The sequence below is a fragment of the Amborella trichopoda genome, chromosome 13 (genome assembly GCF_054954075.1).
Source record: "Amborella trichopoda isolate Santa Cruz 75 chromosome 13, AtrichopodaSantaCruz75HAP2 v2.0, whole genome shotgun sequence".
Taxonomy (NCBI): Eukaryota; Viridiplantae; Streptophyta; class Magnoliopsida; order Amborellales; family Amborellaceae; genus Amborella; species Amborella trichopoda.
In genome coordinates, this window is record NC_142348.1 from 31,600,842 (window position 1) to 31,672,930 (window position 72,089).

At 42.3% G+C, this 72,089-nt stretch overlaps 1 protein-coding gene across 1 annotated transcript; it reads right to left on the minus strand.

Moving 5' to 3' along the window:
- Window positions 1-21,554: 21,554 nt before the first annotated feature.
- Window positions 21,555-41,277, minus strand: LOC18440283 (uncharacterized). Its single transcript, XM_006850433.4, has 2 exons — window positions 40,946-41,277; window positions 21,555-22,029 (listed from the first exon to the last, which is right to left on the minus strand). Exons 1-2 carry the CDS (start codon window positions 41,117-41,119, stop codon window positions 21,658-21,660), a joined length of 546 nt encoding a protein of 181 aa, XP_006850496.2. The 5' UTR covers window positions 41,120-41,277; the 3' UTR covers window positions 21,555-21,657.
- Window positions 41,278-72,089: the final 30,812 nt, after the last annotated feature.

A 72,089-nucleotide genomic window follows, 5' to 3' on the forward strand; every position in this document is an offset into this window, starting at 1 on the left:
AGGAATCGACTACTTCTCTTTAACTTTTCTCCCTGCTCGGACATCATCTCGGGACGTGCCACATATCAAATTGTTCATCTTGATGAGACGAATACGCTCACGGAATTTGGGAGTGATCCGACTTGGGACGAGTGAGTTACGGACTCCGAAAATGATTGCCTGTGATTGTAAAAACAGCCACCTTTAATGGTGTTTTGGTGCAGTGAGGCCACATGGGAATAGTGTGTGGCCCCTTATGTTTCAATGTTTTGCTCAGATCTTTGTTCTGGAGTGTCCGATTAAGTTGAAACTTGGCCCATATGCATTTTCGACCATGTCGGATCTAATGGCGATTGTCCCATAGTGATTTGAGACATCAAAAATGTAGTTCCAGTTGTAAGGTCTGTTTCAAGGTGATGGACGCAATTTTTTCGAAACTGTTCCTTTGTGTTCACTCCCTTAAACATGTCGGATCGCGATGGAACATGGCAGGTGGTCTTTTGAAACGTTGATAATGATCTTGAACAATTTTGAGCCATTTTGAGATTGTCGAGAATTTTCACTGTTTTGTATGCTTTATTGGCCTGCTTCCTACCAAGGACCAAGGTGCTGAAAAATACGTTCAACAACGAGGAGTGCAACATTTGAAAAAATTTAAAGTCGTAGTTCCTCTGATGATTCCTTGCCAAGACGTGTTTATTACCACTCAATCAATTTTTTTTTTCTCTATCACCGGCAGAGCGCAATCCTCAAGGGGTAGACCTTGCTGAGCTTTTCCCTTGACTCGAGGGTGACCAAAGTGGTTTCTAGTGGTCCAGTGCCTTTTAAGGGGCTTTCTCCAGGTTCCGTCAGAGTTCAATTTTTTTTTTGGGAGGTCACGTTGATGGTCTGCCTTCGGCGGGCTTATGACGTTTTTCTCATCGTGAACTCCTGATGTTCCAAATAGTGGGGGCCCTTCTTGTGAGCTTTATCTCATTCTGGCTGGGGAGATCCTAGTGTTCCAATTGGCGAGGGCCCTTCTTGTGAGCTTTATCCCTATCCAAATAGAAACTTCAGGAGAAAACAAGGTACCTCTTGGCATACGTCCTACTGGTCCAATTGGGGGTCTCTCGAATGACTCGAACTTGATAGGAGGATGGCCTTCAAGGCGGTCACAGTTTAGGGGATTTTACCCTTGATGCTTGAAAATTCATGGAGGAAGAAAAGGCAGGAAAGATACCCCTTCGACTTACGTCCTACTGGTCCAGCTGGGGATCGCCCGAATTACCCAAACTTAACAGGAGGATGGCCTCTGAGGTGGTCCCATTTTAGGGGACTTCAACCTGGATGCTGGAGTTTGATGAACGGTAGGCAAGGTACCGCTTCGGATTACGTCCTACTAGGTAAATTGAGGATCGCCCGAATTACCCATACTTGATAGGAGGATGGCCTCTGAGGAAGTCTCACATTTGGGGCCTTCACCCTGACTGCAAGTTTGATGGAAGAGAAGAGGACGAGAAGATTTTTTTTCTCACTTTTGTTTTTTTGACATGGCGACACTAAGGCTTGAAAAAAAAGAAAAAGGTGGCACTGGGGCCGAAACATTTCATTAAAAGGCACTGGGGCCCGAATTATTTTGGAAGGCACTGGGGCATGAATGTTTTTTGGAAGGAGTTTGAATTTTTTTGGAAGGCACTGAGGCCTTAATGGTTTTGGAAGGCACTGAGGTTGGAACTTTTTTGGAAGGCACTGGGGTCTGAATTGTTTTGGAAGGCACTGGGGCTTGATATTTTTTGGAAGGCACTGGGGCCGAAATTTTTTGGATGGCACTAGGGCCTAAATTTTTTTGAAAGTCACTAGGGCCTGAATTTTTGTAAGGCACTCGGGCTAGAGACAAGAAGGTTTGGCCCGAAGGGTGGAAGAAGAAGGCTCGATTCAGGCTCCCTTTGCGGGTTTTCATCTGAACCAAGTGGATATGACGCCTACAGAGTGGTTTTCACATATCCTTTATTGGGGCACTTTTACCCGCTTTGAGGTCGCGTCCACCCGTTGTTTTTTGCTTTTGCTCATGGCTCCCTTTGTAAGTTTTCGCCATGCCCAGATTTTTTTTTCTCGGGACTCTTTTACTCATGGCTTTGTTGCCATGCCCGCTTGACATTTTTACTCATGGTGCCCTTTACGGGTTTTCACCATGCCCTTGTTTCTTTTTTTTGGGTGATTTTACCCATAGCCCCCTTTTTTTTTGCCTATGTCTGCTTGAAGCTCTTTTCCTTTTACTTGCAATTGTTGTCATCGCGTCTGGCTTCTCTATTTTTTTTTTTTTTTTTTTTGAGGGGTAAAGAGGTCACTAATGTAGTGAGCCTTAATGAAGGAGTCTTGAGAGTCTTGAGGGTGTGGCCCAACCCTCGGGTTGATTGTAGAAGCTGGTGGGCGAGGCGGGGTGTCTTTTTGCCTCCTAGGGTGTTGCCCTGAAGAGTAACTTTATTGTGACCCAGGTGATGTGTTCACGTAGAGTCAATGATGGTGGTGTCTGCGGGAGGTGTTAGATGACGCTCGCGGTGGTGGAATGCTGGAGGCACCCGCAGGGGGTGGAATGAAGATGGCACCCGCGGGGGGTGGAATGAAGATGGCACCTGTGGGGGGTGGAATGAAGATGGTATCCATGGGGGGTGGAATGAAGATGGTACCCGAGGGGGGTGGAATGAAGATGGTACCCACAGGGGGTGGGATGAAGATGGCACCTGCCGGGGTTGGAATGAAGATGGCACCCGCGGGGGATGGAATGAAGATGGTACCTACGGCGGGTGGAATGAAGATGGTACCCGTGGGGGGTGGAATGAAGATGGTACCCTCGGGGGATGGAATGAAGATCGCACTCACGGGGGGTGGAATGAATATGGTACCTACGGAGCATGGAATGAAGTGTTACCCCGAGGGAAGCGTGCTTAGAGAGGTGGCGTTCGGCTGACAAGGCACCTGCATGCTGGGGCGAGGTTAGATGGAGAGTGCCACGTGGATGGCGGTGCCTTGCGCAAATCCTTTTACATGATCTGCTGATAACGTCAGGCTGACAGTATGGCGACGTGAGATTTGATCGTGATGCTTCGTGAGTAATGCCTAGTAGGTGAGGCATGAGAAGGTTTAAATGTCACCGTTAATGAGGCACCATTGTGGTGACACATGGACAAGCAGTTGGGAGGCATTGTGCTTGGGAAGCAGCAAGCCTTGATGAGCCTAGGACCTTTAAAAAGGGGAAGGAAGGACAGCGTGAGGGCAAATTTTCCCCTTTGTGACTAAGTTCTTTTTCTTGATGCTCCTTCATGTGGAGGCAGCGAGGAGACTTCGTTTTCTTTGAAGAAGGTGGCCAGTGAGCGATGCCCATTGCAGGGGCTGACTTCTTGACATCGGCCTTGGGGGTGTGCACGGCCGTTGGGCATCCTTGTAAAGGTATTTTCCCATGCGGAAGCGACAATGGACCCGTGACATAAGGCGAGCTTGTTGCTTCGGAGCACCTTTGTTTGTGCCGGACCCATGGTGTGAGGCTCGCGGCCCTATATGAGGTGCATGTGGCCAGTCATCCTCATCGGAGGATGAGTTGAAGGAGGAGGTGCTCGTTGGTCCTTTTCAAGCCTTGCTTGAAGAGATGGATGCAACCTCTTTGCAGCCACCACCACTATGAGAAAGCGATGGACCCTTGAATGGGGAAGGGTTCATTTTAGAACAGATGTACTTCCTTATAGTTATTGATTTGTTGTAACCACAATTCTGTAATCTTTTTTGTTCATATAATAAGACCCTCAGCTGCGTTATTGCCTCCTTTGTCTTAAGCCTTTGCTTGTATGCTTGATCGCTACTTCTTCTTCTTTTATATTTAAGCCGGAGCAGTCATTACCCTGGCTGATGGTGGGGGTAAAAAACGTTCGATGGAATGCTCCTTGTGCCCGTGGGGCGATTGATGCCTGTTGTGTAATGGTTGGGATACCATTGGGGGACCATTGGGGAATGTGTCATTGCTAATTTCACAAGCCCCCACATCATCATCATTTTTTTTTTTTTTTTTGGGGAACCGTAGGGAGTCCCATATGTGGAAGAGACAAGAAACGGGGGGCGCTTGCCCGTGAAAGAGAGTGGTGCAAGGGCATGCCCTGAGCGCTCTGAGCTGGCCCATGTTGTAGGCAGGCCGACTGAGTTCAATTGCATGCATGAGCAACGTTTGAACGACGGTAAGCATGCCGTTCCAGATGGGCTGTATTATGCATGCAAATTAGTTAATATTGGGCCAGAGAGGCGGTGTCGATGTTATACGATAGTTCTATTACGTGCCCTCAGTGCTTCCTTAGGACTGAGCATAATCTTTTGCATATGTGGCACATTGCTTCTCATGCTGTTCGTACGACCATACCTTCAAGGCGCGTGGTGCTTGCTCTTGCGACGCTTCGATTCACACGCCAACGGTGCTTTGGTGCCCTGCTTCCGATGCTTCGCTTCATGTGCCACCAGCATTGCTTTGCGATCAAAGAGCGGATCACCCGTTGATTGGCTCTTTTGCTGCAGGGCTTTATAAAAGGAAGGGTGGTTGCTTTTCGCTCTTACCCAGGGTCTGCATCCCAAGTAAGAGTAAACACCCTTTGTGCCTTCCACTCAGGCCTCCTTTTTGGCATTTTCCCTTTTCCAAAGCAGAACTTTTGAGGAGGGACCATGGCTGGCATCAGTCTGTCTCCTCTGCCAGATAATGCTGCTTGTTTAGGTCTGGGCACATGGCTGGTGTGTCATTTCTGATCTAACCCCTTTCTTTTGGCAGTCAAGCGTATAACAGCGGAGCCCCTTCACTCGACGTCGCAGTTGTTCGATGTCGAAAGTCAGTACGAGGTTGGTGAGCTCTCGTCTATGCCTCTAAAGTCTTTAGTCGCTGAGGGTGGGAGGGAAGTTCCCAGCACACCCCCACCGGTTTCCCTGAGTTCCCCAATTTTAGCTACATCGAGATCAGGTTCTAGGGCTCCGACCGGAAGGCAGATGATCCAGACAGGGCTTCAATGGCTGAAGGAATGCCCACTCTCGGACCTTCGGGAAGCGATCAAGAGTGTCGAGGCCTATACAACCAGTTTACGGGTCGTGGATCCAAATGTATAGGCCTTTAGCCAATTGAAGAGCTTATGTGGAACCTCGCGGATTGGGGAGTTGATGCCCTTTCATGCAAAACCTCAGTGCGAGCGTCCCATGAGGCGCACCTGGCCAGTTGCTTAGAAAATCGTGCACAATCATGAGGAAAATAAGTAGCAGATTGCCTCCCGCTATGCCAAGCTTGTGAGGGAGGAAGCAGAGGTGTGCTGAGAGATTCAAACATCCAAGGACGAGATCACTTGGCACAAGACCCGTCTGGCAGGTGCCGTCAGCGCTACTGTGAGGTGATGACCATGCACTCTCGACGTCTGGAGGAGTTGAACTTTGAGGCAATGGCAGTTGTTGCTTCTTCCTAATCGGTCGCCTGTTCGGCCGTGAGGCCTCCGGGATGCATGTGCATTAAGTTGGGGGACTTCCGATTGTCTCGAAAGTCACGTGTCGGTCATGGGTTGGCTCTTAGGCTGCCCCGAGTCATGGAGCAGACATGCATGGTGCAGGTGGCGTGAGAGCCACCAGCACTATGCCCGGGTCGACAGTGACCCGAAACGGTTTGAGAGATCGGGGTAGGCTGCTGCCTACCCCTATTCATTATTTTGGCGGTCGGACTGCCAGGAAGTCTATAGATATAGGTATGCATGGTGGAGTAATCATGCGAGCTGTCATGGTAATTTCCAGAGGGTGATATGTGTGCGGAGGCGCCAGTTTTAGCGACGTCCCCATGTGAAGCAGACAGGGTCGCTTCTTGGATATCTGCGGCCACAACAGTCCTGTTAGGATTGATTGAGTGAGGAGGAGTGGCAGCATGCAGGCCACCTTGGGATCTGTGGTGGGCAACAGGGTGTTTTATTGAGGGACGGCAATAGAGTCGCCCGTGCAGTGGGCATTAAGGGGTCTCCCCCCAACGTCTGAAGAGGTGAGGCGAGTGGCCTGAGAGTCTGTGCCCCGAACTTTCCTAGTCCCAGCATGATCGCATAGAGGGCACACAAGGGAGGGAGGACCGAACGGTCCAACCTCCCCAGGAGTAGCCGTGGGTATGGGGATGAAGAACTCCCCGACCCAGAGGAAGGAGGGATAAACGGATCCCATAACAAAAGTGAAGAGATGAGAACAAGAGATTGATACCTGGAGACAGCTCAAGCCAACGATAGGGTGACGAGTTCCCAGTGGAGTCGCCAGTTGATGTCAGTGGGGTCCTAGTTTCCCTCCGGGTGAGGAGGTGGAAAGCATCTCTCGAACAACCGCGAAGGTCCGGTATGTGGTGCACACACGGGCCCTTTTACAAATGGATATGAGGCCGATGGTAAGAGAGATTTTTACGACTGGAGCACAGACCCTCGTATGCTGCTTTGGGGGTTCGGGGACACACTCAGGTGGATGGCCCTCTTACAGCAATTACGAGGCCCTTCGGCTGCTTGTCAAAGCGGTTTGGATGGTTGCCCTCTCTAAGCTCACAACCTCTCTCCTCTCACTTTCTCTATGCTATTGGGATGGGATCCGAATGACCCTCCTCCTTGGTCGCCCTCTCGGAGGAATTTGCTGGCCGCTAAAGGGGAGGGCATGGGGAAACCCAAGGGTTGAGGCTCATGGGTTTGTTTACGTCCGCAGGCTTGCAGATAGGCTTCCGCACCGGCAGGGTCACCCGCATGGTGGTGAGAGTGAGAGAGAGAGAGAGAGAGGAAGAAAGGCTCAGCTTAAGGGAGATGGGGGTTGACACGTGCGATTGGGGTGCCTGTGTGACCACGCACTCAAGGGTATTCCTTCTCTCTCAAAGTTTTCTCTCTCTCTCTCTCCTCTTCCTTAAAGATTGGGGGTTCACAAAGAAAGACAAGCTAACAAGCAAAATCTAGCCGTGATTCTTCCCTGCCTTTAGGGGTATTGGAGCTTGAGAAAGGTGATTCCCTTAACGACTTAAGCTTGCTTATATAGAGGATTCACTAAATGAGGGTGAATGCTCAAGATTCAGGCTTAATTAAAATTAAAGAAATTTGAAACAAATCCAAAAATTAGGTGCAAATGACAAAAATATCCCTATGCTCTTTTGCCTGAATGACGTGACCGTCCCTGCATGCAGGTTGCTCCGCCATGGAAAGACCTTGGAAGCTGGTCCTATAACCTGCAGCAATTGTTCAACTGTTTCAGAAATATATCTTCGTTCTTCTCTCGATTGTGAGCATTTTGATGCCCTTTAATTGTGCAATGGTGGCCTTTTCCACAAGGTGAAAGTCCGACCAGTTTTGTGAAATTTGTTTGCCAATGCATCTTTGAGTTGCATTGTTTTAGCTCCTGTCTCTACTTGCATGTCAGAGAGGAGGCTGTTGCAGTTGTTTTAGACCATGTTTGGGCTGGATTTATTTCTTTGGCGACCTGGGGACTTGCATTCATCAAACCACGGATTGATTGTAAGAGTTGTACCAGAATGTAGCTCTACACAAGGTGGTTCTATTGAACTCCTCCCCGCATTGATCCAAGGCTTGGACATTGAGCTATGCTTCACCGAATCCGGAGCTTGTTGAACCTTGGATTCTCCAGTCACTTTCCTCTTCAGAGCAATGGGGGTTCTCAGTCATGCCAGAGTGTGTGCCATAAGTCAAAATGACGGGTCTGACGTGATCTAAAACATGTCAATGTTTGAGCTCCGTCTAGCTTCAGAGGAAGGTGTCGTGGGTTGGCGAAGTTATTGCCAGAAAACATTGCCACAATCCCCATTTCCAAGATTGGTTTGGTGAAGTCGTACTGCGCTATAGTAAAACCCACGAGTTGCGAGGCCGCATGAGCATAGACCCTTCTAGGGAGGTCCGATTGAGCTCAAATTTGGTCTTCGATGGTTTTTCAATATTCTGAGCACAATGGAAGTGATCTAGTGCCCTACTGTAGCTGTTAGTATAGAGCTACATTGGTGCGAGGGCACTGCACCTAAGTCATTAGGCTGAAGGTTTTATTTTGAGCACAATCTTGGTCTGCAGATGTTTCATGAACCTGCGAGACCAATCTATCTCCGGCTCTCTCCTTATTCTCATGGGCTTATGAAAGGACATCAAAAATGACATACAACACCATCGAAGTGCATCTTCCATCGGCACAAGTCTTCGATGTGGAAGACTTCCTCGTCTGATAGCTCGTTGATCGAAGGGGTGCCTGTTGGTAGCAGATGGGCAGCCCGAAAATCTACAAGGGCTTTGCCTTTGACGGTCTTTTGCGGCACTTACGTGATGTCAAACTCTATGAGATGTGATGTCATACTCCATGAGAAGTAGTGACCATTTCACAAGCCGACCAATCAAGCAAGGTCATGGCAGGAGGAACTTTATAGGGTCTGCTAGGGAGATGAGTTGAACTAGCTGTGCGAACAAGTAGTGACGCAGCTTTTGTATTGTGAATATGTGAGCCAAGCATGTCTTTTCTATTGGCGAGTAATTTTCTTCCTCTCCCTGCATCCTTCAGCTCAGGTAATATAGGGCCATCTCTTTCCCTTCATCATTATTTTGGGCCAGTAGGGCCCTGAGCGATTCGTCGAGCACGGCAACGTATAAAATGAGGGATCCCCCTGGAATTGGCACAGAGAGATCTGGAGGTTTACGCAAGTAATTTTTTATGTCATCAAAAGCTATTTGACACACCTCATCCCATTCGAAGGACACATCCTTTTTTCAATAGATGCGAGAATGGTCGGCACCGTTCCGACAAATTAGAAATGAACCTTCTTATGTAGGCCAACTAGCCTTGGAGAGATCTGAGCTCTCGGAGGTTTCTCGGGGGTGACATTTCCTGAATGGCCTTAATCTTGACAGGTTCAATTTTCAAACCTCTATACCTAACTATGAATCTGAGGAATTTCCCTGATTGTACTCTAAAGATGCATTTCAAGGGGTTCATTTTGAGTTGATGGAGGCGGAGCCTTTCAAAGACCTTTCTGAGGTTTGCTATGTGGTTTCCTCTGCTGTTTGATTTGACTACCAGGTCATCCACATAACACTCGACCTCGTTGTGGAGCATATCCTCAAAGACAGTAGTCATGGCTCTTTGGTAGGTGGCCCCCACATTTTTTAGGCCAAAATGCATCACCGTATAGAAAACGACTCCTTTTGGTGTCAGGAAGGTCGTGGATTCCTCGTCTTCTAAGGCCATCCTGACCTGATTGTAATCAGTGTATCCATCCATGAAAGAGAAGGCTTGGCAGTTAGTGGTCGAGTCCACCAAGCACTCTGTGCAGGGGGCAAGGAGTCATCTTTCGGGTAGGCCACGTTTAGATCTCGAAAGTCAATACAGATTCTGATCTCTTCATTCTTCTTTTTTATGGGTACAATGTTAGCCAGCCACTTCGGATATTTGACTTCTTGAATGAAGCATGCCACTTTAAGTCTGTCTATCTCTGCCTTGATTTCCATCTCCAGGTCAGCCCTAAATCGTCTTGGTTTTTGCTGATGGGCCTACATACTGGGTCAATCCCCAACTTGTCGACCACTACACGCGGATCCAAGCTGGGCATTTCCTCATAATGCCAGGTGAACACATCTCAGTTGGCTTTTAAGAACTTCGTATACTCTTGTTTTTCTTTGGGGGTGATGACGGCAAAGATGAAAGTGGGCTTTAGGTTGATTCGATCACCCAAGTTTATTTCTCTAAGACATCTGCAGTGACATGTCCCCATCCTCTAGGACATCTGGGCCTTCCTCTGTTTCATCATCATCAAGGGGTAACAGGTATTTGATGAGGGCGTACGTCTTTGACATTTCGGGTTCTGTGGACTCCTGCTCGACTTGACCGGTTGTTGTCCTTGCTTGGGGCCCTTGGGTCCTCAAGATCAGGCTTTCAAGGGGACGACGGTGATCCTTGTGACACCTTTATGTGGACCATGTGCTCAACAGAGAAAGGCCATGGTGGATGGCTTGGCCGTCCTAGGTAGCCAAGGCCTTCCTTTTAGCGGTGTTGAGACGACACGGCCTCGACCATGGCGAAGGGGGCCAGTATTCCATTACTATCATTTAGGCCTTGATTGCCATATGGTCGTAGTCCATTTTCTTCATGATTCGATGAGCCTCCGGCTGTATAAGTCCCACTTTGGCTTAGTCGTGGCCTCTAGGAAAGGGTCGCATCGTGAGCTTGTCCGAACAAATGTCCTTCGACTTTCCGAGATGAACCCTAGCAATGGAGTGCTCGGAGGGTTCAGAAGGGCAGCTCCTTCAATCTTGGTTTTTCCCTTTCTTATTACTTCCTCTTGGTCAAGCAAACTTTGTTCATGCTCCCCTGGCACAAGCGTCCAATCTCGTGAGGAAGGCCCATACGGCTGACAGTGATCTTCAGCAGAGCTGTGGCCCGCCTCCGGACAGGCGAGTCGGGTCTTTGGCAGGGGGATTGGAGAGGACATAGTCTTTTGGGACTTCAGTGTATGGCAAGACTGGACCATGGTTGGACTTCACTTCTTCCTTTCTCCAATCCACGAAAGGATAAGACCTTAGGAATTTAGAGGGTCTTGGTTGAACTCCGTTGACGCAACGTGGATGGTTGGGGTGGTTCGCCTTCTACGTGTAGCATGTCCAGTATCTGTAGAACTTTGAGCCGGTTTGTGGAATAGCCGATCTGAGGGGTAGGAGTGTCATCCGCTCCTCTTAAAGAGGTCGAGATATGTAAGATTTTTTTATCAGCATTTGGCCCTTTCTCAATTGTTCGTGCCACTTCAGCTTTGGGCAGGGGGACAGGAAACTGTAGTGGTTTCCTGTCTCCTTGGTGGAAAGTGGGCATGGACACCAGCGGGCTTAGACTCATGATTATGCCATCAGCAGGCTTAGTTCAGGCCTTTATAGGCAGGGCCTCTCACGCTGAGGGGAGGGAGAGCGGGGTGTCTCCCTCGTTCTTTTGACTTGGCGGGTCTTTCAAGGGTGCGGAGAGATTCATGTCTTCCATATCCTCATGAGAGGTTGTAGCGGTTTCCCTCAATTTTGGGTATGTTTGGGATTTTGTAGATAACACGGGCCCCTAGGTGCGAGTTGGGTTTGCAAAGTAATAGTTTCCATCTGCATAATGCGATTCAGCAATCGGGAATGGCCTTTCATCAATGTAAACCACATGTTGCCTCCCATCGCGACTATATTTGAAGTATTGATGAAGTGTGGATGGAACCACACTATGCTCATGAAGCTAAGGGCGACTGAACAAGATGTTATAGGAGGTATCCGTGTGGATAACATGGAAAAGGGTGGTGGAGTTTAGATCCCCAATCTTAAGTTTGAGCCAAATCGTGCCTGCCGGCTTTTCCCCGGATTGAATGAATCCTTGAACAATTAAGCCGCTGGGTTCGAGCTGGTCTATGCTTAATCCAATCCACGAAAGGACTCTGCGGGGCATTAGGTTCACCGCAGACCCTCCATCCAGCATGATGCGGTTGAGCTTAGAGGCGTGGAGTTCGCCAATTACAAAGAGGGGGCGATTGTGCAACCTTTCACGTAGTTGCAAGTCGTCATTTGAAAAGGTAATAGTCATGGAATTGTTGAGTATGACAGGATCCACCTCGACTTGCTCGACCTCAGTTTCGTACACCTCGAGACTAAAGAGTGCTTGCACCAGGGCCATTTGGAGGTCGTTGGACAACATGAAGGCATCGTAGATACTCAAGAGGGTAGGGAGTTTTCTTAGATGTCTGACCACGTCGTATTTAACTTTGCCCGCTTTGGGATGGGCAGTTCCACGGCTCCCTCTTGTCCTGAGAGGAGTAGGCAGTATAGGAATGGTCCTTGGTTGAGGAGGGCCTGTCGCGACTGTCAGGGGAGTGGCAAACGCTGCCACCGGCTCAAGCGATGGAGGTTGACCACACTACATGTTCGAAGAAGGTGCGGCGGGGGTGAGATGGCGTGGAGACTGCGTGGGTGTGGATGTCTGGAAAGGGATGCCTGAGGTGCCAATTTGAGGTATTGGCATAGTTCCTGGACATTTGGGGAGAATGGGTGGTTCGTTTAAGGGAGATAGTAGGTTCCATGTAAGGGATTGGCGGTGGGTAGGTGTATTTCGAGGTTTTTGTCAGAGGGGGTTTCCTATCCAACTTTAGCCTTCTCCCCAACTGCAATCACATCCGGTCCACCTGAGTTTTCACGCACCCTTGGTGGAAAACTAGCATGTGACAAGTCTTGTGACTCGAGATGCCGGTCTGATCAAACTTTCTCAATGCCCTTCCATGACCGGAATTAGGGGGTTACTGGCTCTTTGCCATTGTAGGCCTTAGAGTTTGAAGACTTTGAGGGTTCCATTTGGGTCAATTGGGCTCAAGACATCCTTTGGGCCATGTTTCCTTGGTTTTCTCGCGACGGCCTTGGGGTCACAGGTCAGATGGACGAGGCACCCGATCAGGTGCTCTAGCGGTGCAGTAGAGAGAGGAATTATCGGTTCCAAGCCCTTCTGTGTGTTGCAATGGGTCAAACCTATTCTGTTCCGGCAGACCCTGCGGGGCTGCGGTCTCCATCTTTCCCTGTAGGAGTGGCACCTACATCCCCTTCGCATGTTTGAGCTATAAATTCTAGTGATTCTTCCCCTAGAATTGGAAGCAATCTCAGTCTTCTTTTTGGCAGGCATTAGCTCGGGCAAGGTGTAGTGCTCAGGAAGGAAGGGGCTTGAAGGTGGTGACGGTGGCCAAAGATCGTGTGGGAGAGGGGCAAGACGACCGGTCCTTACAGACGGTGTCCTCCATCTTTGCACCCAGGGGCGAGGGCTGGCCCATGGTTACAAGGAGGGAGGAATAGAAAGGATGGTGCTTGAAGGGAACTTCTTCGAGTACCACACAGCGTGTGGCTTGGAAGAAGTTGGTGAAAATGTGGGCCCTCATGCTTCTTTGCAGTAGGTAGAATCTTTGGACCTACAAGTGTGTGTGCCATTCATGGTGGTGTTTGGGACAAACGCAGGACCATCCCTTTGAGGGTTGAGGGCCAGAGTACTCGTGGTATTCGCTCGTTTAGTTGGTAAGGCCACATGGCCTTGAACATGCATGAGCACCATTTTCGGGGACTTTCGATTGTCTCGAAAGTCACGTGTTTGTCGGGTCTCAACCTTTGGGCTGCTCCGAACTAAAAGGTCAGTATGCAAGATATAGGCAGTCTTAGGATCACCCATGTTGCATCCGGGTTCGAAAGAGACCCGAAACAGTCGAAAAGAGAGGTGTGGGCTGTTGCTTGCCCCGATTCGTTATTGTGAAGATTGGACCGTCAGAAATAACATATGTGTATGAGCGCGCAACGGTCTGGCAGCCACACGAACTGGCCAGCATATGGTGTGTGCATGGGTGCCAGCGCTGGCAGTGCCCCTATGAGACATGGGTGGGATCACCTTATGGTTACCCGTAGAGGCAATGGTCTCATTGGGACCAACCGGGCGAGGAGAAGTAATGGTTCGAGGACCACATTGAGGCATATGACTGGCGAAGTGTCCACTAGTGACAGGGTGATTGTGTGAGGGGGCGGCTGTGGCACCGTCCTTGCAGTTGACATCAAGGGATGTTCCCTTGACGTCGGAAGAAGAGGGGTGGGGAGCTTGAGAGCCCATGCCCTGCAGGGTCAGCTAACCTACTTGAGTAGGACACGAGGGAGGCAGAACCAGATGGTCTGCTCGCCCCAGGTGAGGTCACAGATATGTGGATGCAGAAATCCCCAATCCAGACAAAGGAGAGACAGTGGGATCCCATAGCAACTTTAGAGAGAGAAGAAAGAGAGATTGGTACCTGCAAACAACCCAAGCCAATGATAGGATGACGTATCCCTAGTGGAGTCGCCAGTTGGTCGGACCTGGTTCTCGGTGGGTTGGTACAAGAACCCTATCTCAGACAACCGTGGGGTTGCTTACACAGGGATATGAGGGCGTGCACCAGTGAGAGGTGTGCACGAGCACACGGGGCTCCTATGGGTGGATAGACACAAACAATGGGAGAGGTTTTTTTTATGGCGGGAGTGCTTTGGAGTGCTAGCCTCATCGCTTGGGGTTTGGGGGACACGTCTGGGAAGTCAACCCTCTTAGAACAGTTATGAAGCCCTTCAATTGTGCATTAATGCGGTTTGGACAAAGACTCTCTTCAGGTTGACAACCTCTCTACTCTCTCTCTCTCTCTCTCACTCTCTCTCTCTCTCTCTCTCTCTCTCTCTCTCTCTCTCTCTCTCTCTCTCTCTCTCTCTCTCTCTCTCTCTCTCTCTCTCTCTCTCTCTCTCTCTCTCTCTCTCTCTCTCTCTCTCTCTCTCTCTCTCTCTCTCTCTCTCTCTCTCTCTCTCTCTCTCTCTCTCTATTACTTGGGACCTATATGGGATCCGACTGTCCCTCCTTATTATTATGACCTTGAGGGAGGTGCTGGGTGGTCGATAGAGGAGCATGAGAAAACCTGAGGGTTGTTGCCCGTGGGTTCACTCACGTCCACATGATTATTCATGACACGGGTAGTTGCGCGGGGTGGACGATATGTCATGTAAAGGGAGAGAGCGAGAGAGAGAGAGAGAGAGAGAGAAAGAGCAGGGTTAGGGTGTGACTCGGTTTAGGAGAGAGGAGGAAGGAGTCCACACACTCAGGGGTATTTTTCTCTCTCAAAGTTTTCTCTCTCCTTTCGACTAAATTGAGGACTCAGAAGCTAAGGACAAGCATATTGCCCCTATTTTATAAGGGGTAAATACCTTGTCCAAAGGATTTTTTCAACCTTGTTTACGAGTGACTTAAGCTTGCTTATATAGAGGATCCCCCAAACAGGGGTGAATACCCAAAAACAAAGCTTAATTACAATTTAAGAAATTGGGAATAAATCTCGAAATTAGGGATAATGACCAAAATATCCCTGAGATCTTTTCAGCTAATGATGAAGTCGTCTTTGCATGCAGGTTTTTCCGCCATGGCAATATCTTGGAAGCTTTTTCTACAATTTTTGGAGATGGTTCAAATCATTCGTCAGCATATCTTCAATGTTCTTGCAACCCTGAGCATTTTGATGCCTTTTAGTGGTGTTGTGGTGGACTTTTCCTACGGGGTGGAAGTCCGGCCATATTCGTGAACTTTGTTCGCCAATGCACTTTTACCTGTGATGTTCTAGCTCCTAGCTCTGGTTGCAAATGAGAGAGGAGATAGTCGCAGTTATTTTGTACCAGGTTTGCGCTAATTTGATCCTGATATGCACTTTTGCCTTATTTTGGAAGTCGCCAAAAAGAGAGATTCTAGCAATCGGGCAGATTTACTTCTTCCATGACTTGAAGACTTGCATTCATAGGACCTTGGAGTAAATGCAAGAGTTATACCATATTGCAGCTCTTCCCAAGGTGGTTGCATTGAAGCCATCCCCGCTGTGATCCAATGCTTGGATGTTGAGTTGTGCTTCATAGGATTCGAGGCTTCTTCTTCTTCTTGAACCTTGGTTTATCTAGTTTTACAGGCACCTTCTTTTTAGGACAAGTTTGACTCTAGGTCGCACCACAGTGGGTGACTTAGGTCAAAATGATGATACTGAGGTGATCTACACATATCTGAATCTGGGTCCTTTTTGGTTTCAATGGAAGGTACCATGGGTTCTTGAAGCTACTCCCGAAATATCATGTTGCAAGCTCCATGTTTGGGGACTGGTTTGGTGAAGTCGCACCGTGCTAGTGTGAAACCTGCCTGCTGCGAGGCCGCATGGGCGTAGACTCCTTTCGGATGGTTCGATTGAGCCCAAATTTGGTCCTCGAGGGTTTTTCGACATTCTGAATGCGATGGTGGTGGTTTTGAAGCCTCTAGCATATGGCTACAGTTGTAAGGATCTTCCTTGATGAGATGGTAGCGTACCCAAGTCATAAAGTTCGAGGCTTTATTTTACGTCACAACTTCAGCCTGCCGGTGTCTTGTGTGTTTGCAAGACCAGGCTGTTGCCGACACTCTCCTTGTTCGCTTGGGTGATGTAAGTATGTCAAAAATGACTTACAACACAAAAATCTAATAATTAACACTCTTAAGACAGCCCAAAATAACACAAAGTCAAACACACGAGCAGTGGGATTAGCTATCAACTCAAGGGAATAGAAGTAGGAAAGCGAGGGGTTAGGGTTATGGGTATGGGCAGCTAAGTATGAGCTTGGTATGGAAAAAGACAAGAGATGGATGGAGGAGAGAGTCATATCCGCACTGAGGTGTGGCCACAAGTTCAAGTGTAAATGAGAGAGGGGGTACAAAGATGAGAGGGCGAAGGTAGAAGTCCACTCTAGTGTGTGGCGCCATGTGAGTGGGGGAAAAGAATGAAGAACAAGGGGATAAGTGTAGAGGCAAGAAGACGGGGACACAGTCAAATGAGGCCCTGGACTTAATAAAGAAGGAAGAAGAAGGGCAAGAAAATGAGGTCGATGTCTAATGTGGCCCTAGACTTGATGGAGAAGGAAAAAGAAGGATAAGAAGATGGTGTCGCTGTCTTGTGCGGCCCTGAGGTATGCACAATAAACAAGAAAAGAAGGGAGGCAAAGAAAGAAGGGCGGGTGTGCAGAACCTGGACCACTATCTAGTGTGGCCCTGGACGTAAAGTGTAAGTGCTCAGGGCCTGATTTTTGCTTCACACACGATGGCGTGCCGGCGTGGGGAAAATCCTCTCTCAAACAACCGCAAAGGGAACACGCGCTTGAGCATTTGAGTGTGCACGTGTGCTCTTCCGAATGCGGATAGGAACCAACAACAAGAGAGATTTTTAATGACAAGGACGTGTTTAGATGCTTACCTCGTCATTTCGGGTTCCAGGATACGCCCGGGCAATGCCCTCTTAGAACAATGAAGAAGCCCTCTAGGTGTCTGTCAATGCGGTTTTTGGCGCAGTTTGGACACGAATTCTCCTCAAGCTTCAACAGATCACCACGCTCCTCTATCTTGTAATTTTCAATGTAATTTCATATGTCACTCCTCTGTAATGGTTCACTTGAGTAGGGATGGTTGAAAAAAATAGAAAATGAGAGAAAAAGGGGGGGGGGGGTTTGCATGCACAGTAGCTCTTTTACTCCTCGAGTGCAACAAGGCTCAACAATTAGAGCACTTAGAGGTTTAAAACTCTTTGATAGACTAACTCAAGATGACTCCACCCAAGTGAGCGAGTGCGAGAGAGGCTAGGTCTCTTGTAACTCAACTTGACTGTACGAAGTGGAAGTTAGAGTGGCAATCAGAGCATCAAAACTCTTAAAGTAGCTCTAAGGTGCACTGAGTCCAACACGCGATTAATACAAGGAGGATGCGTGTACAAAGGTGGGCATGCAAGACGCGATGTGGGAGGTTGTCCATAACGACGTGGGCATGAACATGAGCAATGGAGAGTCACGTGCAGAGACTCGGGTCCAAGGAGAATGTCCGAATTACGTGTGGGTGAAAGCATGAAGTTATGCATAGATGCGCGGGTGCGAAATGAATGTGAGAAGTTGCGCGTGGATGCATGGGTGCGAAACAAATGCAAAATGTTGTGTGTGGATGCACAGGTGCTAGACGAATGCGCGAAGTTGTGCACGCATGCACGGGTGCATAGGTGCAAAACTAATGCATGAAGATGTGCGCAGATGTGCGGGTATTAGACGAATGCACGAAGTTGCGCGCGGATGCGCGGGTAAGACATGATATAAGGGGGTAAAGAGAAGAAAGAGAGAACAAAGAGTAGGCTCGGGTTGTGACCTAACCTAGGCGCACCTTCGTGGGCCTCTTTGCATGCACTTGAGAGAGAAGGTACAGGTGTTGTTTAAGAGTAGGGAATGTGAGCTATGGTGCGTGGTGTAGCGTGTGGTCTTGGGTCTTGGCTAGAGTGTGCGGACTGGGGTGTGTGCTTGGCACGAGCTAAAGTGTAGGCTAGGATGTAGGCTAAGGTGAACGTTGTGAGCTAAGATGAGCGGACTAGAGCTTATGGCCCATAGGGTAAAGGGTAATTTTTCTCTTTGCTAAAATTTTCTCTCTCCTCATTGTTGGACCTGAGAGTTAGAGGCAAAGCAAGCTTAATATCTTTATTTCATTAATGAATGATCCAGCCCTGTTACAAATGACCTCAACTTGCTTATATAGAGCAACCACAAAGCATCGGTGGATGCTCAAAACAAAACCAAATTGAGGAAAAATACAATTAAATAGAATTAAAGTAAAATTCCCGTTTTTGGATGTAATGACCAAAATACCCCTAATGACAAAACCATCTCTCCCTGAGGGGCTTCTTGCTATTGCTAGACTTCGGGAGCTTTTTCAGATGCTTGTGGCAATGATTTGTACGATCCATCATTGCAGAATTAATACTTGATCCATTCTGAACATTTTGATGTCTTTTGATTGTCTTGAAACGAACTTCTCCCAAAGGGTAAAAGCCGGCCAAGTTCATAACTTTGGCCACCAATGCAGTGCGATCTATGATTTATCGAGTCCTCTTTTTATCTTGAATTAAAGAGGAGACTGTTACAATCATTTTGCAGCAAGTTTGGTCCGATTTGGTTTTCGCTTAAACAGTTTTCGAATTCGGGAAGTCACCAGAAAATGAGATCTCAGCGACCAGGAAATATTGTCTTCTTCAACCTTGAAATTCGCACTATATGGCCTCTAGCCCCTCGTGTTGCGGTTGCAACGGACCTATTTTCATTGGATCCAATTTACGGATTTAGAGTTATCACTTCACGAAGCATGGGATCTCTTCTAAAGTTCTGCTTTTTATGGTTTTGGGCTCAGCTTCCCTTTAGAAAATCTCTTGTCTCGAGTCATGTTATGGCGCGTTCCATATGTCGAAATGATTAGATCGTCGAGACCTAACTTGTGTCCAAATTTGAGCTTATTTTTATTCCAAATGAGCGAGCCATGAGCGCTTGAAAATCATCCCGAGAGGGGAAAACGCATTATCCAGAAGTGAAAACTAGTTCACCGAGGCTGCACTGCAATAGTGTTGTGGTAATTTGGGCCCATAATGGTCATAGTGTTGTGGTAATTTGGGCCCAAAATGGTCATAGGAAGTTCGATTGAGCCCAAATTTGGTCCCTGGGGTTTTTTTACAGTTCGAATTCTATGTCGATGGTCTGGTACTATTTTGAAGCCCCGATGTAAGGTACGGGACTTTTCCAGTGATTGATCTTGTTTACATCTTAAATCGTTTTCTATTAATAATTATCTGAGTTTTCTTTATTGATTTGTTGTACAACCTCTGTCTGGTGTTTTGAGTGGTACCATGTTATTGTAGGGATCGCGAGCTTTCCGACAGTACGAAAATCGCTCAAATCCGAGCTACCATAAAAAATCCATGATCTGTACCCAAAATATTTTTTTCCCATGCATCCCAATGCATCGTGCATGTATCCCCATGTATGCACACACTCTTATGCGCATGAATCCCCATGAAAACTCACCCATCCCAATGCACATGATTACTTCATGCATGTCGTCCCACAATGATTACATGCATGCACTCTCTCTCCTCTCACATACTCTCTCTTCATGCATGATTCCACCTCCATCGTTGTGTTCCTCATACATGCTCATGCATGCCTTCTCTTTCCTCATGTATCATCACTTGAGTGCCATGTAGCACATGCATGCTTCCACCCCCATCATTGTGTTCCTCATGCATGCCTTCTCTCTCCTCATACAAGATCACTTAAGTACCATGTGGCACATGCATGCTTCAACCCCCCCATACTTTTATACACCCCATCCACTCATAAATTTGGTTTCTCTCTCTCTCTCTCTCCTCACCTCTTCACTCCCTCACTTGCCCCTCTTTTCCTCTTGTTCTTCTTCTTCTCCCTTAACCATTAAATCCCTCCAAACCCATCAACCCCCACCCTAAGCCTTAATCCTCTGAAGCTTGAACCCAATCCATTTGAAGCTTCAACCAAAGTGGAGCTTGTAGAACATTTCATCTAGGGGATTTCTATTAGAATAGGTAAGTAGATCTAGTTGCCATAGTTTCACGCTTATGTTAATACATGTAAGTAGATTTAGTTTCCATGGTTTTGCTCTTATATTAATGCATGTTTATTTTTCGATTTCTAATGTGAAGTTCAAGTGTGTGTGCGTGTGTGTGTGTGAGTGAGTATGGATGCAATCTTACTAAAAATTTGGTTAAAGAGTATTCTAATTTCCATAATTATGGTCTTTATTTGAGAGATTGTTAGGGTACCTTAAGCTTGACTTAGACCATTAATTTTAGTATGTCAGCAGAATGTTGAATCTATTTCCACATGGAAAAGATCCCATATTAATATCTCATGTAATTTGAAAGTTATTAACGATTGTTAATACATGGCATATTTGTGAAATGAAAATCCAAGGACTTAACATGTTTTTATGTGAAGATTTTGACTGACCAAAATTTACTAAAATGAGATGAAACAATTTGAAATATTAGATGCATGATTCTAGTATAAAATTAGTTTTGGACTCATAATGAAATTCTTTATGGTTTGAAAGTTATGGTCTATTTTCTAGTAAGGGTCACCCTGTATTTTCTGCTGCAAAAAAAAAAATTTTCATCCGAGAATATCAAATAGTTTGACCAAGTTAGGACCAATATTTAGAGTAACTTCATTTATGAAAATAGCCTTCACATTAGAAATGGCCTTCACGATAGTCGTATTACCGTAGTGACTGCCGCATTTGATATTTTAAGTACCGTAATAATCAGGCTAAGCATTACTGTACTTCAAAGACCGTAATGCTCAAATTTCCAATAGTTTTCTAGTAGTATTTCAAGACTTGCGGTCTTTTAAATACCATAATGACTACGCTAAGCACTACGGTACTTTAAAGACTGTAATGCTCGTAGAGTAAATAATGCTCGTAGAGTAAATATCATTTTAGAGTAAATAATGCTCGTAGAGTAAATATCATTTTAGATACCATGTAGGGAAGAAGCCCAGCCATTAAAAGTGGAACTTTTTCCATCTTTTTCTTCTCTTTAATTTAGTCAGACTAGTAGAACTGAATCATCAATATATATCGATATGAGCACAAGCAAATCTCACGCAAGTGCAAAATTCACATTAACTTCCTCAGGCAAATGATCAACTTGGGAGGACTTTTCTTTATATGATCTACTCCAAGATCACTAGATGAGTGTTTTGTATCTGATCTACTTCACAGTCGACTAGATGAGAATTTTGGAAAGCAAAAGCAAAACAGGATATTAGCTACCTAAATACCTAAGAATCAAAAAATATGACAGTTAAATCTCAAGTACCGAGCCACTTAGATCTACCCCGAATGAGTTTGTACCTTGTGCGTTCATAAAAGATCCAAAAAGCCAGTTTGGGTTTGGTGGAAAATAACGGTGGATGTGTTATAAAAACCTGTGTAAAGCAACTTTTCCCATCCCAAAATTCGATGGTCAATTGCCAAATCCAAACAGAGAAGTTCATGAGAGAATTATTTTGAGGAATTTCCACAGTTATGGCAAAGAAACAGCTTCCAAGGAGCCATTCACTGTTTCACACCACCCATAAACCTAATACGACCAAATTGTGCAACATATTGATGTTGGGCAAACACACATATAGTACGTAAACAACTCAGATTCAAACCAGCCATATCTATTAATATTGCGCATCTACTTCTTACATTATAGAGTAGCAGAAGTTACAACACGCCCATTTACATCACTGTATCTCAATCTCATCAGTTTTGGCAGCACCAGTAAGCAAAGTGCTCTTCTCTGCGCAGATTACTCACGAGTCCGCCACACTGAAGACAGATGAAGCTGCTCCCATCAGCAAAGGCATCCAATACCACTTGCATTCGCCCACTCTTTGCGAGTATGGACCCGCCAGCTGGTTGCATCACATCACCCAAAGCATCCATCCTGGTGTCATTGTTGTTATTACGAAGCAATGGAGGTTCAGCTTGGGAGATGGCACACTCAGCAAACAAAGAAGCCAATTCCTCAGCAGCTGCACTCTCTCTCACTTTGTTCCTGTAAATCTCTCGTGCTCTGTTGAGAGTTTGCATGACCGCAACCTCACCTCCATTAGACTTCACTGCTGTCACAACCTGCAAGCAACCAAGGGAAAGGATTCCTCTAAGGATTACTACATGGAGAAGGATAAGGGCAAGTTCAATGAAGCTAACAATGCCGAAATCCAGATGCAACCCAAGCATGATGAACTTCAAATCACTTGAGCTAAGTGACAATTACTGTTATTAGGATATTATCAACAATTGTTTTCGTTGGGATATTAGTGACTGAGTCCTTTTTATAAGATATTTATTGGTAATATATCAAGAAATTAGACTATTCAAAAATTTATTTACTGTGAAATTTTTATAAAATAATAACTGAATATTAACATGAAAAAATCCCAAAAATTCTTGGACAGTTGGACCTTCCATATTTCATGTTTACCATAAAAAAGGGGAACTGTTTTATAATGAAATATGTCTACCTTCATTTTAATTATTCAAAAAAAAAAAAAAAAAAAAGAACCAACAATACATCAATACAATCCTCATGATATAGCAACTAGCAATCAATTATAAATCATTCTATATTGGTAAATCCATTTTTCCTGGTGAGTTGGCAATTTTAATCAAGCCCAATATTATTGGAAACATTAATTAGAGGGATCTCATTAGGAAGCTCCTAATTATTACAATAATTTCTTATTATCAGGGTAATATCACAGATAATACCGCCTTCTTATATTATCACGAGAAAAATCTAATAATTTGATAATTGTCACTAAGCATATGACTACGAGCCTAAAATACAAAGTTGAATGATCATGTGTATTTTAAATACACCTTGTTGCTATGCGTGGGACTTGTGGACCGTCCACTTCATACTTCCTTCTTATATCAGATAAAATTATTAGGATGCTCTTAATTATTGCAATAATTTCATATTATCAGGGTAATATCACAGATAATACAGCCTTCTTATATTATTGCGAGAAAAATCTAATAATTTGATATTATCACCAATAGTTGTCGCTAAGCACATGACTACGAGCCTCAAACACAAAGAGGAATGATCATGTGTATTTTAAATACACCTTGTTGCTAGGCGTGGGACTTGTGGACCGCCCACTTTATACTTATTTTATATCTATTTAATATTTTTACCTAAAATTTTTATTTCACCTTTTAACCCTTTTTCTCCCCATGCCAAAACAATGCGAAGGTGAAGGGCAAGGCTCAAACCAAGAAGGATGCCCATCCCCACATGATACAGGATATGTTGTATGGAGACCAGGATTCCTCCAAGTTTTAGGGTTTAGATGCTAGTGGTATGAAGCGGTCGTCCAAGGTAAGGTTCTATTGTCGAAGAGCCTGTAAAAACCATGTCTTTATTTGTTGTCAAAGAGCCTTAAGGTTTCAATTGATTCCATGGAGATGGTGCTGAATGCAGAGAAGACCGCGTGCCCAAAAGCAAAGAATGTAAAGGCAAAAAACCGAAAAATTAGTCATTTGCAGACAGTGTATGATCTTCTCAGATCCTCATCATTCATCTGAGCAACTCATAAATCTCTTTATTTCTTTAACTCTCTATTCAACAGTGCTAGAAGTTCCCAAATTGCTACCTGCTTTTTATCTCAACTAGAAGCAGAAAAGGGAGAAGGGCATCTTGACAATCGAAGCTTAGAGATAGATTAAGAAAGAAATCTGATTCACAGAGAAGTGCACGAGTCGAGAAATAAGAGAGAAAGAGCATAGAGATTTTGTTGTTGCCATAAGAAGCACAAGGAGAGAGAGAGGAAGAGGTGAATAAACATTTAAAATACACTGTAACACTACATACCAGTATGCCGTATTGATCATGATTCACTCATAGACAGTACGGGATTCCATCAGAACTACACCCAACAACTGGGATATAGCTTGCAGCTAAGTTCATGCCAAGTTCAAATAACAAACCAGATTCTCTATTCGTTTGAATGCATGCTAACAGACCACTACTGCACAATATATTCCCACGATTCTTTAAATGGAGTTCATCTAATGCATCTCCTCCATCAACTGAAATTACTCCAGTAGCTGGGGCACCCCCTAAATGTGGAGTAAGGTAAGACTGAGGCTCCCATTACTTCTGATGCCTTGTTAACCTAATAATCAATCCATTTCTGTAAAGGTTTCCACAGCCCATAAAGTTGTAAGGGGAGGAATCAGGGCACGAATGCCCTAATCAGGTTACGGAAACCCTAATGAGAGGTGGTGTATAAGAGGACCGAACAACCAATGGATATCGTAGAAAGCTAAGTCAATCAACAGACATTAATGGCATCAATGTTGAGTGCAGTAGAAAAATTAAGCGTAGAACAAGGCGATCCACACTCATGGAGATTCCAATGTTGTTCTGCCCCTCATTTGAGTTTTTTTGGGACAGAGTTTGAGATGGAGATGAATGTCAGTGCTGATGCAAAAAAGGTCGAAAATGCTTCAGTCTCCCATTCATCAAAGTCTAATGTAACTAGTCAATCAAAGACTAAAACAATGTGCAAAGCAGAAATGTTTATGGGAATGCACTTTCTCATTTCAGAACAGAATTCTATAACAGCAGGGGAAGTTTGCTATAAACTACAGCCCCATTGGGGGGACAACCAGAATTTGGGCCATAGAGTTAATTTTCTCTTATGCCATAGTGTTAATTTCATCTTACGCCAACTAAAGAGAGGGAGCCATGCCAAGTTGGCATGCCATGATTCATGGGAAAGAATACTTTTGCAACCATGCTTTTCCCCTGAGACTCCCCTAACACTACAAAGGAAAAAAACTTATTATCCCTCCATCCTCCCAAAATAGGAACTTCTTCAATACGATTATGAACACTTAGGACTAGAGCTGTCCAGGATCGCCCATGAAGGAACTGAAAGATATTTCTTTGATACAACTACCAAGACATCCAAATGGGGGCCTCAATGTACAGAATAGGGCTCCTTTAATAAAATGGCTCAACTAATAAAATACTGAGTCTGATCTGGGTCAGAGTCAGGTCATTCATGAGGGTGCTACAACTCATGCAAAACCCATAAAGGCTATCACTGGGATAAGTTTGCTAAAAGGTATAAATACCATATGAGGAAATGGTCATAAAAGGACTATCGTGCATCACATTAGTCCAGTTCAAGCCTTTGAGATAGGATCAGCCAATGGAGATTCAGCATAATAAGCAAAAGAAAAAAGATAGGAAGTAGAGTGGGTTCAATAAAAAGCATTTACAACGCATTGTGATCCAAGGGCAACATGCTAAAGTTTTCTGTCGAGTGATGTGAAGAGGGCATCATTGGAATTCCAAGAGATCTTGAGAGCTCTATAAACCAAAGCTATCACGACTGGACTGGACGTTGAGTTCATGAGTTGTATGGACCCATCCAAACCGGTCTGATCAGCATTCTAACCGGTTGGATTGGTTTGGAAGAAAAAACAAAGGAAAACATTTTCAAAAATCAAATAAATGGAAAAAAAAACATTTCAAAAAGGTCAGGCGGACTTTTCAAACTGTCCTACCCGTTTGATCAAGCATGAAATTTCATGGTGTTGGATTGAGCAAAGAGAATATCAAACAAGTGAGGATTGCCACCCTTCTTTGCAACCGATGCTCAGCAAACCTACTCCTAAGATTCACATAATGAGATTCTAGATTGGACTATAACTCCAAAAACCAAGCATGAGATTATACAACCATCATCTAGCCCCCCTTCATTGGCTACCCCCTCCCCAAAGATAACCAGCTAATTTGTGTGCATGTGCGTGGTTTTTTTGTTGGTTTCTTGGGTGTTTTGGGTGGGTGCGGGGGATGTTTTGTCATTTCTGTGCTTCACCATTCTAATGGTGCCCACAATTTTCGACCATAAAGTAGCCTTACAAATCCATAATTTAAATCACAATAACTTGATTGAAATTTTTGAGTAAGGGGAAATTTGTAATTGTCTAAAACTAAAATATGTTTTAAAAGTAAAAGCAATCTTTTAAAAATTGATTTTCATATGAAACACAAAATACCCTTACAGTTCTAGAACTGCAATAGCAATAACTTGTTTGAAAATTTAAAAGAAGCAAGATTGGGAACTGTCCATAATTCATACATGATTCAAAAAGTAAAAGGAATCTTTTTAACTTTGAAATTGATTTTTAGGATGATAAGATGGCCACTCTTGCATCGCCAGGAATGAGTGGTTTGGTTGCAGAATTTTTGTTGGGAAGAATTACCAGCCCAAGACCAAACTACCATTCCACAAATACATGAACAATATATTGTCAAAAGGCAATTTTAAACCCATAATGTTATCTTATGATAAAAAAAAATTTGCAGTAGGAAATTCTAATATCAACAGTAGGATAGTGTTGCCCAATCTCTCTCTCTCTCTCTCTCTCTCTCTCTCTCTCTCTCTCTATTTCTGTGCATTGAATATGAATATGGGCTGATCTAACACCCAACATGCTGGCTTGATAATTGAATTTTGAGGGATATTCAATTTACAAAGGCGAACAAAAAAAATGCGGAAAATTAAAAAATGATCAAGATACCCCCATATTTGTCAACATGGTAGGGGTATTTTGGTCAATTTAGGTTTTGCATATTGTATATTTTTCTAGTGCACCAAGTCAAAAGGATTTATAACAAAAAATTAAAAAATTAAAAATCAAACAGTGTCCATGCATGCTGGTCATTTGGATTTGTCAAGATTGAATTTGCATAGTAGGCTAATCGTATTCCATTAGCCCTTAATCATCATCGAATCATTTTCGTGTGTGTGTATGTGTGTGTTTTTTTATATATAGAAACACTTATGAGTGAATTTTCTATCCATCAAATGTCATGATTATCCAATAGTATTTGAATTGAATATATTTCTCATTTATCTGAAATTTGGGGCATATGTACATCCGACCATCTCGCACAAAAATAAAATATCAAGAAATACTAACCAAAAATAAAACGACAAAGATACCTTGGAAATATGCATGGAGTAATTTGGTCATTTTTTTTATTTAAATTATTTTTTTATATTATATTACTAAGGACTTTGGGCGGTGAGAAGCCATGAGTGAAATACTGTAAAAGGTCACTCATAAGTGGTTTTCAATGTTTATATATATATATATATATATATATATATATATATATATATATATATATATATATATATATATATATATATATAAATGGAAAAGTATACAATGAAACCATTTATTTTTGGTAGAAGATGGTCACAATTAATCTTGACCATTGGATGTGAATCTAGGTGGACTTTGGGCGGTGATGAGCCATGAGTGAAATACCGTTGATTTTGAAGAAACAAAAACTATCGATTTTGATTTCTTCAGGACTAGATCTAAATGCACAGGTGAAGTTCACCGAATTCTCTCACTTAAGAAAATATTTATTTTCTAGGTTTCTTTCACTTTTTTTTTCTTTGTTATTTTAAAAAGTTTTATTTTTCGAGATTGCTAACAGGGTCAAGAGAATGTATTTGCAACATTTGGGTCAAACTCTCCTAGATAAGTTTTCCTTTGGGAATTCTTTGGCCACCCACACGCGTGTATGTGGGGCATAGTTTCAAAATGCGCTAGGCGGGTACTGGGCGGCCTGGGCCCCCCAGGCCTCCCAGCGTCTAGGCGGGTGCTCAGAACTTGCGCGGCCCAGTTGAATCTAAATAAGGATTCTGGCATTCTGCAGTTATGTCAGTATCAATTATATGTATTGCAATACATAATTCAAATTATACTACATCATATTTAGCATTTAGCACACACTCCATAAGCATAATCACAATCCATAAGTCAGTTCATACTCCATATCCAAAAAAAACTTAAAATTTTCAAACTTACTTTGAGTTTGATTGCTCAATCTTCAAATTTCCATCTCAAAGATGCTTCAAAATACTAAAAATCTTCTAAAAAAACCCCTAATAACTTTGCAAAACATCAAAAAGTAAATATAATACCAATGGGTGATGTTTTGATCAATTTTTGTTAACTTTGAGTAACCCTTCGATCCTAAAAAACTAACCACAATCTAGTTTTTTGCGGGCTCTCTCTCTAAATTTGGCTCCAACAAGTTTTAGATTTCAAATGAACCTAAAACCCTAATTTTTAGCCTTTAAAAACAAAAACAAAAAAATGAAAAATACCCTCACCGAATGGTTTTTCCACCCTTGGGCGGGGCGCAGGCCGTGGGCGGCCGCCCAGGGCTTGGCGTTGGCGCCCACCTAGGCAACCCCCAGGGATCGAACGCCCAGATTGGCCGCCTAGGTCTGGGCGATGCACCCAGGCCGTCTGGACCACCTAGGCGGCCTAGGCGCTGGGCGGTCCGCTTTTTGAATCACTGATGTGGGGGTGATGATTGGGCTTAGACTCACATTCTGATAACCTCTATTGAGGCTTGCCAGTGCTCCTAGGCCTCATAACTCATCATGCAGCTTAAGTCTGCTGTTGGTAAATCCAGTTCATACCAATGGCCAGTGGTGTATTCCTAACAAACTTCGGAGCAACAGCTCTTGCCATCTTGCTCTTTATTAGGAACTGATTGGATGCTTAGGTAATAGATAAAGGGCAGATTTTGTAGGGAGCTCTCTGACTATTGTCAACGCGGATAAGTTAAAGCTCTTAAGGATCAAATTTGCCATGCAGAAGGTGGTCACAATTAATCTTGACCATTGGATGTGAATCTGAGTGGACTTTGGGCGGTCATGAGCCATGAGTGAAATACTTTGATTTTGAAGAAACAAACACTACTGATTTTGAGTTCTTCAGGACTAGATCTAAATGCATAGGTGAAGTTCACCGAATTCTCTCACTTAAAAAAATATTTATTTTCTAGGTTTTCTTTCGCTTTTTTTTTTCTTTGTTTTTAAAAAAGTTTTATTTTTTGAGATTGTTCACAAGGTTCAAGAGAATGTATTTGCAACATTTGGGTCAAACTCTCCTAAATACGTTTTCCTTTGGGAATTCTTGGGCCACCCACACGCATGTATGTCCGGGTGATTATTGGGCTTAGACTCACATTCTATTGAGGCTTGCCAGTGCTCTTGGGCCTCATTGAGGCTTGCCAATGCTCCTGGGCCTCATAAGTCATCATGCACCTTAAGTCTGCTGTTGGTAAATCCAGTTCATACCAATGGTCGGTGGTATATTCCTGATAGACTTCAGAGCAACAGCTCTTGCCATCTTGCTCTTTATTAGGAACTGATTGGATGTCTAGGTAATAGATAAAGGGCAGATTTTGTAGGGAGCACTCTGGCTATTGTCAACGCGGATAAGTTAAAGCTCTTAAGGATTAAATTTACCATGCAGAAGGTGGTTGCTTGATTAATCAATAGGGACTTTGGAGGGTCCAATCTTCTCCGAACTAGCCAGTTTATGGTTAGAAAGATAAGGCCAAACAAGGAGGTTACGAATGGCTCATGAATGCTCAAGAAAGAAAGGTAAGGTACAGTCTCAACCAAAAAAAAAAGCAAGGCAAGATACTGTTGAACAGCAAGTCCATCTGGTAATAATAAACCCTCTATTCTTGCTCAAATTAACAGATTTCTATGCATTGTGCCCTGTAGGACAAAAATCATGAATATGGTTGCTTCATTGCACATCTATGATTCAGATAGGCATCTGGTTCAGGGCAAACAATCTGTACGTGATGTCAATAACTCCACATGTGCTCGTGGTGTCAACAGTGCTAGTTCACTAGCAGCAGTGCTCCTTGAAAGTAGAACTATGTGACCCAAGCAAGTATAAACTGATAAAAACTTTCTTTCTTTTTCTTTATTTTACCACTCAGATCACTTGTAGGTGTCCAAATACCATATGTGAACCAAAATAAAACACAAAGTGTGTCAAGGACTCTCACTTGCTTGCCATCAAAACAAATTTTCATTCTAAATATAAATCTGAAAATTACATAATACTTTGAATGAATTCAAGAAAGCATGAAATAAAACAATACTGCACATTTTACCTCAGGTTATCCCCAAGGACTTCGTATACCCAACACATAGGTTTCGGCCGTGCCACCTTTGTGGGTTGGGCGTGCCCCTTACGGTTTCTAGCTTCTACAAAAATAAAACCATTACTAAATGAGAGAGAAAGTAAAGAGAGAGTGGGTGTACTTGCCTCTAAGGCTTAGAGAGAGTCCAATCCAATCAAGGTGTATATAAAATAGATCCGCAGAGAGTATTTATAGAACAGAGGCTACGGAATTGTGGTTTAATTTTGCCATCATTATGAGGTTCTATCATGACCTTTGATCAGGGAGAACTGTGGGGTGACGAGATCTCAACCATTTATTCCTTGGATCAGCTATCATGATTAAAAGGAATGAAGTTGAACCATTATCCCTTAGTTTCCATAGCTCCATTCCCATTAAACAATTGTGTAGAAAATACCTATGTTTTTGCAAATCTAATTTTAATCAATCTCTACACTTGCTTATTTGAAAACAATCAAATCCATCTCATAACACTTTCCTTTAATTTAAAGCAAATGGGTGATTTTCATTACAAGCCACACAAAAATAGGAAAGACGGAGTATGGTGTCCCACTCATCGAAGGCCACGTGGGTCCCACGCCCCAAATTGTGGGCTCATATGTGGTGTGGGCCCAAAAGTCCCAATGGCCGCCACGCCCTAAATTATATTTTAGGGTAATAAAAGGAATTTTATAAAAATGGTAATATTTTATTTTCTCTCTGAGTAGAATAAATCCAAAAAATTAATTTTTCATTATTTAGAAATTGTTTTTCAATAAAATAAAATATCCAGAGAGGCCTAAAAAAATTTTAACTATCTAAAATATAATTAAAACATAATTAAACATATTAAAGAAAATTTACTAGAATTGGATCCAAAGAGGTAGGAATATAAGAAATATATTGAGGACTCATCCCTTCTGAAAACCTCATCTCACTGCATCTTCTCAAACTAACCCAATAGTTCCCATGACGCACAACCCTTTGCAGGGGTTCGTGATTGGACTATCAAAGTCATTCAATAAATGAAGGAGACACGATCCTAGCCCATGGATTACAGATCCCTGCCTAAGGACAAGTCCAGGCCCGCATTCTAGCACGATACCACATGGGTCCTTCCAACACAGTCTAGTGTTGCAGGGAGTCATCTCTTCGGCAAATGTACACAACACACACCCTCATCCAGAGGGCTGCTTCCTAAACAGCTATCTAGTGTACATGTTGTACGATGATAATGATGAGGATTTTGGCCTTTGTCCTCTCCGGCCAACCATTACGCCTAGGGATCACACCCAGTCCTCTGGCCAACCACCCTAAGCACAACTCTGACCTCATCATGCGAAAACCCCACATCAAAACCTTTATCGGTTGTGCACAAATGCCCAGGGTTACGGGTTTTAGACATCAACCTGAGCCATAGCCAGTCAAAGCTTAAGTAAGTCATGGCATTAGCAATGCCTAACCATCTAAACTGGACCACACTCCCACTAGAGCCAATGTATCTCTATAAACAACTTCAGTACATGCTCTCATAAGGCCCTTAAATGGCAACATAACCCCAACACTCGTGGTGCTGGTTTGGTGGTGAGTATGATGCAGGTTCATGGTGAGCAAGGTGCTGGTATGAGGTGTTAGCACAAGGTGCTGATTCATGGTGAGAAAGGCGTTGGTTTCATGTTGTAACATTTGCTGGTTCATGGGAGCAAGAGGAGTTGTATCCCCATGTTAGTGGTCAGCAATTGGTAATGTGTTTCCTATTACATTGGTGGTGAGGCCACTTGGTGTGTCCTTGGTTCGTCGTGGTGCATGCTGATGTGCAAAGGGTCAGTTTTATGAAATATTGATGTAGTGAAGAGGTTGGGGAAAAACTAAACAGAGAATCAGGGCATGACCCTTTGGCCATGACAAGTCTCCCGCCCAATATCCCGGTCATGACTGAACATATGCCAAGGTCCTAACTGAAAAAACTATTTTACAAGAAATTGAAGAATGGAACATTCAGTACAATCAGGGCATGATCCTTTCGCCATGACAAGTCTCCCACCCAATATTCTGGTGATGACTGAACATATGCCAAAGTCCTGACTGAAAAAACTAATTTACAAGAAATTGAAGAATGGAACATTAAGCCTGGGCAAAATGACAATCAGAATTTGGCAATCCATCTTCAAAGACATTGTAAACAAATCCAAGTGGAAATTCAAAAATATTCTGGTCGGTACCTTCTCAGGCCCCACGATCCCATTGGAATTTTACAATTAAAAGGCTCTATGCAATTTGGAAATTTGATTCGTGTAGCCGACCACAAATAGTTGGAAATATGCTCTACTGATGATGATGATGACATAGAGGTTTACAGCCATTCCTAGGGATGAGAATCATCTCACCTTGTTTGAGCATAAAGATTATTTGTTTGGACAAAGTACTGAAAGGGGGACCTTGGCACTGGCCACATTTAATATTTTAGCCTTGGAATGGAAGACTTTTCCCTGAAATTAAAAACTAAAACTACCCCACATCTTGGATAAGAATGCCAAATCTTCCATCTTACTGCCAGCATTGTTGTATCATTGATCAACGAGAAGCTGTCACTATGTCAGAGGGGCTTGAGAGGTTATCCTGCCTGTTGTATTAATGTATCTGAGAGGCTATCCTGCCTGTTGTATTAACGTATGAAATATGTACAAAATGATTAGAGGTTATGCTGCCTGTTGTATTAATGCATGAAATATGTACAAAGTGATTATACAAGGGCTGAAGTGTAAGGAGCTCTCCAGAGCTCACTATGTACTATGACACTCGAGAAGTCATACACCCAATCCTAGTTACCAGAATCTTCCACCCCAGGTGGCAATCCCGCTTTGAGATCCCAAATCGGCAATTCAATCAACAAACCTTCATGGAACCCGAATCCTTAAAGTTAGGGATCTCAAGTCCACCTTTATAGAATCTCAATCCCATTCATTTGGAATTCAGATTCCACAGCATCAAATACCACACTTCATAAGTGCACAAACCATGATTCGATCAACATGGACCTCCCTTCCAATTTTCAATACTATTGATCTGAGTTATTGGGAATCCAAATTCAATGAGATCTCATTTTCAAGTATAAATAAGACAATACTTGTATGTTTTGTAAACAAAAACAGGAATTCCCTAGTGGCCTAGTGAAACACTCTATTATTTAAATTTTATTATTATTTATACAATCAGTGTTCAGAAACTCTATGGGTGTCCAAACTCTACCTAATATCATCCCCGCATTTCGAGAACCAAAATTAAATATATATTTTCTTTTTCTTGAAATAGTGTTGACAAAAAAAATGTCTTATTTTTTAATTTTCATTATTAATAAATCAAGTATTTTTAATATAGAACCTCAGTAACCTCAAATCTAGTTTTAAGGGCACTCGGCCTTGATTCCAATACCTGTGGGGAACCGTGACTAAAGCCACTCAATACATCGATTTCAATATTAGGGGAACCTTTCTACAGGTCTTTAGGACTGTCTAGGACCTCGATTCCAATACTAGGAAACCTTTGCTAAGTGTACTCAATGCATCGATTCCAATACTAAAGAATTATTGGCTAAGGATACGCTAGAACTTCGAAACTTTTGCCATGTGAAGCTTGTTTATAGATGATTACTGTTGTCGTTCCAATTAGTTGGGTGCGCGATTCCAAAAGGGTAGGAATCTCACTTCTTGGAGCGTGATTCCCAAAAAGTAGGAATCTCGCTCCTGTGATATTGCATTGTACTAACGGTGCCTCCTACCATATGAATCTTCTAACAGCTCACTATTCCATGCTTCAAATTCCTAAACCCTTCCAAATCTATCATGCTTCCAAAAACTATGTACCCAAGGCTCTAGGTGTGCGGGAGACAACTCCCATCTCAAATAGTTAATTATCATTTTCTGAGAATGGCACGTAAATGTCCTAGATGCAGGTTCGAATTTTCCATATTATTTCTCTAACTAGAACTTGAATGTAGCAGTAGTGGCTCCTCTATTGCCCTTCATTTTCTTTCTTGCCAAGTGAACCAGATTATGGTAAGGACAGAGAACTTCGTGATTTTTTTAAGGAACTTGTTTGAGAATTTCTTTTTGAACCAGTTTTCTACACAGTTTTGGGTACATGAGAAAGCTATGTGTGAGTGCTCAACTTCCAACATTGTTTGGCAAATGTGACGGGCGGTGAGGAACAAGTGGTCCTGATTCGCCCTTTCAGTATTGCACAGTAACAAATGCTACATACTCGAAGTCCCCATCTTTGGATTATATGATTAGTGGGTAGCCTATTTTGGTATGCCAACCAAGTGAACCTCGAGGCACTATGATGAATTGGCTTTTCCATATGGCTGCTTCTGTGCTCTCGAATTGCTTCACGCACAAACTTGAGGGAGAAGTTTCCATCTTAGATAGGAATCCAGCTGGTTTCTACCATCTACTTAGTAACAATTTTGTTGAAGTTTTCCATGTCTAGAACGAAGAGATATGGAGGGAGTTGTCTCCTTGTATTAACCCATTTTGTCCTTTAAAATAAGGAAAAGGGGTCCCATGTAGGATTATGGAGTACCTAGGGGTGCATTGCATATTTTTAATCCAATTGACGAAAATTTTCTCCCAAAAACCATATCTTTTTCGCTCATCTATGAAAAAATCCCAATTAACTTTATCAAAAGCCTTATGAAGGTATTAATCTTAAGGCAAAAGAAGCGCTCACTTTTTCATCAGCCATATTGTGTATAAGTTAGTGAAGCACCTTGGTTGGGCTGATAATACAATAAAGGATCAATTTTAACCTATTAGCAATAATTTCTTTAATCACCTTTTTTATTAGAAATCAAGGTGATAAATGTTTAGTTTCCACTTTGCATGATAGTTGGTCTTTTAAAGATGCCTTTGATAGCTTGGGATATTTCAATGCCCATTATGCACCAATATATTTGGAAACTTGTAGCAGGAGACCATTAGTCTAGGGGAGTTACTTGGGCTAGTGCTAAAGCTCATGACAGTTTGGTGATTTCCTAAGAAGTCACTTCCTTTTGAAGAATGGAGCTTTCTTCTTCCGAGATTTGGGGACCATGGTAGATATGGAGTAGATTATGATCGGTTGTCCGATATCCACAATTTCCTCTTTGTTATCTATGGACCATCTTGTTTTTCAAGTTTTAGGATGGTGGACTAGCACCTCCCAGTCATGGTAGATGACAGGTAGAATTGGTACAAGCATGACTTGGTTAAGCTAGTTTTGACTTGACTTTTGATGCCCTAAGAAAGTCTCGTTATGAGTGCAATGGATAGCTCTCTACAAAGCTTCTTTCATCATCTTGAAATACAAGGTTCAATGGTCCAGACACGTGTTGTCTTGTGCTAATTGTAATTGCCTTTCAAGTTGCCTCACTGTTTGATGTACCAATCCAAACTTTTTCCACGTTTTTAGGCCTCTCTTAATATTGTGTATAAACTTTAATCCATATGGTGAAAAACTTGAAGGGTTTTGATTCAAAGTCAATTGTTTGTTCAAATTGAACTTTGGACAAGGTGGTGATCAGAGACAAGTGTTGGGCTAAATTGCGTCTAGAAAAGCTGAAGATTTTAGAATCAAGAAAACACTAAAAATTCTATCTAATTTTTCATAGACGTATTTTCCACTTTGTTTCTCAATGAAAATTTGTACGATGGTTCCCCAAGTCCAAATGGCCACAACTTTAAATCATATCGAGCGGGTCACTTTTATGCTTCTTAGGGATAGGTTGTCATCCCCTATTTTTCATCTTCATACGTGGGGTCATTGAAGCCATTTGCAACAAGTCTGCAGTTTTGTAGTGAAATGAATTGGTGCACTCTGACAAACTGATTCAAATCTCTGAGAAAAAAAAGGAATTAGAGGAAGAGGAGATAAAACCATGCCAACCAGATGAAGAAACCCCAAGTTTACCTCACAATAACTCAGTGGAACGTGTTTAAATAGGAAACTAAATGAACCGAGAACCGAGAATAAGAAATATGAAGAAAAGGGGGTAAAATATGGAGAGAAAAGCACAAAAATCTGCCTGAATGGGATGAGAGGCAGTTTTCACGCAAAGGAAATGATGCTTTCAGCAACGAGCAAGAGTTCTCTTGTGAAAGCACACCTTTGGCACACACAACCCACTTCAATTCCTTAAATGGAATTCAACTTTCAAATCGAGGCACAGGACCCCAAAAGATACAGCAAATGAGCATGCTAACTAGGGGAAATATGAATTCAAGTTGGAATTCACGCACGGGATCCCCAAAAATTGCTAAATAAAACTACACCACCCTGGAATAATTTGAATTCAAGTGATAGGTTCCCAACAAATAAGCTTAAATTACCGTATCATCCAGCTAATTAATTTCAAAGGCTCCCCAAAAGAAAAAAAAGACAAGAGGTACCCCTTATATTGATCTTATGCCAATGCCATTCTACACTTACAAGCAAATTCCAAAAGGGTACGTAAAGGCACATATTACCATATAAGTCCCCTAAAAATGAAGAAACTGCAATAATCCTACACAAAGGAAGAAATACTAGTGCCATACCCATAAAACCAAGAGTACCAAAAGAAGACGGATAAATTGGAAAAATGCTATATAAACGTTAAGCAACACAATATTTCCTTCTAAAATACCCCAAAAAAGAGTAGAATGAACCAAAAACAAAAGAACCCCACGACTACTAGCATGACAAAGCCCAAGAGATACTACTACTACCCCTTTTCTCTTTTCTCTCTTACCTCCAAAGATAATTCCAGAAGACTCTAATGATAGCGACCCCACCAAGCCACAATAACCACATCCTACCAATGAATCCAAACATTCACCCCTCAAGCAGTATCATAACTGTGAATATTCAGGGCCTTGATAACCGAGAGAAACAAACCAAATTTAGACAAATTCATCTCTAAAGCAGAATCCCCAAATCCTTGTCATCGATGAAATCTAAGTTAGCCCTATAAACTTCTCATAAATCTTTGATAAAATATGATGAAATTGAAGGCACCAAATATAAGTGCATCTTACAAGGGACCTAACTTCCATTTTTTGCTTCTTTCCCTCAAGCCATACACATAAACTTCACAAAACCCTCCACATCTACCAGTCGTACACATTCAGCTATCTATGAAAAAATGACAGTATTACTCAAAAGTACCATTAATCTGAACTCTCTAATCTCATTCCCAACATCACCACAAAACTATGGTTAGTCTTCGGTGACTTCAATGGTCTGGGTTATGAGGATGAGAAAAGAGGGGTGCAACTTATCCCTACGAACCATAAAATCGATTTCCTAGAAACAATTTAGAACTTCATTCTTTTAGACTTAGGGAAACACTCCTAAAAGTATTCATAAAGATACAACCATGTAGGTTGTACCTCTATCTAACAAGATTAGCTTAAGTTTTGATTCTTAAGCCAATGGTCAAATTGTTTCCCAAACTCTAAACCTCCTGTCTACCTAGACCTAACTTGCCCTATAAATCTATCACTTATCACAACCTTATCCAACTCCCAATTGGGCAATTGATGGACTGGGGTCCGAAACCTCTCAAATGATTTAACATGCGGTTTGATCACGATGAATCTGAGGATATACACAATTGCTAAAGAGAAAAAATAAGATGTACAATGTTTACAGTGTAAACTTAAAAATTAAAAAATCCATAAAAAAGTGGAAGTAGGAAATTTTTGGCTCAGTTCATCAAGCAGCAAGGCAATTAGATAGCAAATTACATTTGATGCAAGATCAACTTGAAACTGAACCAACGAGCCTTGAACTTCAAGACGATGAAAGGAATCGTTCAAGCTTGCTTTCCACAGCACTCACTACCAAAGCTCCCTTGTTGCACTAAAAGTCAAGGCAAAAATTGACTTACTAAAGGTGACTCTTATACTAATTCTCTCCAAGACCATGACTTGAAATTTTCAGTTCATGGAACAATTAGAAACAAGAATGACAAATTTCTCAAGGAAGCCGCTGCTTTCTTCAACAATCTCCTCTATACCAAGCAACCCATCTTCACACTTGCCTAAAACCCCTATGAATCCTAAATCTCCATTGAAGAAAACTCCCTCGTTCAAAGGGAAGTGTCCATGGGATGGTTTCCCACCACAAATTGCAAAGATTTTGGCACATTGTTGGCTAAGAATATCCCAAGCCATAAAAGACACTTTCAAGGACAAACCATCATACAAAGCCTCAACTCAGCACTAATCATCACCATCAACAAGAAAAAAGGCCTCCCTCCATGCCTGATTTTAGATCTATACACCTTTACAATGTCATTTACAAGGTAATTAGGAAAAAATATTGATAATAGGCTGAATTCGGTCCTCAGCCATATCATGCACCCAAATTAAGGTGATTTGCTTTTATTCATGAACGGACTATCTTTAAGCAAGCCTTAATTGCTCCCATACTCATCCATAGCATGGCCAACAACAGATGTTAAAGTTCCTTTTGCCTCAAAATTGACCTGCACAAGGCCTTTAGTAAGTTGATTGGGATTTCTCCTAAATGAACTCTTCTCATAAATGAACTCCAAAAATTAAGGTTTTGGGGATACCTTGTTAATTGGATTAAAATGTGTATCACCACTCCCAAGTACTCTGTAATTCTTCCCTTTTGGTTATTTTAAAAGAAAAAATGGTCAAGGAGAGATGCTCTCCCCATATCTCTTCATCATGGTCATGCAATGCTTCAAAACAATTACTGAAAATGCGAAGAATAGAGGGTTAGATTTCAATAAGATCCTGGGAGTCACATCCATTCCTTCCCACCTTTTCTATATTAATGACCTTTTGTTCTTTGGAAAAACAAACCGACAAACCTTCCAGTCCCTTAAAGCCACTCTTGACTCATTCCACTCTCTCTCCACCCTACAAAAATACCCATCTAAAACAAATATATTATTTATTAACTCTACCAATTATGATAAAATCAAAATCATTGATCTTTTGAATTGCAATCCATCGGATTTACCTTCAGCATATCTTGGTTTGATATTGTTCAACGGGAAACTTATCCACCAACTTCGCCAACCCGTATTAGAAAAAACCATGTCTAGGCTTAAAGGTTGGAAAGTTGAAATCCTTTTATACACAAGGAGGCCTGCTCTAACAAACATAACCCCCGTCCCAATTACATTTCATTAGTATTTTGCTTTTAAACTTCTGTCTACCTCAATCGATACCCTTGAGAAGGCAGATTCGGCCACCTAGGCGGGCGCCTAGATACCAGAGCCTGTAAGTAAAAGAAGGGAGACAGAAGGGGGGAGGGGGAGGCTGCTCTAGGCCCCTAAGGATGAAGATATTTGGGGGCCTCTATTGGTTACCAAACGCCCATGATTGTGTGAATAGAACATCTATTTTCCTTTGAAGAATATTTTTTCATAGGTTTTTGTTTGTATTATTTTATTCCTCAATTTGAACATAAATATACATGGCTTTGAACTGTGAAATTGAATGACTAAAACATTAAATGAGTGCAAAATTGCCAAAGATTCCATCCATGTCAATTTTTCATTACAAGTTACATAAACGAAAAATAAAAAAAAATCCAAATAAACAATAACCAAATTGAAAAAGAACAACGAAATCAATACCCAACATTCATAAGCATTACAAAACCCTAAACCAAAAAATGAAATACACCAACTTCTCAAAAGCCATTCGAACTTGGCTCAAATTGGTGAACCTTTGGTTGCCAAAAGACCTCTTTCGTGACCACTTCAAGTCTCAAAAAGTATTTGATTGCATACTTTTCAATTTTGCAATAAATTGACAAGTTTGTAATTTTTTTTTAACTTCAAACAACTCTTCTTCTTTTATTGGGTGTTTTTCAAGCTCCAAATCAACACAAAATGCCTCCAAAACCCTCTCTTTCTTTTTGCGCGGGAACCTTGGCCGAGGGCTTTTTCCACCCTCAGCCGAGGTGAATCCTCAAGCCGCCTATGAGGGAGACCAGAGACATAACCACTTAGGGCCCCACCTAGGCCCTATTCGGTGTGGTTGGCTCCCTAGACTGCCTATGTGGCCAGGCGGCCAAATTTTTCATCACTAAATGGCACATTCATATTTAATGGAATATTTAGATGAGAATTAGTCATTTAAAAAGTTCTATCAGGAAACAACCCATTATGATTAAAAATAAAAAATAATGGTTTCGTTTATTATACAAAAGTGATTTACATCTCTCAAATGATGGAGTTTGGGTCTGCAAAGTTGGAGAGAATATAATGCTGATGGCAGATGTAAACCTTTTGGAATTGAAAAAGGAAACTTATCACTCATGTTTGATTGAGGAAAATAGAGAAAAACCCAGATGTAGGAGCACCAAGTTAGAAACATGGTATTCTTAGAATACATATTCTTCTTATGTTTGCAATGAAACTGAATGTCCATGTGATAGAAGAACAAAATATTTGCATATGGAAAATGCAAGGATCCCAAGATAATTCTTTAAACATGAATATGACTCACCAATATTCAATCCATCAATGAGAAATGAGAACCTAATTCAGTATCTCCTCCACCTTTAACCAAGAATCATTCACCCTATAAGAGGTACATATTGATAAAACTAGTACCTATTGATAAAACTTTCTTTCTTTCTCCACAAAGAAGAAAGCCCACTAAAAAAGCAAACATAGGGGAAAGTTACCTCTATATCAGAATTCTCACAAACAATAAACTCAAGATCAATAAATGGAAAAGAAAATCATGACATCCGCAAACGCATGCATAAAAGAGAAAGCCTAAACTGGGCATCAGTAATCAGAGGTTTCCTAAATGAAATTAACATCAATTCGAGGTTACCAGCAACTCATGCTCTCTTCATCCATAGAATTCATAAGAAGAAAATGAGAGAGTATCTTACTAAAAGAAGAAAAAGAAAAAAAAAAAAAGAGAGATTGCGGAAAGCATAAATCATAAAATATATAATCTTCCAAGAAAGGAGAGGAGAGAAGATGGGTACCGCTTGGAGAGCAAGGGAGGGCTTCCCTTGGTCGATGAGCTGCCGAGCCGATGCAAGCAAGCCTCTTATATTCTCTTCATTTTCGCTTAGCGGCAGTGCATTTTGGTCCCCTCCTCCTCCTCCTCCTTCTCCAGGAGAAGGAGGCTGAAAATCTTCGTCCATATCCATCACCATATGTGTATTTACACACTCAGTAGACAATTATGCCAGTCTCTCTGATGCTCTTAAGCTGGGTGGGCGAGATACAGCAAAGAGGCAGGAGAGGGATGAATACGATACATACACATATGTTTCCTGCGCACCAACGATTTGATTTATTGCTCGGCTTTCACAATCCGGAGTGGTTACACTCGATCAAGTCATGTATAGGTTGGCTTTAGATGCTTCTAGCACGTCCTGCTGCCCTCTCCTTCATTTCCATTCCATCTTAAAACATATAGGAACATGAATCAAAACCTTGTTATATCAAACATTGGTAATGTTAAAACTTATCTACTCAAATAAAACTTGTTTGAATTGCTTCTAAGTTATGCAAATTTTATTTTTTGTATAACTTGATTTACTATTGCCGGCAGAGAAAAAACATATCAAACTTGAAATTTTAAGATAGTTTCTCTCTTTAAAAAATTTGAGATAGTTTCTTTATTTAAAAAATTACAATTTGATATAGTTTGTCTCTCCAAAAACAATTGAAACAATTTCTCTCTCTTTAAAAATTTGAAATTTGAGATAATTGATAATTTTTCTCTCTAGGAATTTTGAGAGTTTCTATCTCTAAAAATTTTCAATTAATTTATCTCTCTAAAATTTATTATAGTTTATCTCACGGTTAGGATACTTTCCCTCTCTAAAATCTAACATTTGAGATAGTTTTTCTAGAAATTTTATGATAGTTTCTTTCTCAAAATAAATTTTGGTACTTTCTCTCTCTAAAATTTGATAGTTCCACTCTCTAAAATGTACAAATACTTTATCTCTCTAAAACTTGAAATATGATATAGTTTCTATTGGGTATTTGTGACCATTAAAAGCCTTATGAGTGCTTGTAAATAAACTTTTAATATAATGGAACATGAGCTCAGAAAGAGTTTGGTCCTGTGTGGACCATAAGAAAGCAAAAGATATTTGTTGATACCGAGGTGAGCTTGATGAGCTGGGCCAGTCGGTTGGAAAAAAACTTATGTTACTTGTACATAGAGATTAAACCGATAAGGGTTATAATGGGTCATCCCTTGATAAAGTCAGAATATGCCCACATGAATGAGTCTAGGGATTGTGTAGCCCTTTTATGTGATGGTGGTCTTCAGAAACGGGTCACGGCCTCATCCACGTGCCATCACATAACATGCGCATATGATAGTCATTTCAAAAAATTGAACCACCTTTCAGGGTGAAGCTTGTGTATGTGTGAGAGATTACCCTTATGCACCATAGAGTGGTGGTCGCATCAGGTCTAGGTGACATTGGTATATCTCTAGGGGAGAACTTGAAATCCACAAAGTGGAATTACGTCTCATTGCCCATTGGCTGACTTTGATGACCCACTAATGAGCCCCTACAATGGATTGTGGGTCATAGAAAATACTGAGTCAATTTAAGAAAGCAAGTGTGGACCGTAATCCACAATAAAAAGTAGAGTGCCCCATGTTTGTTTATTTATTCTTATACTATATGGATTCATTTCCTAGCAAAAGTATTTGATTATATTTGTTTTAATGATATTTAATATTTAGAATTGTTATTTGAATTTTTAAGAATCTTTGGGTATTTTATTTATGAAATTTGGATTTATATTAACAAAGATATTGATTTTACATTGATTTAAATATTCAAATGGGATTTTATGAAAGTCTAAAAAATCATATAATTTATTTTTAAATATTTTAGCATTACATGACAAACCTAATAATATATATGGGCCCACCATGGCAATTTGGTGGGGGCCATAAAAGCCTCCATAGGGTGGCATGCCCCACCCCTTGCACTTTCTATTTTATTGGATCACGCATCATGGCTTGAGGGAAAAGACAATAGATTTTTGGAAAGCTTGATTTTGAGGAAGCTTTGAGATCAATATGAAAAGTATGAGGAGGCTTACATATGAAATTCGCAAGTATAATATTATTATAGAAATTTTCGTATTTAAATTAATTTATGAAAAATGGCTTAGGAAATGGGGGATAAAGTTTCTAACACCTTTCATGTAAGGACCACAATTCTTCCTCAGCTCAGTGATGCGCATGGCAATGGAGGGTGACGCAGAGGCCTAGCGCTTGTTGAAGCATCGTCGTGCGTGTATTAGAGCTTAGCACCATCTATGGTGAAGAAGCGGATGAGAGAGAAAAAGAAGACACAACGCTGGCTGTGTAAGTGACCCATCGTCATCTGAGAATGCAAACCTAGCGTCAGCTATGAAGCGAAGGGCTTAGCACCACCTGTGGACTATCACTGGCTGTGTAAGAAGACGTAGTATCGGCTGTGTAAGAAGATGTAGCACCGGTTATGTAAAGAGACCCATTGTCAGTTGCGATCCAACACCGTCTGTGAAACGAAGAGAGAGCAACACTGTGTGTGAACTGAGGGCAACGCCAGGAGTGTCTCTGTCAAACGTGCGGTCGTCGTACATGTCAACGTCGCTCCGTAAATGTTAGAGTCGCGTGACAATATTTTCCAACCACTCTTCCCTTTTTAAGCCTTCCCCTCTTCAGGCAACCCGTTTTCCCTCATTCTTCCACCTCTCTCTCTCTCTCTCTAGAAACCGACTGCTGCCAGCCAACAAGTGAAGATGGGGGGGAGAAGCTAGGGAAGGTCGTGAGAGGAGATTGAAGCCATTGTGAGGGACCAGGTAACTGGGTCTAGTGGCATGCATCATTCAACCACATAAAGATTTAATTTCAATAGATATGAAAAGTAAGAGAATAGAATGAGTTGTATGAGTTTGAATGCATTGTGATGAGCTTGAAATCTCATACGCCATGATTGATGAACGCTGTATATGGTTTTAATTGTGGTGGAAGTGTGCGACGTAGTTCTCTTGTGGGATTAGTTTTGTATGAACTTAGTTTTGCATCAAGATTTACTTTGGCTTATGATGTATTGAATGCTCTCGAATGTATGCGAAACTTGAGGGTGTGAATTTCTAGAACCATGATTCTTCTTATACAGCACTTTTCAATAGCCAAACGATGTCCAAGTTTCAAATGAAAAATATGCTTGTCTATTTTAATCACGCTTTTTACACCATTTCGAAATTATGCATGGACCGAGAGATGAGCTTCAAAATGTTGGGGCATGTCACTACCCACAGCCGGGGCAATTTCCAGCAACTGTGACTCTGTTTGTGCTGTACTTTTGACCTATCAAACGATTCCCGAACATCTTCAAACCACTGCCGTTTTTAAGATCTATATGTAAGTGTTTATGATGAAAATCTAACAGATCTTCCGATAAAGATCTCTCGGATCTTGACACCTTAAACTGATAAAAAGATGTGGTAGAGAAATTGGGATAAATCGAATTCAGATATGAGGCCAGATCTACCTGGAAACGAGCAGATCTGCTCTTAGATCTGTGGCAGAGCTAGCATGATCCAAAGCATTAAAAACATGAGTTTTAAGAATATTAATCGCAATAAGATCAAAATAAAATTAAAACAATAAAAGAAGAATAAAAAGGGAAGAAAACGATACCGAACAAGGCCGAATGGCCCGGGACTCCCGAGCCTTCGAGGGCTCACCCTTATTAGCACCAGCGTCCTCTTTGCCTCTCTGATTTAGATATTGACCAGCAAATCTCTGATGTAGAAGGGTTGTTATGCCCTAAGGATAGTTTAGATCTAGGATTGTACCCTAGGTCTAGGTTTTTCAAACTCAAGGTTAGGGTTAGGGTTTTCTCAACTAGCTCTGTTCTAGATTTTATCTCTTTTTCTCTAGGGTTTCAATCTTTTTGAAGCCAACCCTCAAATGGCCACAAAAAGACGTCTTACAGGGATTAAGGATAAGTTCCCATAACCATCAGATCCTCATTCAATAAAAATTGTTTTTGGGGGTATGGATCAGGGAGACACGCCTAGTGTCGCCCAAAAAATATTGGTAAAAATCATTAAAAAAAAGGTAGGAGAAACACTTCCAAAAGAAACTTTCCATTCTGGGCCAAAATGGTCTGAGCGACACCAGTGGTGTAGCTGGGCGACACTGCTAGTGTCGCCCAAACCAAACAATGTCCAAATTGAATTTTTTTTTTTACTTTGGGTGTGTTCCTTAGCCTCTTGTGAAGCTCTCAGAGAAAATTTGGGTCAAAACAGATTTTTTTTACTATTTTTAATTCTTTTTTGGTAAAATAGGGCGTTTAAAGAATTCTGGGTGCAGGGTTCTAGGTCACAGAGTAGGCTGTGTGAACTATGGATTTGGGTTTACTAAGATGAGTGTGTTCATAAGGGTTCATGAAACCGCAAAATTTATCAAATTTAAAATGGGGTGTCTACAGTTACCCCTCTTTGGCACTCCATGTCCTTCGAGGGACAGGTGAGTGGCAAAGAATTAGACACTTTGGCGTTCCTTGTCCTTCGAGGGGCAAGTGAACGTCAAAGATATTATAGATATTTTAAATTTCGTCTTGAAGTCACGTGATCAGAGGGCACACCAACTAATCCCTTCAAGTCATTGTGCTCACTGAGCTCACCTACCTAGGGCATTTTTCCTCTTAGGGTTTTCGGCGTGAGATGTCAATAAGTTACACAAGCTTGAAACTCGAGGTGGATTTTTTAGCCATGCCCCTTAACTTCAGGGGTTTTACAGTTATAAATTTCTAACCCTAGCATCTTCTTTTATTTCCTTAGGGTTTCCTAAGACTGTTTATAGGAAAAGGCTTTCTATGAGAAGAGACTTGTATGGCTGATTCCGAAGAGAGAGGCAAGGCAGCAACATGGCAATCGCGACAACGCGGTACTCATCATATACGGGTGTCTAGACTCCTTCATTTTAAAAAGTCTTTTAGAAATTTTGAAAGTAGGGAGAGATTTGAATTAGAACCCGGAGCAAAGACAGGTTACAATTTTAACAAAAAAATTAAAGTTTTTGAAAACACAAGACATATAGTGAAAATTTTGAAAAGAGAAAGATATGTCGAAAAACAAGGTTGGTTAGCAGTTTTAACTCCTGCAACCATAGAGGCCTCTAAGCAGTTTAGCGTCATGCAGCGATGGACCATACACCCGACCCTTTTACGTCATACAAGGCTAGATGGAATACACCCGACCCTTTTACGTCATACGGGGATAGACAGAATACACCCAACTCTTTGACATCATACAGGGATAGATGGAGTACACCCAACCTTTTACGTCATACGGGGCTAGACGGATCACACCCGATCTTTTGTGTCATACGTGGCTAGACGTTACCTGCCTTGGCTCTTTTACGTTGTGCGAGTTTGACGTTGAACTGGATACACCCGACCTTTTGCGTCATACGAGGCTAGACATTACCTGCCTCGGCTCTTTTATGTCGCAGGAGTTTGACGTTTTTCCTTCTCATCTCTTTTACGTCGCACGAGTTTGACGTTGAACTGGATACTGTTTCAGCTCTTTTACGTTGCACAAATTTGACGTTTTCTGAATTGGACTTTGATTGGCAGTTTAGGCTCATGCCACCGAGGAGCATTTTCTTTTTGATTTTATTTTTTTGAAATTTTTATTTTTGGAAAATTGGTTGGTAGTTTAGGCTAGTGCCACTGAGGAGTATGTTAATTTTTTTTAAAATTAATAAAAATGTTTGGAAACAGTCATAAAAACCAATGGTAAAACCAAACTTGATTTCCGGAATATCCCAAAATTGAATGGGGTTGTTTGGACAAAAACGTTTTGGGTGACACTGGTGGTGTCGCCCGAGCGGCACTGGTGGTGTTGCCCATGTCTGTGGGCAACACGGCTGGTCTCGCCCCCAAAAAAAAAAAAATTTGTTTTTATTAAGTGGAAACATGGGGTATTGAAAAAAAAAAATATTTGGCAAAAAGATTTGGGTGACACGAGTAGTGTCGCCCTCACAGGCTAGGCAACATGTTGCCCATTTCAATTTTTTTTTTATGGTGGGCGACACAGTCTGTGTTGCCCGAGCGGCATGCATAGTGTCGCCCATGAAATTTTTATTTTTATTTTTTTTTATTAAGTGTTTGTTGTGGGGGTTAAAAATAAAGCTTTGTAAAAAAAAAAAAAAAATGAATTGGGAGACACGCGTGGTGTCACCCCCACAGGTTGGGCGACACTAGGTGTGTCGCCCAAAAAAAATAATCTTATTTTATTTTATTTTATTTTGAACATGGGGATGAGAAAGGGGTTTTGTTTCAAAATTTTGTGGGCGACATGGTGGTGTCGCCTGGCCTGAGTATGGAATTGGGCGACACCAGGCATGTCGCCCAAACCACAATCCCCCAAATTTGAGATTTATCGTTTCGGAAGGTTTTAGGGTTATCTAAACCCTATGTTGGCTGAAGTGGATAGTTACAGGACGAGTTTTGTGTTGGATTTCTTGTTTCATATAAAAATCATCTTCCTTCCCATTCTCCCTTCATCCTTCAAACTCATTTTTCTTCTTCCCATCTTCATTTTCTTCCTTCTTCATCAGCTTCCCTCTGATCTTACTAGTTTTTCTTATTCTCACCCTCAGTCTTTCATGGCTCCTAGGAAGGACCAAGCTGTTTCCAAGGGTAACGGAAAGGCTTCCAAGCGGGTTGACAATGGAATAGAGGAGGAGGCTTCCCCACTTTTTCCTAGGGTTAGGCAATTCCCTAAAGGTCTGCCCTCCCATATCTCGCAGGGCCTTCGATCGGGTGAAATTCCTCGCCGCGTCAATGGCTTCCTTGTTATTGGACCCTGTTTCAAGGATTGGTTTCTTTTCGCTCGGCAATGGCCCGAGCTCATGGCCTTTTTGGCTTCAGTTTCGATGATAAGCATCTTGAACATGGCCTCTTGCCATGTGAACTTCTCGCTCCTTGAGGCTCTTGCTGAGAGGTTCAACTATCAAACGAACACCTTCTTCCTTCCTATGGGCGAGAATATGCCAACCATGAAGGAAATTGCTAGGATTTCTGGCTTGAGTTTGGTCGAAATTGCATATCCACCTTCTACTGCCACTGACGATCATTCCATCACGGGTGCACAACTGTTGGGAGCTGCTTACTCTTCACACGGTCAGTGGGTCGATATGGAGTTGCTGGTCCGAAATCGAGAGCAGTCTCGGGTCGCCGAACAGATCCGTATTTTTCTTTTTGTGCTTTTAGGATCCATCCTTCTTCCAAGTGGTTATAAGACGGTTCGAAGTTCCCTCATTCCTTTAGCTCATGCCTTCTGGGAGAGAGCGGGTTACCCCATTGTTCCGGCCGTGTTGGCAGGCATTTACCAGGGTCTTCATGACCAGGTCACATGAGGGGACTAATTTATTGAGGGCAGTATCCTGGTTTTGCAGGTATATTTTTTAACTAATTTTTGTTCCTCTAACTCAGTTTTTCTTCTGGTTTTGGGCTCTAGAACCCCTATTTTTTCCATAGGAAGTCATCGGAGAAGGCCCAGACTGAATCAAGAGAGTCTCAGTTGGGCAACACTGGTGGTGTCTCCTACACAGGCTAGGCAAAGGCGACACCACTAGTGTCGCCCAGGTCAATCTGCCCCGAATGGTTCCGGGGTTCTAGTTTCTTATCTTGTAACCCTTTGGGGTGATTTCGGTTCTGTTTTCTGCATATTTGGGCCTACGAACACATTACCATTGTCCGTCCTCCTCGATCAACAACATTTGTATATACTGCTCTGGGACTGGCGTATGTCAATGATACCACCCGACCTCTAGATGTCAATTATTATCGTCGGGTTTTGGACGAGTTATCGTCATTTGATTGAGTGATCAAGGATCTTAAGAACGTGCCCTTGTTTCTACCTGCCATGGGGCATTCATTTCTTATTCTGGCGGGGTAGCACTTCACAGAGGGGTATTTCCCTCAAAGGGTACTTTGTCAGTTTCACCATACTCAGCATTATACTTTTCCTGGAGAGGCGATCGATCACCACCCTATCTTTCCTCTTCGACGACATTCTTCTACCCTTTTGGTCAAGGCGAGTTTGTCATGGAAGGGGAAGAAGTCTTCTTCTAGTGAGGGGTTGGTTAAGCAAGACAAGCCCACGACCACCACCAACTACAATTCTTGGTGGGAACGTGCCTATCCTCTTCCACAATGTCCAAGATCTTCGAGACTTCCTGGCAAACCTTTTGCTCCTGCTCAAGATCTCGTGCCTCCTCAAGAACATGGTGCCTCTTGTTCAAATAAATCAATCAAATCCAATGAGGACGTGTTTGACATCTGCTTGGAAGAGGCCGAATTCAAATTGGCTCGATGGATGGCCTTCGTGGTGGAACTCAAGGAGAAGGATGTTGATCCGAAGCCGAAGACTGAATAGCCAAATATTTTCTTTTTCTTTATTGTTTTCTCTGCATGAATAAGTTGATCTCATGGTCAGCATTATTTTTCAGTAGTTTATTTTTGTTGAAGTCTGTTGGGACAGTACCATTCTCGAGACCGGAGTTGATTGTGTAAGTACATGTAATAAGTCCATTTTCAATGGATGAATAAAATCAGAATTTTATTTCCAATTTATATTGGTCTTCTGGGATTGTGGAATCCTTTCATATTTTTTTTTTCTCCTTCTTGCTACCCCTGTTGGGGGGTTCTTGTTCATTCTACATGTGTATTTGATTCATCAAAGCATAATGAACACTTTCTTCGCACACACTTTTGAAAGTAATTTTTTACAAACTCAGCCCCCTAGTTGTAGGGTTTTTGTCCTGAATTCCCAGCTATTGGGTCATCATACGCACATACAGGGATGAGCTTGCCTCATTTTGCCTCAAGAGATCTAGTCGAGAGGAAAATGCTCCCAGACTAGCCAATTTCGTCATTGGCGAGGTTCACCCATCTCTGATATGTGGTAGTTGGTAGTTATCCTCATACAACCATGGAGTGCCTGACTAGTTTCATGCCTTCAAAATAGGCATAGGAAGTTGGCTTCGAGAATTAGGTCAAATTGACTAACAATTTAGCCTCTTGTAGTGATGGGAGAAGTCATTTCTAAAAGGGTTCTGTTTTTTAAAATGGATGATTTAAAAGTCAATTTGGAAAGCATTTTCAAAAAGGTTGGGCCTTACAGTTTTGACACCTGTGGCCCCTTTGGTGGCCATTTTCTTTATTATGTTTTCCCCAAAGATGATGAAAAGATTTCCTTATGGGATCGTGAGAACTCCAAAGTCTCAAAGTTGTCTTTTAACCTTTGGAGCTTTCATCCTATGCCTCACGGGTCCATGAAGAGTTCTCTAGATTCTTGCCGGGCTTCCATCTTAGAGAAGTTGCGACGTTCTTCCAGGATTCGTCGAAGTCACTTCAGTTTTCCATTCATGTCACCCTCCCACATCTTTTTGAGTTGGTTCTGTTGGGAACCTGCGGGGTTTAGGAGGAGTCTTCATCCTCAAGGTGTGCTTGTGTAGTATTGTTAGAACTTGCAAGTACTTGTTTGTACTTGAGTGTTTTGAATCGGAAGCTCCTTCTTGGAGATTTTTTTATTCTTTTTTTTACTCATGATGCTGTTTCAAGTTTTTGCCATGTCTATTTTTTCTTTTTCTTTGTGATTACTTTTTAGGTTTTCACCATGGCTTTGAGCCCATTCCGGGTAGTATTTTCTGAGAAACTTTGCATTAATGGAGTCGTTGACCCCTCCTGATTTTTTATCTTGTAAGAATTTCCTGCTTGCACCTGGGTAACCACGAATGGCCCCTCCTAATTAGGTTTGAACTTACTTAAAGGGTGTGGATTTGCAGGAGTGTGGAAAATTTTCTTGAGTAACATGTCCCCTTCTTTAAATTGTCGAGGAACAACTTTTCTTTGGTATGCCCTCTCAAGTCTACACTGGTAAGCAATGATATTCTATATTGCTCGTAGTCGCATTTCATCCAAAGTAACAAGGGCAACGATTCGTGCTTCAATTTTTTTGTTCCTCATCTGAATTTTTATGAATGAGCACTCAAAGAGATGGTATCTCAACTTCAATGGGTAGCATTGCTTCCATCCCATACACCCATGAGTATGGGGTCATGCCAGTAGGAGTCTTCTCAGTTGTTCGGTAGGCCCATAGTGTGTCATTTAGCTTTTCATGCCAATCTTTACCACCTTCTATTATTTTGTCTATAATTCTGAGAAGTCCCTTGTTTGTGGTCTCCGCCTATCCGTTTCCTTGAGGGTAGTAAGTGTGGAGAATTTTTACATTATTTCGAACTTTTTTCATACCTTAGTGACCCTTTCATTTTTGAAGTTGGATCCATTGTCAGTACTGATTGACTCAGGAACACCAAATCTGAATACAATGTTGTTCTTTATGAAACAGGCAACATGTTGTCCCTCAATTTTGGCAAACGATGCAGCCTCTACCTATTTGGTGAAATACTCTGTAGCCGTTAATATAAAATGGTGGCCGTTTGAGGCTTTTGGTGAGATCATTCCGATGATATCAAGACCCCACATGGTAAAGGGCCATACGGGCGGTGTTGAGTTGAGCGGTACGGATGGTGCATGGATGAGGTCTCCATAAAGTTGAAATTTGGGACACCTCTTAACGAACTTCCAACAATCTTCAGCCATGGTGGTCTAGTAATAGCCTTGACGCTTGATTTTTTGAGCTAAGGTGGTTGCTCCAGAATAACGTCTTTCATTATGTAACACTATCAGTACTTGGTCGATTTTTTACTGATCGAGACACCGTATAATAATACCATCGAAAGATTTCTTGTACATGAGATCACCTCTTAATAAGAATCCCATAGAAAATCTTCAAAGGGCTTCTTTATCCTTTTTGGTGGCTCCTTCAAGGTATAACCCACCTTTCAACAGGGACAGAACATCGTGGAACCATGGTTTTACCTTAACTAACGCATCCGAAGCCACAAGAGACACTTTCCCATCATTCTCGTTTTCTTGCTCTATTTCATTTTTGATCCTTGGTAGGGAAGGGTCATGTTTGTTCTTGATGTAGAATGGTAGCGCGGTGATTTATGAAGGAATATCAACAATTGAAGAAAGAGTCGCAAGAGTGTCGGCGAACCGATTATTTTCCCCAGTTACGTGCTGAAAGGTGATTTTCCTAAAATATGAGATCATCGTTTCCACCTATTCTTGATAGGGTTTGAGCTTTTCTTCTTTCACCTTCCAAATCCCTTGAAATTGGTTTATGATGATCAAGGAGTCACCAATCACTCGTATTTGCTGGATTTTCATTTCCATAGCAGTTTCGAGTCCAGCTATCAAGGCTTCATATTCAACAATGTTATTGGTACATGGGAAATTCGATCTGATAGTTGTTGGCATTAAAATCTTCTTGTGTGAGCACAATATGATACCTACACCTGACCCGTACTCATTCCTTGCACCTTCGAAGTATAGCTCCTAAATTGAGTCTTCGATTGTGAAGAGGTTCTCATCAGGGAGATTCGTGTTGATGGGAGTGTTATTTGACAGTATGTGTTGAGCTAGGTAGTCAACAATGACTTGTCCTTTAACCGATTTGTGAGTGACATATTCGAACTCGCTAAATAGCATTTTCCACTTCATCTAACATCCGTTAAGGACTGGTCTCTCCAATAAGTACTTGAGTGGGTCAATTTTTTATATGAGCATGACTGTATGAGATAAGACATAGTGTCTTAACTTTTGCGTGGCCCACACAAGCGTTAAGCAATGCTTCTCCACTTCTGTTTATCATGTCTCATAGTCGACCATGGTTATGCTGATGTAGTATATCGTTTGTTCTTTTCTATGTTCGTTGTATCATCCTAACATTGCCCCCATGGTCTTGTCTTTCACTGACATGTATAGGAATAGGGCTTTATCTGGACTAGGAGGACTAAGGATGGGAGGTTTGGTGAGGTACTCCATGATTTGTTCGAGCACTTCTTGGCATTCATTGTCCCATATGAATGGGGTGTCCTTCTTAAGGAGTCTATTAAATGGTACGCACTTATTCGCCAGTTGTGAAATGAAATGCCTTATGGTGGGGAGGAGACATTTCAGTGACTGCTCGTATTTTGGTGAGGTACTTCATGGTCTTGTCTTTCTCTGATGTTTCGGGGAGGAGGCATTTCAGTGATGGCTCGTATTTTGGACGGGTCCACTTCAATGCCTCTTGAGCTTACTATAAAGCCTAGTAATTTGCTAGATTCGACTCCAAAGGCACATTTTTGTGGATTGAGTTTGAGTTGGTGTTTTTGAAGTCTTTCAAAAATGGTTCTCAGGTTGGTGAGATGATCAGACCTGGTCTTTGACTTGACTAGAATGTCAACGACATAGTCTTCCATAATGGTATGCATTAGATCATGGAAGATGCTAGTCTGCTCCTGCATTTTTTAGGCCAAAGGGCATGAATATGTAGCAGTAGGTTTCCCATATGAATGGGGTATCCTTTTTAAGAAGCATATTGAACGGGGCGCACTTGTCCGCCAGTTGTGAAATAAAACACCTAATGGCTTGTATGCAACTTGAAGCCCAAAGATTTCTCTGATATTCTGGGGAGGGGGCATTTCAGTTATGGTTTGTATTTTGGATAGGTCCACGTCGATGCCCCCGTGGCTCACTATAATGCCGAGTAATTTGCTGAATTCAACTCCAAAGGCACATTTCTGTGGAATGACTTTGAGTTGATGTTTTCGGAGTTTTTCAAAAATGGTTCTTAGGTTAGTGAGATGATCAGACTTGGTCTTCAACTTGACCATAATGTCGTCGACATAGTCTTCTATGATGGTATGCATCAAGTCGTGAAAGATGCTGATCATTGCCCCTTGATAAGTTGCCCCTACATTTTTGAGGCCAAAAGGCATGACACTGTAGCAGTAAGTTGTTTACGATGCAAAATCTGACAGATCTCACAATGAAGATCTCTTAGATCTGTCACCTTAAAATGATGTAAAATGAAGGAAATAAAATGGTAAAGAGCATGGGACAAATTGAATTCAGATATGAGGCTAGATCTACCTGGAAACGAGCAGATCTACCTACATTTATGTGGATGAGACAGCATGATCCAAAAATATCCAAGATACAACTTTTAAGCAGATTAACTAAAACAGAGAAAAATAAAATTAAAGTAATGAAATAAGAACGACAAAACAAAAAAAGATAAAATAGAAGAGAAAATGATACCGAACTGGGCCGGATCGCCCGGGACCCCCGAGCCTTCTGGAGCTCGCCCGTATTAGAACCGGTCCTCTTTTGCCACTCTGATTCAGATATTCACTAGCAAGACTCTGGTTGAAGAAGGGTGGTTATGCCCTAAGGGTAGATCAAGGGTGGTTGTGCTCTAGGTCTAGGTTTTCTTTTGCTTTGGGGTTAGAGTCTCAAGAAGTTAGGGTTTTCTCTAAGGTTTCTCTCGTTCTCTCTATGGTTTCAATCTCTATCTCTAGGGTTTTTTTTCTCTTTGAAGTCTCGATCCCCTCAAATGACCACTAAAAGAGGTCTTATGGGGGTCCAAACTCGTTGGGAAGGATAAGCACGCGTAACAAGCAAATCCTCGGTCAAAAAGTCAAAGTTTGAGAGTCCCAGATCTGGGCGGCACGCCTCCTGTCGTCCAAACCAAAACTTTTCTAATTTGATTTTTTCTTTTCAAGTGTGTTCCTCAGCCTCTTGTAAAGCTCTCAAAGAAAATTTGGGTCAAAACGGATTTGTTTACTATTTTTAATGATTTGTTTGGTAAAACATGACATTTACAAATCTGGGTCAAAATAGGGTTTCAGTAGGGTTCTGGGCTGGCAACTGGTCCCGGGTCACAAGATAGGTTGTGTGAACTATCGATTTGGGTTTTTTAGGTTAAGTATGGTCCTAAGAGTTCAAGAAACCATATAATTTGTCAGATTTAAAATGGGGTGTCTACAGTTGCCCCTCTTTGGCACTCCTTGTCCTTTGAGGGACCGGTGAGTGGCAAAGAAGTAGACACTCTGGCGTTCCCTATCCTTTGGGGAGTAGGTGAACATCAAATATAAAGCAGACATTTTAAATTTCATTATGAAGTCACGTGGTCAGGGGGCATACCAACTATCCCTCCAAGTCATTGCGCTCACCGAGCTCACCCACCAAGGGCATTTTTCCTCCTGGGTTTTTCGACGTGAGATATTGACGAGTTACACAAGCTTGAAACTTGAGTTGGATTTTCTGACCATGCCACTTAACTTCAGGGATTTTCATAATTTGAAAATTTTAACCTTGACATTTTCTTTGATCTCCTTAGGGTTTCCTAAGTCAGTCTATAGGGAAAGGCTTTCGATAGGAAGAGACTTGTCTGGAAGAATCCGAAGTGAGAGACAAGGCAGCAACGCGGCAAACACGGTATTCATCATATACGGGTGTCCAAGCTCCTTCATTTTAGAAAGTGTTTTAGAAATTTTGAAAGTAGGGGGAGATTTGAAATATAACCAAGAGCAAGGACAGGTTACGATTTTAATAAAGAAGTTAAAGTTTTTTAAATCACAGACATATAGTGAAAATTTTGAAAAGAGAAAGATATTTTGAAAAACAAAGTTGGTTAGCAGTTTTAACTCCTGCAACCATAAAGTCTTCTAAGCAGTTTAACGTCATGCAATAATGGACCATACACTCGACCCTTTTACATCATACGAGGATAGATGTTTGAACAAGGTGGTTGTGCCTTAAACACATTGAACATGGTGGTTTTGCCCAGAACACATCCGAAATTTTACGTCATACGGGGCTAGATGTTACCTGTCTCTGCTCTTTTATATCGCAGGAGTTTGACATTGAACTGAATATACCTGACCTTTAGCGTCATACAGGGCTAGACGTTTTAACAGGATGGTTGTGCCCTGAACACATTGAACAGAGTGGTTGTGCCCAGAACACATTGAACAGGGTGGTTGTGCCCTAAACACATCTGACATTTTATGTCATACGAGGCTAGACGTTACCTGTCTTGGCTCTTTAATGTCGCACGAGTTTGACATTTTTCCTGTCTCGGCTCTTTAACGTCGCACGAGTTTGACATTTTTCCTATCTCGGCTCTTTAACGTCACACGAGTTTGATGTTTTTCCATGGAAAATATGGAATCATCTTTTCCACCTTTTCTTGAGAGGGTTTGAGTTTTTCTTCTTTCACCCTCCAAATCCCTTGAACTTGGTTTATTACGAGTAAGGAGTCACCAATCACTCGTATTTGCTGGATTTTCATTCCCATGACATTCTCAAGCCAGACTATCAAGGCTTCGTATTCCGCAATGTTATTGGTATATGGAAAATGCAATCTGATGGTTGTTGGCATTAAAATCTTCTCGGGTGAGCATAGTATGACTCCTATACCTAACCTGTATGCGTTCTTTGCACCGTCGGAGTATAGCTCCCAAATTGAGTCCTCAATTGTGAAGAGGTTCTCATCAGGGAGATCCGTGTTAACGAGAATATTGTTTGGCAGTGCATGTTCAGCTATGTGGTCAACAATGGCTTGTCCTTTGATCGATTTTTGAGTGACATACTTGATCTCGAAGTCGCTAAATAGCATTCTCCACTTCGCCAAATGTCCGTTGAGGACTAGCATCTCCAATAAGTACTTGAGTGGGTCAATTTTTGATATGAGCTTGACTGAATGAGATAAGACATAATGTCTTAGTTTTTGCATGGCCCACACAAGTGTTAAGCAGTGTTTCTCCACATCCGTGTATCTTGTCTCATAGTCAACCATGGATTTGCTGATATGGTATATCGTTTGTTCTTTTCTATGGTCGTTATATTGTCTTAACATTGCCCCCATGGTCTTGTCTTTCACTGACATTTATAGGAACAATGATTTATCTAGAGCAAGAGGACTAAGGATGGGAGGTTTTGTGAGGTACTCCTTGATTTGATTGAATGCTTCCTGGCATTCATTGTCCCATATGAATGGGGTGTCCTTCTTAAGGAGTCTATTGAATGGTGCGGACTTATCCGCTAGTTGTGAAATGAAACGCCTTATGGCTTGTATGCGAACTTGAAGCCCACGGATTTCTCTGATGTTCTTGGGAGGAGGCATTTCAGTGATGGCTCGTATTTTGGACGGGTCCACTTCAGTGCCTCTTTGGTTTACTACAAAGGCTAGTAATTTGCTAGATTCAACTCCAAAGGCACATTTTTGTGAATTGAGTTTGAGTTGATATTTTCATAGTCTTTTGAAAATGGTTCTCAGGTTGGTGAGATGATCAGACCAGATCTTTGACTTGACCAGAATGTTGTTGACATAGTCGTTCATAATAGTATGCATTAGATCGTTGAAGATGCTAGTCATTGCTAGTTAATAAGTTGCTCTTGCATTTTTTTGGCCAAAGGGCATGACTTTGTAGCAGTAGGTTTCCCATTGTATTATGAATGAAGTCTTGGTTTGGTCTTCTTCTGCCGTGAGGATCTGGTTGTAACCCGAGAAGCAGTCAATGAATGATAACATCTCGTGACCTGCAGTGTTGTCGACCATGACATTTATGTTTAGTGAAGGAAAATTGTCTTTAGACATGCCTTATTGAGGCCTCTGTAATTGACGCACACTCGGACCCTCTTGTCTTTCTTGGGTATGACCACTATGTTGGCTAAACATTCTGAATAATCGATGAGAGTTATGAACTGCGCCTTGAGTAGTTTGTCAATTTCTTCTTTGATTTTGAGCTCGAGGTGGGTCTTTTGATGTCGGAGTTTCTACCTTACAGACTTCGCCACTTCGTTGAATATTAGGTGATGTTGCACTAATGTGGGATCTAGTCCTGACATATCATCATATGACCAGGCGAAGACATCGCGATATTCCTGGAGAGAGGAAGTCACATTTTCCCGCTCCTCAGAATATAAGGAGCTTCCAATCTTGGTTAACCTTGGGTCCTTCTCAGTTCCTAGGTTTACGTCAATCATCTCTTCGATGATAGACGCTGGGTCACCATCGAACCTCTTCTTGAATTGCTCAACATGGGAAGTAAGTTCCTCAGGTTGAGAGATTTCTTCATATTCTTGTCTCTCTTGATCACCATCTTGGTCGTTCAATTCATCGTCTTGGGTATTATGCACCGTTATTGGGCTATCTTGAGTGAGCACTGTTTTTTAAACTTCTTTTTCATTATTATCAGCTTTATCATGTTTTGAATTTTCCACGGTTTTTGAAATGTCGCAAGGGGTATCCCTTATGGGACTCGCGAGAGAAATGTTGGGGATCGGACGCGTAGGGCGGTTAGATGGCCACCCTGCTCCTATCCATTTTCTGGCACCAAGACTTGGAGGTGCCACTAGTATGCTTCCAGCTATTCTCGAGATTGAGGAGTGATCGACCAATTTCGTTCCTGAGTTTGAGTAGACGAATGAGCACGCTTGGCTGTGTTAGGGCCGATTGTGCATACCTTCAAATCCAGGTCGGCGAAAAGGTCTTCAATTCCCAGTTCTTGTGTGTGTTGAATGTGGATGAAGAGTTATTCCCTGTTGGGGCATCAAGGATCACCTTTGATCATTTTGAAGGACGGGCATTGAGAGGATTGAGGCTTTGAATGCCTCCGGATACAAAGCCTGGATAGCTTGAAGGTTTCATCCGGCTTTGAAAGAAAGTGAAAGAACAACCGAGTCCTCTTCGATCCCCATTTTCAATTTTGGCTTGGGGTAATGCAGAAATCGCTTCCTTTACACCTTGCACTTGGCTTCCCAAATCATAACTAGGTTGGAAGCCTTGGGAGAAGAGTATGTGCCAGGCTTCGAGGGACTTGAAGCCATATCGATGTTGGCATTGGATAATCTCCTCCATCAATGCAGAAGTTTGCAAAATTTGAGGAGCGGGGTTGGCAGCTTCTAAGTGTAAAGTGCCACAATCAGCTTGCTCGAAGGAAGCGAGCGGGATTTCCCCGAGCTCGACCCTTATGACTAACTTTCCGCTATGTGTGTTAGGATTAAGAAAAAAAGGGGGGTTAGCATAAACCTTTGCAACGCCATTTTTGGTTGGAAATTTTAGGCATTGATGTAGAGTGGAGGCGACCACGAGGTTTTCATGGAGCCAGGGTTTTCCTAATAGCAAGCATGTTGAAAGAAGGTTTTATGTCCAAGACATAAAACTTTATCGGCTGAATGGGGGGGCCAATCTTGCGTGTGAGAGGCAATATGCCCTTAGCCTGCCTCTTGATCCCATCATATGCAGCGATGGTTAACTGACATGGTTCGAAGTCATCTAGGCTTTTGCCTATCTGCTTCACCGATTTCATAACGTATGTATTCAGGGATGCCCCATTATCAACCAGCACTCTCCTTATCTCATATCCTTTCATGAAAATAGTGACATAAAGAGGCTGGACGTGAAAGCTATTGACATTAGCCGGGATGTCATTGTCCGTGAATGTGAGTGGAATTGGTGCCATTAGTTGGTTGATCATCCCACACAACTCATCCAGTTGTGTGTTCCTCAAGATGTGGGTCTTAGCAAGAACCTTTTCAATTTGTGCTCCATGTGCCGGCGAATTCACAAGCAGCTCCAAGATAGAGATTTGAGCTTGGATCTTCCAGAGATGAGTTGCTAGATCATAGGTGGTTGCGGATCCTTGAGTTCTTTTATTAGGTTCATGATCCGCAACCCCTGCTGGTGGTTTGGCTGTTGAAGTAGCTTCCATTTTGTCATCAAGAGTGTTTGCCATCAATTGGATGGGTTTGAACACTCGACCTCTTCGGGTTAAGGAATCAACTTCGCCAACCTGGAGCTCGATTGGGTCAGCCCTAGTGAGAGTAATGGGAGACCTCGGGGTGTTAGCCCCTCCTTTGGAAGATGATCCCTTTTCATCAGCTTTGACCATGTCAATCTCGAAGGCATCATCTTCATTATACTGGTCCCACTTAGGAGGATCATCAAAGTTCGGGGATGAAGAGTTTCCTTTAAGAAGACTCAAAATATCTTCTTCAACTTCTTGGAGATGATGATCACAAGTAATTATGAATTGGCTGGGATCATCCTCTTCGCATCTATTTTCAATCATGAATGATAACATCCTCCTTTGAGTTACTCAGAGCTCCCATTTCTTCGATCGTTGTGGCCGTATTTTTGAGGAGCGGGTTTGTGAAGAAACCCATCTTTGGATTAAGTTATTCAACAGGTTGATTTCTAGGTCTGATAGTGATGTCGCCCCTATTAATCAACCCTTGAATCACCTGCTTCAAGTAGAAATAGTTTTGGGTATCATGGGGGTTTCTATGCCATTTGCACCGTTTGTTCTTCTCCTTAACCTCAAATGGTGGTTCAAATGGTGGCGGGAGTTGAACCATGTTTTTCTTCAAGAGTAACTCTAGCACTTTTTCTAACGGGTCTTTGAGAAGAGTGAAGTTGTCCTCTCACCTTCGATTGTTATTTTGAGCGTTAGCTCAAGGCTGACCCTTCGATTTTGATTCCTATTATTGTGTTGGGTGGATGAACCCTGAGCCGGTTCGTTAACGACAATTTAATTAACCTGACCGGATGCTTTCCCTTGCCGTTGCTCTTATTTTTATTCTCGGGAGTCATGATGGGTTTGTTATCGGGCCTAGTACTGAGGGGTGCCCCTCTCGCCCTTTCATGTTGCGCCACCTGCTCGATCATGGAGTCGAAAGAGTGGGGGATAAGTCCCTGCCTAAAGAAGGTCCTATATTCAGGAGCTCCCCTGGAGATTTTTGCTAGGTTCATAAGTGGACATTCGATGAACCGCATCGCTGCCTCGTGGAATCGACAGATAAAATCCTCGAAGGATTCTCTTGGGTTTTATTTGGTTGCACTGAGCTCACCTAGGGAAAGAGATCTTGGTGTCGACCCACAGTAGTGAGAGACGAACTGGTTGAACATTTCATCTAGAGTTATGTGTGGTTGAGCGGTCATTATTCTCTGATGTCAGTTTAAAACCTCTCTAGTCAAAGTTTGTGAAAACATGGCCTTCAACTAATTAGGCCTATCTCACAAGGCTCGAACGGAGAGGAGGTACGTGTTGACGTGAATATCTAGGTCACTCTTCCGATTGAATTTTTTTTTAAACTCGGGGATGACAAACTTAGAGCGAAGTGGTTAGGTGCCTCGATCTCACCCTCCAGATCCTTTGGGAATCGGGCAGCATGCATCTTGGGTTTCGAGGGAAGACCGGGGATGTTTTTGAGATCACTCTCTCGAGAACCCTATTCGACGACGGGAGCAGATATTACCAACCGGTGAGAGAGGAAGTTAAAGGTGGGTTCAGGACTTACTTGGGTTGACTCGCGTGGGCGCCCTCTTAGATCACGAAGAAAGCTCCCCAATAATAAAACTGGTTCGAAATCGCCTCCCTTGGATTGTATTCTTCTTGTTTTTTGCTTTTCTGCAATCACACACATCTATGGCAAAGGTTATAAAATAGGTGGGTCAGATGTCACCCTTTTCCTCTTTGATGAACGTACACAAGCATGCGCATTCACAAAGAAGACGAGAAGAAAGATGGGGGAGAGAAGAATTCGACTAAGTGAGAGGATCAGAGCGGTAACTAAGCTGATGGATAATTGGCTGATGTGGTAGTAAAGCGGGCTTGGTAACTAAGACTAGCTCACAGGATCACTACTAGATGTCGTTACCAATACCGACTAGTTAGATACAATGATCAGTCTGTCATGGCAATAACGCAGGCCAAGTAACCTTGGCACAACAACATTACGACTAGACGACAGGACTACCATGAGAGGCTAATCTCAATCCCTCTTAGTCTAATGAGAGAGTAACAAAAATAACACTATGAGGAGAGAATAAGAAGAGAAGAAGGAAAAGAAAGAAGAAGGGAGAAGGAAGGAAGGCGCAATCAAGGTTAAGCATTACTGATTGTGTTTAGAAGGAAGAGAGAGAAAACCAGTTGGTGTTAGGCTTCACCAATTGACAGGAGAAGAGAGAGAAAACCAGTCGACATTAGGTTTCATTGTCTGATAGCGGAAGAGAGAAAACCAGTCGGTGTTAAGTCTCGTTGATTGACAAAAGAAGAGAGAGAAAACCAGTCGGCACTAAGTCTCACCGACTGATAGAAGAAGAGAGAGAAAACCAGTCGGTGTTAGGTCTCACCGATTGATAGAAGAGGAGAGAGAAAACTAGTTGGTGCTAGGTCTCACTGACTGATAGAGGAAGAGAGAGAAAACCAGTCGGCACTAGGACTCATCGACTGACATAAGAAGAGAGAGAAAACCAATCGACGCTAGGTCTCACCGACTGACAGAGGAAGAGAGAAAACCAGTCGGCACTAGGACTCATCGACTGACATAAGAAGAGAGAGAAAACCAATCGACGCTAGGTCTCACCGACTGACAGAGGAAGAGAGAAAACCAGTCGGTGTTAGATCTCATCTACTGACAAAAGAAGCGAGAGAAAACTAATCAATGCTAGGTCTTGTCGACTGACAAACAGAAGGAGAAGAGAACCAGTCGGTGTTAGGTCTCACCCACTGACCGAAGAGGAGAGAGAAGACCAGTTGGTGCTAGGCTTCATTGACTTACAAATAGAAGGAGAGGAGAGAGAAAACCAGTCGGTGCTAGGTCTTGTTGACTAACAGATAAAAGGAGAGAGAAAACCAACCAGCGTTAGGTTTCGCCAACTGACAGAGGGAGGAGAAATCCAATCGACGTTGAGCCTCGCCGTTTGCATTAGAAGAGGACAAATGGAGATATAGAGATGCGAAGGAGATAGAGATGAGAAGAGAGGAGAGAGAAAGAAGAGAGAGAAAGAGAGAAGGAGAGAGAAAGATATAAAGATGAGAAGAAGAGAGAAAGAGATAGAGATGAGAAGAGAGGAGAGAGAAAAAGAGGAGGAGAGAGAAAGATAGGAAGAAAGAAAGATAAGAGGAGAGAGAAAGATAGGAGGAGAGAGAAAGTTACCTGTCCAAAGGGTATTGGACCTTCCCTCTCCAAGACATACTCATAAACTCAAGTAGGAATGAAAATTTTATTGAATCAATCCAAAAATGAAACAAAGGCCCTTACAATTTAGCTTTGCATGTTTATATAGAATTGGGCTAAAACGTGGGTGTAGGAAAAAAGCCTAACTAGAATTGAAGATAATTACAATTTAATTGAATTAAAGAAATTCTAAAAATGGGTACAAAAGGACTGTTTTGCCCCTGCCTAACAATGTGTGGAATTTTAGAACAGTCCCTGCTACTACTCGAGAACATGCGTGATCTTCTGTGGCAGACCCGAGGTCGTTCTGATGCCCGTTTGTTCGAAAGATTATTGTTTTCTTGTATGGCTTGACATGACGATCATTTTGATACCAATTTCGAGTCATGAATCATGTTTTTGAGGCATGATCTTCAGACTTGAATATTGAATGAATCTTGAAAACTTCGGATAGATTGTGTGCTCATTCCTTGATGTTTCTTCATGATTTCTTCATTGAATTACGCTAAGCATGCCGTCACGATCATGTTGCAACGAACGTAGCTTGATTTTGTGTCCGGATGAAGATTTTGTCACCTTGAGTTTTAGCTGGAATCTTGAAGTCCGACGGCTGAAATTTACGACAACTTTGGCGCCTTCGTGTGAAAAATCTATCTGTTCATCGTAAGCCAGGTTCGGACAAGAGATAGCCTTGGACCTCACGCACATAATGCAATTGGTTTTGTGCCAATCGGGTATGCGAGCGTCGTGATCTGGCGGCTCGAAAGAGGTGTGCTGCTTTTGAATTATCTGCAACTCCCTTCACGAATCTGCGACTTTCATTTAGCTTTTTTCTTTGCTCGGACGTCGTCACGTGGTGTACCACACATCGAATTGTTCGTCTTGATGAGACGAACACGCTCATCAAATTTGGGAGCAATCATACATAGAATGAGTGAGATATAGGCCTCGAAAGTGACTGCTTGTAACTGTAAAAACAGCCACCTTTGATGGTGTTTTAGTGCAGTGAGGCCATACGGGAATAGTGTGCGGCCTACCTCTGTTTAGTCTTTTACCCATAACTTTGTTTTGGAGTGCCCGATTAAGCTGAAACTTGACCCAAAGGGGTTTTTGTCCATGTCAGATCTAATGGCAGTGGTCCCATAGCTGTTTGATGCACCAAAAGTATAGCTCTAGTTACGGGGACCATTTCAAGGTGCGAGAGACCAATTTTGCTGAAATTGTTTCTTTGTGTTCACTGCCTTAGACATGTCTGATTATGATGAAACTCGATAGGTGGTATTTTGAAGTGCTAATGAAGATCTTGACAAGTTCTGGGGCCATTATGAGATTGTCAAAAATTTCCACTGTTTTGTAGGCTTTATTGACCTGTTTCCTACCAAGGACCAAGGTGCTGAAAAATACGTTCAAACAGGAAGGTCTTCCATGCCTCCAAGGGTCTCTTGAAGATAGGCCTTTTGGGGTAGGATTTCATGCATACCCATCCTTACAATCATATCTTGTATCACTTTTAAGGTGCCTTCTTATTGGGTATTCAGCATGGGAGTAGGCCCACCAGTCGGTGGGTTCCCAAGCATAGACTGATGAGTCGAGACTTGGGGTAGATGTGGCCTGCTTGGGCCTGTGATGGATGAGCCACAATTATCGGGGTCGTTTGACATATTTGTCTTTGCGGGGCGTACTGACCCATTGACATCGCCACTGGTTGTGGAACTTGCACGGTTGGTTGGACTGGATACATAGGAGGGACCGATTGAAGAATTGACTGACTCGGCTATGTTATGAGTTGACCTATGGTATTAGGTTGGTTTTGAACTGACCCATAAACTGGGGCATGAACTGTGTAACCTAAGTCAACTAGACTTTTGAGGGCAGCTTGGATGCCTAGCTCACCTAAGGGTTGGTCTAGATTGACACCTCAGCTGTGTACAATGTTCAAGACATCGTGGGCTATACTACAGTGGCTCAAGGTTGGGTTAGATCCCCTAGACCAAGATGGTTTTTGATTTTGAGACCGCTGAGCCCTAGGGTTATCTTGGTGTGACTTTTGGGCATCATTAGATATAGCATGAACTTCTTCCCTCGCACGGCTCTTGCTTTGGTTGCCTAAGGTCATACGACTCCTACTGTGGCTACGTAAGGTACCCTGTAAGACAATGCTTGGCCGGACCCCCTGGTTGTTCAATGTTTTTCAAGCAGAGCCAACTTTTCGGACCATACAGAGCTCAGGGTTAGAAGTGGATCCCTGGGACTCGGCTTCTAATTGAAGACCTGGATGATGGATAATGGATTGGCCCGAGTTCTGGCCGTAATCCCAAGGGATTGCGGCATATTGGTCCCTAGGTTTGGGAAGGTTCGGTTTAGAGTCAGCCATGGAGCGGTCATCATAATCGTCTTGGGTGACTGACATGGTGATCGCCCTTGGTAGGGTTCTAGAATCAGACTTGGGTAAGATCTAGACTCGACGGCCTAGCGTAGACGTAACCAGACTCTAGGGGCCAACCTTGAGTGACAACTAAGCTAAAATTAGCCTGAAATCTAGACTCAACGGGTTTAGGTTTAGACTCTGAACTAGGGTAAGCTTAATCCAACCATAGAGGTAACTCTAAGCTTGGACCTATACTAGAACCTAGACAAAGATCTAGATAAGGTAAGTCTGAGTCTCGGCTCGGGCCAAGAGTGGGTATAAGTTCGAACCTGGGTGCAAATCTGGTCCAGACTTGGACTGAGCTGGGTGCAAGCCTAGGCTTGGACCTAGAGGGTTATGATAATAAGACCGAGTGTAGACCTGGACTGGATCAAAGTTGGTTTAGGTACTAGCCCTTGGCTCGATTCGAACCTAGGTGTGAACCTGGTTCGGATCTGGGATAATCTGGGTATAAGCCTAAACTTGGACCCAGGGAATTTTAATGATCAGGCCAGGTATGGACCTGGACTGGATCAAAGATGAACTAGGAGCGAGCCTTTGACTTGGACCAAGAGGGGTAAGTTCGGACCATAGTGAAACCTGGTTTGGACCTAGGCTAGGCTGGGTACAAGTCTGAACCTTGACCTAGAGGGTTCAGCTCGGACCAAAAGTAGATTCGGTCTGAGACCCAAGATCAATAAGCAATCAAGCACACGAAAAAGTTTGACCTAGTATAGTACTATAAGTAGGCTTGGCTTGAGAGTGGGTTCCTAACTACTGAAATGCGGCTAGGCTGATATAGGACCTTGTATAGAACCTGGCCTCTTGTTATAGGATTTTGCCAGGTCCTACTATACCCGGAGTTGCTTTGAGGCAAAGGATTATGGAGGGGCGCTCACAGTTAATGTTACGCAAATCCCAACAGCCGTGACTCTCAAGGCTGGGTTCCCCTCTTGTCGTTAACGTGAATTTTGGGGGTTTTCAAAGAATTTGTTTTCTGGTTTTTCGGGATTCCCAGTTGGTATGTGCTAAGAGTGTGTATATAAGCATGTAATAAAAAACAATGTCAAGCATGCAAACACACAATGCAAAGAAAGAAAATAAGTGGGTGCTCGACACTGATCGTACTTAGCGATGCGCGCTTCGAGGTGAAACTCGCTCGAAGAACAGTATAGATGGAGGGGTAAGCAACCCTTGATAAGGTAAAGTCAGAACAATGAGACCATGCATTGTCTGTGCTAAGTCGAACGCGACCCAGGTCGAGGGTGACTCGAACAGGACACGGCTGAGGGAGGGTGGGAGCAGCCCTTGATGTGTTCTTTTTTTAATTTTTTTATCTTTTGTAAGTTTGATGAAATACAGTTAAACTAAGCATGGTGAAAGCAAGAAAAACATAGTTTCAGTCAAAATTAACAAACTAAAATAAAAAGGAAAAATTCAGGAGCCGGGTAGACTTATCTGAAGCAAAATATTTTTCTTTTTATATTTTTTTAAATTTTATTTTAAGCCAAAAATTGGTGAAAAAGCACAAAAAAGGCTCTAGAACAGGCCTGTGGGTCCCCAAAAGTTTTCTGGGACCCCTGTGATAGGGCGGCATGGACTATGTCTCTCGGGTGGCATGCGTCATGTCGCACCTGTAGGTTGGGAGGCATGGGTCGTGTCGCCCAAAAACGTTTTTATTTTATTTTTATCTTCTTGATCTTGATGAAATAAGGCTACTAAAACTTGCAAAAGTAGAAAAATCAGAATTTTTTATTAAATAAAATTAAAAAAAAGTGAAACAGAAGAACAACATATAAAACAAACCTGTATCAAGCAAAATAGTTTTTTGGTATATTAAAAAATTTTACTTTGCTATGAAATTTTGTGAACAGTAACAAAAGAGACCTAGGACCCATCCTGAAAAATTTCAAAAAAATATGAATTGGGCGACGGGGGGCATCAGAGGGCGTGTCGCCCTGGAACTGGGCGGCACGACTTGTGTCGCCTGGGCCGCACGCTCTGTGTAGCCTAGACGACACGCTTAAAGTTGCCCAAAAAATTATTATTTTTATTTTGATTATATATTTTTTATTTTAGATATTTATAAAATAAGCTTACTTTAAACTTGGATAAATAGCAAATAATTTATTTTAATGAAAATAAATTAAAATGAAGCAGCAAGAGGGGAGTAATGATCTAACAGAAAAATAGTTTTTTTGTATTTTTAAATATTTTATTTTGACTTGAAACTTTGGTAATTATCGCAAAATGCTACGTAGAACATTCTTGAAAGGTTTAAAAAAATTCTTAGAATTTCAAAATTTTGATGCTTGGATGACGGTCAATTTTTCCCCACGATGAGCGTCAAACTGTTTACGATGCAAAATCAGATAGAACTCAAAATGAAGATCTATTGGATCCGTCGCCTTAAAATGATGAAAAATGAAGGAAATAAAATGGTAAAGAGCGTGGGAAAAATAAAATTTAGATCTGAGGCCAGATTTGCCCGAAACGAGCAGATCTACTCTTAGTCTGTGGCAGAGCCAGCATGATCCAAAAATATCCAAGATACAATTTTAAGCAGATTAACCAAAACAGAGCAAAATAAAATTAAATTAATGAAATAAGAACAATAAAACAAAAGAGATAAAATATAAGAGAAGATGATACCGAGCGGGGCCGGATGGCCCCGGACTCCCGAGCCTTCTAGTGCTCGCCCATATCAGAACCGATCCTCTTTTGCCTCTCTGATTCAAATATTCACCAGCAAGACTCTGGTTGAAGAAGGGTGGTTTTTCCCTAAGGGTAGATCTAAGGTGGTTGTGCCTTTGGTCTAGGTTTTCTTTTGCTTTGGGGTTAGAGTCTTAGAAAGCTAGGGTTTTCTCTAAGGTTTCTCTCATTCTCTCTCTGGTTTCAATCTCTATCTCTAGGGTTTTTTTCTCTTTAAAGTCTCGATCCCTTCAAATGACCACTAAAAGAGGTCTTATGGGGGTCCAAACTTGTTGGGAAGGATAAGCACGCATAACAAGCAAATCTCAGGTTTGGGTCATGTCTCTTGGGCAGCACGCCGCGTGTCACCCAAAATTGTGTCGTCGAAACCAAAACTTGTCGAGTTTGAGTTTTTTATTTTTAGGTGTGTTCCTCTGGCTCTTGTGAAGCTCTCAGATAAAATTTGGGTCAAAACAGATTTTTTACTATTTTTAATGAGTTTTTTGGTAAAACAAGGCATTTACAGAAATCTCGGTCAAAACAGGGTTTTTATAGGGTTCTAGGCAGGGCGACTGGTTCTGGGTCACAAGATAGGTTGTGTGAATTTTGGATTTGGTATTCCTAGGTTAAGTATGGTTCTAAGGGTTTAAGAAACCATGGAATTTGCCAGATTTAAAATGGGTGTGTACATAAGTTCCCCATTTTGTTATGAACGAAGTCTTGGTCTGGTCTTCTTCTGCCATGAGGATTTGGTTATAACTCAAGAATCCATCCATGAATGACAACATCTCATGCCCCACAGGGTTGTCGACTAGGGCATCTATGTTTGGTATTGAAAAATTGTCTTTGGGACATGCCTTATTGAGGTCTCTATAGATATTCAGATTCTCGCGTCTGTCTTGGGTACAACCACTATGTTGGCCAACCAGTCAGGGTCATCGACGGGGGTAATGAAATTTGCGTTGAGAATTTTGTTGATTTCTTCCTTAATTTTGAGGTCAATGTGTGTCTTTTGATGTCGGAGTTTCTACCTTACAGGCTTTGCTCCTTCGTTGAATATAAGGTGATGTTACACCATTGTGGGATCTAACCCTGGCATATCATCGTATGACCAGGCGAAGACATCGCGATATTCCTTGAGAAAAGAAATCATATTTTCCCTCTCTTTAAGAGATAGGAAGGTTCCATTCTTGGTTAACCTTGGGTCTTCCTCAATTCCTAGGTTTACGTAGATCGTCTCTTTGATGATAGTCGTTGGGTCACCATCGAACCTCTTCTTATATTGCTCAACATGGGAAGTGAGTTCCTCAGGTTGTGGGATTTCTTCAGTCTCTTAGGTCTCTTGATCTTTGTCTTGGCTATCCAATTCGTCATCTTGGGTATTGTGCACTGTTATTGGGCTATCTTCAGTGTTCTCCGTTTTTTAAAACTCTTTTTCATTATTATCAGTTTTATCATGTTTTGAATTTTCAACGGTTTTTTAAATGACACAAAAGTTATCCCTTATGAGACTCGTGAGAGAAATGTTGGAAACTGAATGCATAGGGTGGTTAGATGGCCACCCTGTGCCTATCCATTTTTTGGCACCGGGACTTGAAAGTGCCGCTGATATGCTTCCAGCAATTCTCGAGAAAGGGGAGTGATTGACCGGAGTGGATGAGCACGCCTGGTTGTGTTAGAGCCGATTGTGCATTCCTTTAAATCCAGGTCAACAAAAAGGTCTTCAATTCTCAGTTCTTGCATGTGATGAGATGTGGAAGAAGAATTCTTCCCCGTTGGGGATTCATGGATCACCTTTGGTCGTTTTGAAGGACGGGCACCAAGAGGATCGAGGCTTTGAATGCCTCCAGATACAAAGCCCGGATAGCTTGAAGGCTTCATCCGGCTTTGAAATAAGGTGAGAGAACATTTGAGACCTTTTCGATCCCCGTTTTCAGTTTTAGCTTAGAGTGAATCATAAATTACCTCCATTACGCCTTGCCCTTGACTCCCCAAGCCTTAGCCTGGTTGGACGCCTTGGGAGAAGAGCATATGCCAAGCTTCGAGGGACCCAAAATCGTATCGATGTTGACATTGGATAATATCATCCATCGATGCAGAAGTTTGTAAAATTTGAGGAACAGGGTAAAGTGGTATAATCAGCTTGCTCGAAGGAAGCGAGTGGGATTTCTCCAAGCTCGACCCCTACGACTAGCTTCCCATTATGTATACTCAGATTACCTTTGTGACGTTGTTTTTAGTTGGAAATTTGAGACATTGATGCAGTGTAGAGGTGACCACGAGGTTTTCATTTAACCACGGTCATCCTAACAATATGTTGAATGAAGTTTTTATGTCCAAGACATAAAACATTATCACTTGGACGATCGGGCCGATCTTAAGCGTGAGAGGCAGTATGCTTTCATCTTGTCTCTTGGTCCCGTCGTATGCAGCGATAGTTAGTTGACATGGCTTGAAGTCATCCGGGCTTTTGCCTATCTGCTTCACTATTTTCATAGGGCATATGTTTAAGGATGCCTCATTATTAACAAGCACTCTCCATATCTCATATCCTTGCATGAAAACGGTGATATGCAGAGGTTGGACATGAAAGCGGTTGAAGCTGGCTAGGATGTCATTGTCCACGAACACAATTGTTGTTGATGCCATAAGCTGGTTGATCATTCCGCACAACTCATCCGACTATATGTTGCTTGGGGTGTGTGTCTTCATGAGGACCTTTTCGTTCTGAGCTTTATGTGCTAGTGAATTGACAAGCAGCTTCAAGATGGAGATTTGAGCCTGGATCTTTTCGAGATGAGTCGGTAGATCGTAGGTGGTTGCAGATCCTTGAATTTCTTTATTCGGTTCGTGATCTGCGACCTTACTGGTTATTTGGATTTTGAGGTGTTTCTCATTCTTTCATCGAGGGTTTCGGCCATCAATTGAATGGGTTTGAACACTCGACTTCTTCAAGTTAAGGAATCGACCTCGCCAGCCTGAAGCTCGATCGGGTCAGCCCTAGCAAAAGTAATGGGAGACTTCGGGTGTTGGCCCCTTGTTTGGGAGATGACACCTTTTCATTAGTTCTGATCATATCGATTTCTAGCGCATCATCTTTGCCATATTGGTCCCATTTGGGAAGGTTTTCAAGGTTCGAAGGTGAAGAGCTTCCTCTTAGAAGGCTCAAAAGATCTTCTTCAGGCTCTTAAAAGTGATGATCACAAGCAAATATGAATTGACTGGAATCATCTTCTTCATCTCAACTCTCAATCATGTGAATGACAACGTTCTCTTTCGAGTTGTCTTGACCTCCTAGCTTTTCCGTCATTGTGACCATATTTTTAGGGAGAGGATTTGTGAAGAAACCCATCTTTTGATTGGTCCATAAGTGGTTTTATATGACCCGCATCGCTGATTCGCGAAATCGATCAATGAAATCCTCAAATGATTCTCCTAGGTTTTGTTTTGTTGCACTGAGCTCGCCCAAGGAGAGAAGTCTTGGTGTCGACTCACAGTAGTGAGAGACGAATAGGTTGAACATTTCGTCTTGAGTGATATGTGGTCGAGCAGACATTGTTCTTCGATGCCAGTTCAAGCCCTCACTGGTCAATGTTTATGAAAATATGGCCTTCAGTTGATTAGGCTTGTCTCACAAAGCTCAAATGGAGAGGAGGTATGCGTTGACGTGAGTATCTGGATCGCTCTTCCCATTGAACTATTTCTAAATTCTGGGACGACAAATCCCAGGGGAAGGTCTTCCATTCCTCCAAGGGTCTCATGAACATAGGCCTTTAGGGGTAGAATATCATGCATGCCCATTCTTACAAGCATATCCTGCATTGCTTTTAGGGTTCCTTCGTATTGAGTATTTGACATGACAGTAGGCCCACCAGTTGGTGGGTTCCCAAGAGTAGACTGATGAATTGAGACATGGGGTATATGTTGGCTTGTATGGGCTTGAGATTGATGAGTCGTAGTCATCGAGACGGTTTGATACATTTGTTCCCGAGGGGCGTACTAACCTATAGGTGTCGCCACCGATTGCGAAAATTGCATGGTTTGTTGGACCCAATGAACTAGAGGGATCGATTGAAGAATCGACTGACTCGGTTGTGCTAGGGGTTGACCTATGCC

Bases quoted from the DNA above. Each gene is read 5' to 3' on its own strand.
- LOC18440283 (XM_006850433.4), bottom strand. From the start codon at position 41,119: ATGGTGATGGATATGGACGAAGATTTTCAGCCTCCTTCTCCTGGAGAA. The intron at 22,030-40,945 runs GTACCCATCTTC...GGTTGCTTGCAG, and splicing joins CCTCCCTTGCTCTCCAAGCG to GTTGTGACAGCAGTGAAGTC.